This window comes from Zosterops lateralis (assembly GCF_965231275.1).
Source record: "Zosterops lateralis genome assembly, chromosome: 13".
Classification (NCBI taxonomy): Eukaryota; Metazoa; Chordata; class Aves; order Passeriformes; family Zosteropidae; genus Zosterops; species Zosterops lateralis.
In genome coordinates, this window is record NC_139773.1 from 18,908,289 (window position 1) to 18,978,325 (window position 70,037).

A 70,037-nucleotide genomic window follows, 5' to 3' on the forward strand; every position below is an offset into this window, starting at 1 on the left:
CCCAGAGCCAGCACGGACGTGGTGACGTGGTGGATAAATCACCACACGTCCCCTCAGAAGGTTCACAGGGATGAAAAGGCTCTGTGCAATTGTAGATTTTATTTTTTCCCCTCTAAGGCCAGCCTTTGGCTTGGGCTCCCCAAAGCAGTTAAGTTTATTAATAGTCTGTTTCTGGAGCCGAAGTGACTCCGTAGAGGGGAGTTATTCCATGCAAAACAAAACAGGAAAAGAAAACAATGTCCAACTCCTCGGTGCTGGAGGGGTGCTCAGAGTGCTGCATTGTTCCACCTTCTCACATGAAGCACAGGAGACCCAGGACAGAGCAGCCCTGGCAGGAGGAGGGTGGTGAGGTCAAGCCCTGGGACAGAGAGGGAGCACTTGGGGACGAAATGTGACTGACTGCTGAAAATGAGCCTGTTCCTGGCCAAGTCACTGCTTTGAGCATTCAGAGAGGATCCAAGGGGGAACTTCCCAGGCAGCAGCAGAGTCTGTTGTGGATGAGATCTGAGTGCTCATTCCCTGGGGGGGCAGCAGGATCCCTGAATTGCCATCAGCACTGGCCAGGTGTGTGCTGGGCACTGGGACCTGCCCCAGCTCCAGCACTGCAGGGGAACATTTCCCTGTCTCTTAAACAGGAGGTTTTGTGGGGCTCCTCATTTTGGACCCAGTGCACTCCTTTCCCACCTCTCTGCTGCTGGTTTGGTCAGCACTGCTGGTTCCTCACCTCACCCAGGGCTCAGGGGCTTCAGACTCAGGGAGAAGGTGGAGCAGGGGCACAGCAGGGACAGGAGATGCAGAGGAAAACAACACCCAGGAACAGGCAGGCAGGAACAGGCTCTTCTTCCAGGGACTGTGAAGATTAAAGGAGATCTCTCAGCTCAGGAGAGCCTGGGAGGATAAGATTGGAATCATAGAATAGTTTAGGTTGGAAAAGACCTTTATGACCACAGAATCCCAGGATGGTTTGGGTTGGAAGGGACCTTAAAGCTCATCCCATCCCACTCCTGCCCAGGGCAGGGACACCTCCCACTATCCAAGGTTGCTCCAACCTGGCCTTGGACACTTCCAGGGATCCAGGAGCAGCCACAGCTTCTCTGGGCACCCTTTGCCAGGGCCTCAGCACCCTCAGAGCCAGGAATTCCTTCCCAATATCCAATATAAAGTCCATCCATCAACATTAAGCCAGTCGTTTCATTTTGCAACTGCTGTTGTGGGTTTGTGCTTTCCAAGTCTTCTTCCCATCCTGGCAAATAAACCCACAGGGGCTGACAAGGACACAGAGAGGGGTAGGATTGCTCCAGCTCTGTATCATAGTGATACCAGCTCTGGCGGGAAAAACACAGGAGACAGTTGTTCCTCAGGAAAATAAAACATGGAACTTTTCCCATGGGCAGGGAGAAATGTTCTTCATCATGAAAAACCCAGCACCATCCAGCTCCTGCCTTCCCCCCTCCTCTGCCTAAATATAAAATATTCCTCCCATGCCTCATTCTGCAGGGATTCTGCAGTGCTTGGAGCATTGCTGCCTTTTTTCACTGCCCTATTTCAGACAGCAAAGTGCCTCCCATCAGGTTGGGATCATTTTCCTGCAAGAGGAGAATAAGCTGTAAACATCCCCTGCACGGGGTTGCTGAAGCCTGGGAGGAGTTCGGGGAATTCCACAAATGTTGGTGCCAGCACAAGGTATCCACTTAATGACATCTTCCACTTCCAGCAGCTCCAGAAAGTTTATTACATTAAATCCGGGATGAAAAATGGATCATTGGCAGTTGCAAATTTTCGTTCTAGTTCTGAAGAAACCAAATTATTTTCTGGGAAACGAGGACTCGAATAAAAATGTTGGTTGAATGCATGGATGGATTTGGTCTCCAAATTTAAAACTGGAATGAAATGTGGGTTAGAAACGGGGATGATTTCGACTCAGAGAATCAAAACGCTTCATTCTGAAATTCTTTGAATTTCTTCTCATTAAAATTTCACATCAATTTTGCAAGGAAGTGACCAACCTTGTGCTGGGGCACGTCTGAGACAGCTAAATTTGAATTTTTAGCTTCAAATCATTTATCTGGCTGGAGGAGCAGAGGGCCCACCAGCAGCCAGGTCTGAGGGAAGGTGAGTTGGGCACCAGGTGGGCTGGAGGCAAATTAATTCATTAGTCCACAGCCTCATCAACTCCTTCCCCTCCCTCTGAACACCACAGAACCCCTCCTGGTTAGTCACTATTCATACAGATTCTTTCTTAAGCATTCCCATATTTTTATGAAGTCAGAAAACACTTCTAAGATGCAAAAACCCCCGATGGTTTTAATGAGTTTAACAATAAACAGGCAGAGACTAAAGCACAGTGCACAGTGCTGAGGTCAAACCCACACTGAATTTCCACTGGCCTCAGCTCAGAGGAGCTTCAAGGCTGTGCTTTCACTTCCAAATCACGCTGGGATGGTGAAAACAGAGTTTTTACTCACACTTCACACATAAATGGGGAATTTTGGTGTGCTGGGGGTCACTCAGAGCTCATTGCTGGGTGCTGGGTGCTGCTTTTTGCAGAGGAACCCTTCAGTTTAGATTGCTGCTGACTCTGGCAGCAGAAAACCTTCTTCCCATGCCTTTACATTTAACTGAGGCAGCTTAATTGTCACTCAATGAAAGCCCAAATCTGCAGCAGAGTCATTGCTCCACACCAGGGAGAGGAGCTGGGATAAAAGAGCTGGCAGGGAGAGAGACAGACCCTTGTGCAAGGGAGATCATTCAGAAATAACCATAAAACACGAGACAAATCTTTAAATATTTATTAAAAAACAAAGTTTGACTGTTAATTCCCCCTCACACATGACCCGTGAAAGAGATTGTAGAGATGGGGAAATGAAACCACAAAGCCAGTGAGGGATTTGCCCGAGGCCTCAGCCATAAATCAGCCTCTCAACTGGAGAGCAGCTCTTCCTGCTCCCTCCTGGCTCCATCCCCTCTCCCCCAAAAAACACCAGGCTTTGGCCTTGGGAGTGATGCTCAGTGAGGTGTCAGAGCTCAGAGATGAACAGGGAGGACCAGGGAGAGCCTGGGATCTCCTTATTTCTCCCCAATCTTATCCTGCTCCCTGATGAAACAACTGGGAGTTGTTGTTGTTGTCTCCAGCTTGGCAGGGCTGTCCTGGCCTTATCAATGAAAACACTCCTGAATTTTATCCAGTGTTCTGTGTCATTGGTGGGGAACATGATTGGTGTTGGCAGCTTTTTGTTTAAATAGAGGATTTAAGTCTCTTTTTGGAGTCTTTTTGATTTTACCCAGCTGTTCTGTGACTTTGCATTTGGGTGGCTCAATCCCTACCTGTGTGACCATGAGGCCACCTGTGGATTCCTGGAGACAAATCCACCTCTCTCCATTCCCTTCTGCCAGTTGGTTGAGCCTTACCCCAGCACCCATGAGCAGCCTGGGCTACCCAAATCCCCCTGGGCTGCCCAAAATCTCCCTGGGCTGTCCAAATCCCCCCCTGGGCTCCCCAAACCCACCCTGAGCTCCCCAACCTCCCCCTGCACTCCCCAACCTCCCCCTGGGCTGCTTAAACCACCCCTGGGCTCCCCAAATCTCCCCTGGGCTGCCCAAATCCCTCCTGGGCTGCCCAAATCCCTCTGCACTCCCCAAACCCCCTTGTGCTGTCCAAACCTCTCTGAGCTGCCCAAATCCTCCCTGGGCTCCTCAAACCCTTCCTGGGCTCCCCAAATCTCCTCTGGGCTACCCAAACGCCCCCTGCACTCCCCAAATCCCCCCTGGGCTCCCCAAACCTCCCCTGGGCTGCCCAAATCTCCCCTGGGCTACCCAAACTCCCCCTACATTCCCCAAATCCATCCTGGGCTGTCCAAACTTCTCTGAGCTGCCCAAACCCATCCTGGACTGCCCAAAAATCCCCCCTGGGCTGCCCAAACCCTCCCTGGGCTGCCCAAACCCTCTGCACTCCCCAAACCCCCTTGGGCTGTCCAAACCTCTCTGAGCTGCCCAAACCCACCCTGGGCTGCCTAAAAATCCCCCCTGGGCTGCCCAAATCCTCCCTGGGCTGCCCAAACCCCCTGCACTCCCTAAACCCCCCCTGGGCTGTCCAAACCTCTCTAAGCTGCCCAAACCCACCCTGGGCTCCCCAGAAATCCCCCAGGGCTCCCCAAACCCCCGGGGCCGGGGCAGTGCCGTGTCCCCGCCGGTGCCGGTGCCGGTGCCGCACCGCCCAGATGCGGCTGCGGAGCCTCGTCCAGCGGCCGCTTCCTCCCGTGGGACTGTGCAGATAAGTCACTTGTGTATTAAAAGTTGTTTACCCCGCGCTCAGAGCAGGATGCTTCCCTTATCTGCCCATTCCCCCGTCACCGCCGGCTCCTGGCCCTGCGTTATCTCCGTCTGCAGCACAGGCAGACCCTGCCCCGAGCAGCCCCCAGGCTGGCTGTGCCCACTCCCAGCATCTTCAAAGGCTGCAGAAATTGCTCTGTGATTCGAATCTTTAACAAGACGTGGAGAAATCTCCCTGCCCTCTGTGTCGTGTCTCCTGAGTGGCTGAGGAATTGGGGTTTTCTCCTCTGTGTGTGTGTGAGGAATGTTTGTGTTCAACAAAATGCATTTTCTGCTTTCCCCCTAGGAAAACTACTACTGTGTGTCCCCTTTTCCTCACCTTTCCATCCCTGTCCCCTGCACTGAGGGCAGGGTTTAGCCTCCATCTCTCATTCCTCCTGGGCCATCACCATGGTCAAACCCCATCCCCATCTTCCTGAGATGCAGAAAATCAGGATAGGGGGGAAAAAAAACCTGGATGGAATGTATTTATCTGAAAACAACAGTGTGTCTGGATGGAAAAGGCAGCGTTTTACACACCAATCGTGTGGTTGTTGTTAATGTTTTCCAAAACACCCAGAGGTACTTTGTGTGTTAAGTATGGCCTATTCTGCTTAAAAAGCCAAAAGTGCATCTCTGCACCTCAAAGTGCTCTCGTGTCCCAGCCCTGCACTGAGGCCCAGCTGCTGCCAGAGGAATTTCCCCAAATCTGCAGTCAGGGCCTTTGAGCTCAGCCAAAGATGCTGCAGGAAATATTTCTGGTTGTGTTTCAGCTCCAGCCCCTTTCCCTGGAGCAGGAGAGTGTCCTGGAAGGTCGGGCTGGTCCTGGAAGGTTGAGCAGGTCCTGGAAGGCTGGGCTGGTCCTGGAAGGTTGAGCAGGTCCTGGAAGGCTGGGCTGGTCCTGGAAGGTTGGGCTGGTCCTGGAAGGTTGAGCAGGTCCTGGAAGGCTGGGCTGGTCCTGGAAGGTTGAGCAGGTCCTGGAAGGCTGGGCTGGTCCTGGAAGGTTGGGCTGGTCCTGGAAGGTTGAGCAGGTCCTGGAAGGCTGGGCTGGTCCTGTAAGGTTGGGCTGGTCCTGGAGGGTTGGGCTGGTCCTGGAAGGTTTGGCTGGTCCTGGAAGGCTGGGTTGGTCCTGGAAGGTTTGGCTGGTCCTGGAAGGTTGGGTTGGTTTTGGAAGGCTGGGTTGGTCCTGGAAGGTTTGGCTGGTCCTGGAAGGTTGGGCTGGTCCTGGAAGGTTGGGTTGGTCCTGGAAGGTTTGGCTGGTCCTGGAAGGCTGGGCTGGTCCTGGAAGGTTGGGCTGGTCCTGGAAGGTTGAGCAGGTCCTGGAAGGCTGGGCTGGTCCTGGAAGGTTGGGATGGTCCTGGAAGGTTTGGCTGGTCCTGGAAGGTTTGGCTGGTCCTGGAACGCTGGGCTGGTCCTGGAAGGTTTGGCTGGTCCTGGAAGGTTGGGCTGGTCCTGGAAGGTTTGGCTGGTCCTGGAAGGCTGGGCTGGTCCTGGAGGGCTGGGCTGGTTCTGGAAGGTTGAGCTGGTCCTGGAAGGCTGGGTTGGTCCTGGAGGGTTGGGCAGGTCCTGGAAGGTCCTGGCAGCCGTACCTGGCTCTGTGCTGCCACAAAGGCTTGGGATGCCATTCCAGTGCCCCAGCTCTGGATGCATTCCTGGCCCAGCTGCTCTGGGATGACTCTGCCTGAGCAGGGACATTGTCACCAGGTGTCCCCAGCGGTGATGGGGATGTCCCTTCCAGGCTGGCCCGTTCTGTGGCTCTGTGGGGACCCCACGGGGACAATGCTGATGGGCAATAGGGCAGCACCACAGCTCCATCCTTTCTCCAGGCACGGAGCTGCTGCAAGGAGGGATTGTTTGAAGCTGCTCCAGCGTTCATTTCCTCGGCTGAGGCAGCCCCAGAAACCCAAGATCCACTGATAGCCATTGAGCAAGGATTTCCATTTTTGGTGCGAGCTCAGACTTAAAATAGACAAGTCTTGAGCGAGGAAGAAACTCTGTTGACAGAACATAGGGAACATTCCTCCAGTGTACTTTTTGCAAAGGACTATCTCTGTCTTTAATCTCCACGGCGTTTCCTGCAGGTCTCCCGGGCCCAGCTTCCCTCTCATTGTTCCTGGCGCTTTTGGAAATGACCTCAGGCAGTTTGCAGTGACTGGCGACCCACGGTCAGAATGACTAACCCAGTCTGTCTCCATCCCTTGGACATGTCCCATTGACTAAATAAATGACAGGCGCTGACATGTGAATAGAAACAAAAACAGCCTGACAAGTGAAATCTTAACTCTTTGGAGCAAAGAGACGTCTGGACGCGGGGCTCATCCTGCTCAGGGAAAAAAAAAAAAAAAAAAAGTCCTGACAAGGGTGAAAACTCAGTGAGGCTGCTCAGGACACATGGAGATGGGGAGACAAACGCCTCTCGCATTAATTTTAATTGTCGAAAATTGGTTTGTGCAGTTTTTTTTTATCTCTGGAGCATCTTTAATTAAAAGCGCGGCTCGGTGTTTGTGCTGCACTTTGGGTGTCTGGGATAATTCCAGGGAGAGCTACAAGGGGCAGGGAGGACAGAGGCTGCCACAGCATCCCACAACAATCCCTGGACCCACAGCTCAGCACAGCCTGGAGATGCTTCCTGCCATTGCCCTTCCCTCCTGCTGCACAGAGCCAGCCTTTGGAGAGCTGATCCTGCCTTCATGGACCTGCCTGCACCTTTGTGAGGGAATAAATGGATTTATGCCCCTCCTAAAAGCCGCCAGTGCTGCTGCTGTCAAGTTTCAGGCACAGAATTCATCATTTTGCCCCATCCCACCCAAGTTTGGGAACGTGCCCCACCATCCCAGCATGAGCCATTTTTTAATCCTGCCTTTTTTTGGTGCTGTTTATGCACCAAACTTGCTGCCTTTGAAATCTAACAATAGTTTTTACCAATATTAGTGTTAATAAGCTACATTTGTGGATTTATTTTTTTTTTTTAGGCAAGTATTCTCTTCAATTTCATCAATTAAATGCTGTAATGACAATAATTAATAATGCTGGTCAGCAGTTATTAGCACTGGGTGCCTCGTTAGGATGTCTGTGTAGGCTCAGGTTTAATAATGAGCTCCATATAAATCCAAAAAAAGAAGAAAATAATGATACGGGGAGTGGTTGTAGCACTGTGGTCTGAGGGCTTCTTGCTTTAATGTAAGTAACAAATAATTCCCTCTGGCTCTCAGCATTTGTGGATAAGGCCATTAAAAAAAAAGAGAAAAAAAAAATAAAAAAAAGAAAAGAGGAAACCTCAGCTAATAAAAATGCCACCCTGGCTTTATGGCCACAGGAGGAGCGTTTGTTGTTGGGCTAATGATGATGGGAACAGCTCCTGTTGGGGTGGCTCATGTCCCTCTGTCCTCCTGAATGTGTCCCACCTGTTTGGAGAGCACAGGGACAGGCTGGTGGCACTGGGGACAGAGTCACTGTCACAAATTTTGTCCTAATCTGGCTTTGGGAATTTATTGTCTTTTTTTCCTTTGTCCTGAGCTGGTGCTGACCAGAGGAATTTTGCTGTCCCTACCATGGGGCTGGTGGAGCTCAGAGAGGGAAGATCCCATGAAAAGTAGGATAAGAATTGCTGGGATTTGGTTCCTGCAACCCCTCAGCTGAGCTCTCCACACTCCTCCTCTCTCATTGCTGTTTTGGTTTATCACATCTGGTCACTGTGCATCAATCATTTACCAGCTGAATAAAAAACGGGCTGGGAGCTAAACTCCACTAATTTGTATAAAATTGATATTTTGTTGAGTGCCTGCTCCAGTCAGTGCTCCATCCTCTCCTCCTCACCCCAGCGTGGCCTGGTGGGCTGTGGGAAGCTCAGTTTGGCATCCCTGAGCCAGGCTGGGTGCAGCACAGGCTGGATTTTGAGAAGGGTGGGAGGATTTTGGGAAGGGTGGGAGGATTTTGGGAAGGGTGAGAGCCCAGGCTGGGCAGTGAGGCGTTCCAGGCCCACCTCAGGAGATAAATAAAGGTCAAAATTCAGCTGAGACCTATCTGGGGAAGGTTACAGGTGCTACATCAGGGCTTTGCTCACCAAAACACCAGCACAAGGGTTTAGTGTCAGAAATGCACGTCCAGCTATGGAAAACCCCAGTGCTGGCTCTGAGAGGATGGAAAGGGCTCTGCAGAGGGTCCTGCACCCCAGAGCAGCCTGACTGTCCCCCAGGATCCCTGTGCAGCAGGGAGAGGAGCCTTGGGGAAGGAGCTGCAGCTCCTGATCCTCTCCCAGCAGCCTGGAATGTCAGAGCCAGCCTTTTCCTGGACACACACACAGGTTCTCAGCAGAGTCTGTGGAACAGAAGGGCCAGCCCTGGGGGTGCCAGCTCACAGAGGGCATTTCTCATTCCATGATGTGGCAATGGAATGGAGAAGATCCCCTGGAGGCCTGACTGGCTCCCAAGCAGCATCTGCCCTCTCAGCAAAGCCTGCTGCTGTGCTGGGTGTTTCAGTTGGTGTTTGCTGGACCAAACTCTGTCCTGGTGTCTGTTTAAGGCTGATTTTGCTCTCAGGAACACCCAGCAGTGCCAATGACTTCAGGGGCAGCTCCTTTCCTCCCTAATCCTGCAGCCAGCTGTCAGCAGGGACACTCAAATCACAGTTTTAACACAAAAAAGAGATGGAGCTTTACTTCATCAATAAGTGCCTCTTTGGTCTGGACTCAAAACAGGGAAGCCAATATTCTCTTTTTTCCCATCATGTTTTTCTTTTCCCCATTTAGAGGTTGGGAGAAATTTGGGGGAGCATGTTCAGATCCCACAGCCATGTCCCAGGACCAGCTTTAAAAGCCTTTTTCAATTTTCCCTTGCTGCCTCTCCAGCCAGTGACTCAGTCCCTATTTCTATTCTCTTCCCACTTCTGTTCCTGCTTCTCCAAACTTTTGGTCAGGGAGCAGCAGCTTTTGCTGATGTCTTGTGGCTGCTCCTCTCGGAGTTATTATTGGAGATGCCTACGAAATAACAGTGCTGCTCTGTGAGACTCTGCTGCACCACTGCAGAAAATATTTACCAAAGCTGTGGTAAGCAGCTCTTTACTGGAGTGACTGGCGTCTGCTCTGAAGCTGCCCAGACGCCACTCACTCCAGCAAAGAGCTGCTGCAACAGAACAAATTGCCCAGGGCAGCAGATCTTGGGCAGGGAGAAAAGCCAGCAGCCCAGTCTGTCTGTCTTTGTGTTTTCTAAGGGAGAAAAATTATCTTTTTACAAGCCTGCCCTAGTTGGCTCTGACCAGCTCTTCCCAGAAAAATACCATCATAAATAGGAGAGCAAAGGGCTGCAGAAATGGACAGGTTGCCATTTAGGGCTGACCTTTCTCAGATCTGCTTTGGTGTCTTCTTCAACCTTCCTTTTCTCCTCCAGCCCTTGCTGTGTGTTTTTAGCTCCTGCTTCTAGCAGAGCACCACTGGACAGAGCAAACCTCAATTAAAATCTGTTTTGGACATAAACATATACATTTATATATACTCCCTTTGCTTTCTGGGCCAGCTCCAAATAGAATAATCCTTTTTTTTTTTTTTTTTTTTTTTTTTTTTTTTTTTTTTTTTTAATCCTATCCCCCTGGGGAACTTCCAGTTTTGTGTTTGCAAATTGTATGGGTAAACATGGAGAGGGGTAGATTTATTTTTTTTAAGGACACTGGGCTTGGCATGCTGCACAGTTTGTTGCTGGATCAGCGTGGTGGCAGCACACAGAGCTGTTTTTTTCTTACTCAAATAGTCCCTTTTCCAGCTCAAAAATGACAATTTATCAAAGCCAAATAAAGGGCAGTTTCAGAACTGGGTGTTATCTGCCTGGAAGAGGCTCCACAAAGGCAAACTGTGTCCACAAGCTGCTGAATAAAAGGTGATAGAAGGACAAACCCCTGGTGATTTCTGGGTGAGTCCTCTGGTTGTAATTCCCTTCCCATCTGAGCAGAGCAGCTGGTCCATGGGACAGAACTGGGCTCCTGGAGCCAGAGCAGGACAGGAGGGGTTTAGGGGCTCCTGGTCCTTCCAGGCTGGGGAAGGAAGGATTGAGGCTGAGGAAATGGTCCAAATTCCCAAATTCCCAAATTCCCATGCAGGCAGAGGCTGGACTCAGCCTGTGCATCTCTCTCCTGCAGGACCCTCAGAGCCTGGAGTTTTTTGGAGTTGCTGAAGGTGACTTTTCCTCCCCTTCTCCTTCTTCATCCAACAGAATCCCAGAATGGTTTGTGTTGGATCTTAAATCTTATCTTGTCCCACTCCTGCCATGGGAAACCTCCCACTCTTCCAGGTTGCCCCAAGCCTTGTCCAACCTGGCTTTAGATATTCCAGAGATCCAGGGGCTTCTCTGGGCACCCTGTGCCAGGGCTCACCACCCTCACAGCAAAGAACTTCCTCCTAACATCCAACCAACACTATCTCCATCAGTTTTAATCAATTCCCCGTTGTCCTGTCACTCCAGGCTCTGGTTAAAAGTCCCTCTCCATCTTTCCTGGAGGCTCCCTTCAGGTGCTGGGGGGATCTTCTCCATCCCCTCCTCAGCTCATCAGTTCTAAAGGCCACAGAGGATCCCAGTCAGTGGCAGCAGGAGGGACACTGAGAGGTTTGATTGTAGTCCTGTGCTCACACATCACCCTTCCATGCCAAAGGGAAGCCTGGGCACACTTCATGTAGCCCTTCATCCTTTTTCTGCTTTGCTGAGCTGATTCTGCATTTTCTGAAGGTACCCAAGGCTGCTCAGAGAGGACTGGACTTCCCAGATGGGATTTTCAGCACCACTGGGAATGACAGGAGAAGATGCTTCTCCTGCTTTGTGTTTCACCCTGTGGTTGCCCAAGAGCCAAGGTGTGCCTCTGGCTTGTTCTGCCACGGGAAACATGGAAAATAATCTTTAATTCAGGAGAAAAGCCCCACTTTTCTCTCTGTGGAGGCTGGCACTGTGTTTGGATGGAGGCACTCTTCCTGTGCTACAAAAACTGGAGACACCAATGCTTTCCTTGGACTGCAGCAGGGCTTTTCTGGGATGGCTCGAGTTTGTTTTCCTAAAAATGAAAGCAGCAGCACAGGGGATAATCCTGTACTCGTGGCACTGGCCTGACTTGTGGTTCAATCCTTGTTTGTCCTGAGCCAAACCAGGGAACTGAACCCAACACTCCCTATCTCAGATCAAGGCTCTCATCTCCAGTGCAAAGTCAGACTCTTTCTCCCTCATTAACTGCTTAATTATTTTTTATAAATTAGCCCAGCTCCACCTAGAAGGGATTTGAAGAATCCATGTCCCTGCTCCTCACCTTTCCTGGGATGGAGACCACCATGGATGGATTCCATCACTCACCCCAAGGACCTTTGGGGAGATGATTTTACCTCTGTGGGTTTGACTAGAAATCCAGGCTTGTTCCAGCAAACTTTCCCAAGCAACATTTCGTGGAAACTGGTACTTTGCTACCAAAAAAGCAAAAAAAAAAAAAAAATTCTGGTTTTGCCGAAGTGATATTTTCTGACCCAAGAAAACATTTTGTCAAAAAGCTTCCCAACCACCACTCTGCTGGGAATGTGCTCTTTGCCATCAGTCCCCAAGGCTGGAGCGCCGGGGTGTTGAAATGTTACTACAGCCCTGGAAACTGTGAGTCAGCTTGTCCCCACCCACAGCAGATACTCGTGGGAAGGGCCTTGAAAAAGCCTGGAAACTCAGCAGCTCCTGCCTTGTGGAGTTTCCATTAACCCGTTCACATTAATTCCTGGTGAAAGGCAGAATTTGGCAAATTCTTGCTGGATTTTGCCTCTTTTTTTTTTTTTTTTTTTTTTTTCTCCTCCCTGATGGTGATGAATTTTGGAGGGGATTGAATTTCAAAGCAATTTGGCTGCTGTGGCCCCCCAGCCATGAGCCCCACAGGCTGCACCATGGATCCAGTGGGATTTGGGATTTGGGATGGATGGATGGATGGATGGATGGATGGATGGATGGATGGATGGATGGATGGGGAAACTCTGATCCCAGCTGGAGGAAAGGTGCCAGAGCAAAAGTGGCCACTGGGCTGGGATGGAAATGCACCACCCTGGGCATTCCCTGGCTTGGCACAGGCTCCTGCAGGGATGTCCCAGGTTCTCTGTGGGGTTTGGGCTGGGGGTGATGCTGCACCCCTGATCTGCAGCCAGCCTGGGAGAGCTGCTGGAGAAAGCTCCAGGGAAATCTTAGAGCCCTTTCCAGGGTCTGAAGAGGCTCCAGGAGAGCTGGAGAGGGATTGGGACAAGGGATGGAGGGACAGGACACAGGGAATGGCTTCCACTGCCAGAGGGCAGGGATGGATGGGAGATTGGGAAGGAATTGTTCCCTGGGAGGGTGGGGAGGGGCTGGCACAGAAAAGCTGTGGCTGCCTCTGGATCTCTGGAATGTCCAAGGCCAGGTTGGACATTGGGGCTTGGAGCAGCCTGGGACAGTGGGAGCTGTCCCTGCCCATGGCAGGGGTGACACTGGATGGGCTTTAATGTCCCAACCCAAACCATTGCATGATTTGATGCCCCAGGAAGAGTTGGCAAAGTTTGGTTCCATCCCATGGGAAGGGTTTTGCCAAGGCTGCAGCTCCTCCAGGATGGAGATGCTGAGGTGAGATCACATCTCTGCACAAAGGGTTTCAAGATGCCAAAGAGGTCTGGGGGTGTGGAGTCCAGCAGTTGGGAAATCTGGAGGAAAACTCTTCAAACATAATAATATTTTTCACTTTGGATTTATCAAAATGCCTCCTTCAGATTTTAGCTTTTTCCATTTTGAAGAGGGTCCAAGGTCCTATCACTGTGTGTTACCACACAGGGTATAACATTTACAAGAGTGAAATGAAAAGTCAGTTTGAACTGGAAAATCGTGGCAATGTCATGAAAACAAAGGAAACGGGACATTCTGATGTTGTCAAAACCTTTTTTTTTTTTTTTTTTTTTCCTCTGGTTCCTTTCAAAATCAGCTTCCAGCAAAACCAGCAGGATTTTATGAGGCATTTGAGTTTTTGGCAGAGCCCCTGGCTCTGGCACAGCAGGTTTGTGGTGGTTTCTCTGGTTGGGCTCAGACTCTCCAAGTCCCCATTCCTGGGGGGAAAAGGGGGTGCAATGAGTCCCCCCCACCCCTTGGGGATCCCCATCTGCTCCCCCTTTTCAAGGCATTAAAATAACCTACAACTCAACCTCTTACAATATTATTTAAATGTCAATTTTTCATTTTGTGTTTTAACCCCTGCATTCTTCTTTTTGACCAGGAATGTATCAAATACTAGAGATTAAAAAAAAAATAATAAAATAATAAAAAAAAAATAAAAAAAATAAAAAAAAGGGAGAAAATTATTATATTAATTTTCTTTACTGAACACCTAGAGTGCCACAATCAGGGTTTGGACTCTACTGATGCCTTTGAGGGCGCTGTGAATGGCAGGGCTGGTCCTTGTCCCCCTTTTTTTCCCCACCCCAGCTGCAATTTGGCTTTGGGAAGAGGTTGGTGCCCTCCTGGCCACCCACGGTCCTCTTGGACCCGGGAGGGTTTGGCTTTGTGTCCTACCTGGGAGATCCATGTCAGATAACACTGGCAGCCTTTCAAAAGCTTCTCTGCAGCTTCTCTGCCAAGACCTATAGGATGTGTTCCAGAGCATCTCCCAGGAATGTTTGTTATTATGACAGGCCAAAAAAAAAAAAAAAAAAAAAAAAAAATAGGGGGCTAAAAAAAAAGCAAATATTAAAACAAAGCAGTGAAAGAGCACATTACTGTTAATGACTAGAAATCCTTTAATAACCAACATTACTATAAATTATCTGTGCATTGTGACAGGCACAATCGAGGGCTCTGTTCCTCGCTGCCCACGTCGTCGGGGCAGGAACAATGTGCTGTTGTTGCAGGAGCAGGGATGGATGGCATTCCCCTGGAATTGGGGCTGCTCCTGCATACCTGTGCCCGTGGAGATGCTCGGGCTGCTCCAGATCCCATAAAAGCCCCATTGTTCTTCCTGCCATATTGCACACTCCGTGATTATAGAGCCTTGGATGAGCTCTGAGACGTTGGGAATAATGACCTATTCTTAGCTCTGGCAGAGCTATATTTAAGATTTATATGTATTTAAATGTTGGTAATTGCACATTCGGGACGGATTGTAATTTGGGTGACAGCTTTGGAAAAAAGATGGTGTTTGTTGGGAAGAAAAGCATGGGGTGAGTTTGGGGAGGGGAATCCTGGGGTCAGGCAGGGCAGGGTGAGATGTGTGGGTTGGAAACAAGGGTTGGAACATCTCAGGATGGGCAGGGATCCTGCCAGGGCTGGAAATCCATCCCTAGAAGTGTCCAAGGTGAGGCTGGAGCTGGTTTGGAGCAACCTGGGATAGTGGAAGGTGTCCCTGCCCTTGGTAAAATGGGCTTTAAGGTCCTTTCCAACCCAAACCATCCCACGATTCCATGAGATCCCAGTTTCAACTTCCACGTTCGAAGCTGAATTTATTTTTTGTAGCCCTTTTTGTGCCTTTTCACCGTGACAAAAAGGCATTTATTTCCCTCCCAGAGTGGGGTGTTGGGTGACTTCAGTCCAACCCCTGGTGCAGGTGTGAAATGTGGCTGCTCTGCAGGTGCCTCAGAGCTGGGCACTGTCAGAGGCAGCAAGGCCCTCACAAGTTTTATATAATTTTTATATATATATATTTTTACCAGGCAAGGTGCACATTTCCTAAACCCCACCCCAAAATTGCAGGGGAAAAAGAGCTTTCCCCCTGGTCCTACAGGCCAGAAGGGGCAGAACTGACTCCAAAATCAAAATATTTTTTTACATTCTGTGTTTATATCAGTGCAAATGTTGGTAGCACACACCTATGGATTTTAAATGATGATTTTAATTTGATGTTACACTGATTAAATTTGCTGGGGAAAAAAAAAACCTGTAATCTTCATCCAGTAGATTTAAATTATGTTCCTGAGTGGATCAGGGCAGGTTTGGGGAAATGTGGACAGAAATATGGACAGAAGCCTTGAGGTATGGAAAAAGCCACCCTAAAGACTCCAAGAGAAAAAACTACCAACATTCAGGTTTGCCCAGGATCTGTTGGTAGAAATAATAAGTCCCTGGTCTTACAGGTCAGAAATGACCCCAAAATCAAAATATCTATTTACATTCTGTGTTTATATCAGTGCCAATGTTGGTGGCACACACCTATGGATTTTAAATGATTATTTTAATTTGATGTTAGACTGATTGAGTTTGCTGGGGGAAGAAAAATGGTAGTCTTCATCCAGTAGATTTAAATTATGTTTTTGGGTGGATCAGGGCAGGTTTGGGAAATGTGGACAGAAATTTGGACAGAAGCCTTGAGGGATGGAAAAAGCCACCCTAAAGACTCCAAAAGAAAAAACTACCAACATTCAGGTTTGCCCAGGATCTGTTGGTAGAAAAAAAATCATTGATTTGATTTTGGGTGTTTTTCCTTTAACTGCTCATCTGCTGGGGGATTAATTGCCCAGATTAATTTTTGCTCATTAGTCTTCAGGCTGACCCCAAACTTTTCCTCCAGCAGGTTCCCATTGACCCATCCCGGGGCTGGGGAAACTTCCCCTGGGGATGGAGAGATGGGCAAAGCCGTCCCCGGATTCCCCTCCCTCTCCGGGAGATGGGAACATCTATTTTATAGGAATTTATTTTTATCCTTGTAAGGTTTAAATATATGCAAAAAAATATATGCATTTAGTGTTACTAAATGCCATCTCATATATTTTAAAATACTACTTAAAATATATTCTAATATACTATATATGCCGTTTACTTTACTATAAAGAATCAGTAAAATTTCTCAAACCTATGCCTGACATTTATTTATTTATTCCATATTCGGGTTATTTGGGATGGGTCCCATGCAGGGGCGCCGCTCTCTATGGGCACTGGGGCCGCGTGGGGCGGGACTCGAGGCTGCCGTTCCCCCATTGCCGGTGGCCTGGGCCTGTCTCCATCCCCCCATTTCCCCCATTCCCCCTGTTTCCCCATTCCCCCATTCCCCATTCCCCGTTCCCGCGGTCTTGGGCCGTTCATTCACGGCCACGCCGCGGTGGGAGCGGGGCGGAGCCCGCGCCGCGCTCCAGCCAATGGGAAGCGGCGTCTCCTCGCGTCACGCCTTCACCAACCAATGACAGCGCGCCGGGCCTGAACTTTTGCCACGGCGGACAAGTTGATACATCGCGGGGGCGTGTCCGGCGCGCGGCCCGCGGGGGGGGGGGGCGCGTTAACCCTTACGCTGCCATGACCTACTTTCACAGCGCCCCGTTCTCCCACCCACCCCTCTCCCCATATCCCGCCGCGCCGCTCCCCCCATGGGGGCGATCCCGCCATCCGGCAGCGCGGGGCAGCGCGGGGAGCCGTGCGGGGAGCCGAGCGGGCGGCGGCGGGGTCGTCTTTAAGCGGTCGGAAGAAACCCGAGCCGGTGTTTGCGCAAGGGCCGGTGCCGCGCGGAGCCGCCGGAGTGTCTAGACTGGCACATGATGGGGCGGCAGCCAATGGCGGCGCCGCTCGCGAGGGGCCCCCGCGCGCGCGCCCCGGCCACACAAAAGGCGGCGAGGGGCGGGCGGGCGCGAGCGGGCGGCGGCGGCGGCCCCGGGAGCCGCGCACGGACCCGCCGGGCCGGGGCCGCGCCCTGCCACTGCCACCGCCACCGGCACTGCCATGCGGGCTGCGCTGACAGCCGCGCTGCGCTACGGGCTCTGCTGCTGCTGATTCTCCTTCTTCTTCTTCGCCGCCTTGCTGGTTTAAATTTTTTTTTCCGATTTTTTTTTTCCCCTTTTTCTTAATTTTTTTTAATTTTTTTTTAAAAAAATTTCCTTTTTTTTTTCCCTTTTTTTCCCCAATTTTTTCCCAATTTTTTCCCAATTTTTTTTTAATTTTTTAAAATTTTTAATTTTTTTTTATATTTTTTTTAAATTATTATTTTTTTTTAAAATACTATTTTTGGCCGAAGGGATCCCGACCGCCTTCCCAGCGCCGGGCGGCGCTTTCCTCTCCGCACCTTGTCCGGCGGAGCAGCGGCGGGGCTCATCCCGGGGCTCCGCGCGGCCCTGCCCGCGTTGGCAGCCCATGTAGGAGGGCACGGCGCGGCCCCCGCCGTGTTCGCACGGCGCCGTCTATGCCCGCCCTCCGCGGCGCGGCCCCGCCGCGGGCCCTCCGCCATCCGCTGGGCAGGGGCTGCCGCGCCGGGGCTGCCATGAGATAGAAACAGCGGCGGAGCGAGGAGAGAGAGCCCCGCGGAGGAGGAGGAGGGCGGGGGGCAGGGGGGGAGCGGCCGAGAGCGACGCGACCCCCCCCCCCGGCCGCCCTCGGGTCGTATGTTCAGGTCCAAACGCTCAGGGCTGGTGCGGCGACTTTGGAGGAGCCGCGTCATTCCGGACAGGGACGGCGGAGGAGGAGATGGGAGCGCCAGGAGCGGCGGCCACGACTCGGGAGCCTCGGGCGGCGGCAGGATCGCGGAGAAAAGCCCCTCGCTGGAGCTGCGGGCGGTAGCGCGGGGCCTGCGGCTGCGGGAGGCGGCGGGCGGGGACCCCGCGGCGATGGAGGAGCAGCGACAGCAGCAACAACAACAACAACAACAACAACAACAGCAGCAACAGCAGCGCGGGGCCCGGCTCCGAACCCCCCGAACCGCCGAGAGCGACGGGCGGACCGTGACCTGCTGCCTGTTCTCGGAGCGGGAGCCGGGCTGTCCCCAGCCTTCCCCGCATCCTCCTCCATCATCCCCCGCCGCCCCCGACGGTTCCCCCGACGGCGGCTCCCCGGAGCGGCGGGGCCGGGAGGCTCGGGCGCGGCTGCTGCTGCTGGAGCAGGAGCTCAAAGCCGTCACTTACTCGCTGCTGAAGCGGCTGAAGGAGCGCTCTCTGGACAGCCTGCTGGAGGCGGTGGAGTCCCGCGGGGGGATGCCCGGGGGCTGTGTGCTGGTGGCCCGCACCGAGCTGCGCCTGGGGGGGCTGGCGGCGCCCCCGCACCTCCTCCTGGGCAAACTGTTCCGCTGGCCCGACCTGCAGCATCCCGCCGAGCTGAAACCCCTGTGCCAGTGCCAGAGTTTCGGCGTGGCCGATGGACCCACGGTGTGCTGCAATCCCTACCACTTCAGCCGCCTCTGTGGGCCAGGTGAGAGCAGCGCCGAGTTTGTTCCCCCTCCCCACCCATCCATTTGGGGCTTTGGTGTTTCTCTGAGCTTCTTTTCTTGTGTTTATCCCACCCTGTGATGTTCCTGGTCCGGGCATCCCCCCCCCTCTGTTACAACCAGCGCTTCCAGTTGTGCGTAAAAAACACATTTTCTCTTTATTGTTAAGGTTTTGTTGATTTTTTTTTTTCCTCCCTTTCCCGCGGAGTTTCCGCGCTCCCCGGCAGGCGGAGGGGCGATAATCGGCGGCTCCATCCCCTGGCGCCAGCCTGGCTCGCTGCTATCGGGGCCGGGCCGCCTTAAAGCCACAGGCGCTCCCAGGGGGGGATGTCCCTGCCAGGGGATCCCCAGCCCTGCTCCTGCTTTTCTCACCTTTTCTCATTTTTTTTTACCCTATACATAGTCGTGTTTCCCATGCAGTTTTCAAGCCGTGGGTTTGGTCTTTTTTTTTAAAGTTTTTTTATTTTTTTTTTTTCAGCAATGGTCCATGTCAGTAGGGAGTAGTTAGATGTTGTTGGGGTCTGAGGTGCAGAAATCGAAATGATATTTATTGAATTGGTTGTAGAAAAGCTGTAATGGAACTGGACAGCTGGATTGCCACTGCCAGAAGGCAGGGATAAATGGGATTTTGGGCAGGAATTGTTCCCTGTGAGGGTGGGGAGGGCCTGGCACAGGGTGCCCAGAGAAGCTATGGCTGCTCCTGGATCACTGGAAGTGTCCAAGGCCAGGCTGGATGGGGCTTGGAGCAGCCTGGGATAGTGGAAGTTGTCCCTGCCCAAACAAGATGATTTTTAAGGTCCCTTCCAACCCAAACCATCCTATGATTCTATGCTGCCTGTCCCTTTTTTTTTTTTTTTTTTTTTTTTTTTTTTTTTTTTTTTGCAAGAACTTTGATTTTATTATTTCTTTTGCAATCTAGTCTCCTCCTGCCTCCCTTTGCATCACTTCTTTCAAAGAAACTTCTCTCCTGGGCGTGCTTCTCCTGAAGGTCGCTAGAGGCTGGAGGCAGCTTTTTTTTTTATTATTTATTCCAGTTGGAGCTGGGCTGAGCTTTCAGGAACAGGACATTTATTTTAGAAACAGGAGAAGTTTCTCAGTGTCTTTCCTGGTGCTTTTTCCCAGCGGTGAGAGGCTGCCAGCCCTGTCTGTGCTGGGAGTAGTAGAAAGCAGAGCTGTTATCAAGTGGCTCCTTATCACTTTGATAATGGGTGACTGTGGCAGGACCCCACCCGCGCCGGCTGGGCGCTGGGGACAGGAGCCAAGGGAAGGAAGGCCTTGATGCCCTTTTTTTTTTTGCACAAGTGGCTCCCTGCAGGGATCATCATCCTGTCTGTGTTTCCCACCCAGTTTGTTCTGGGGTGCTTTGAGCAAGTTCTGGTCTGGGATGGGACCAGCACAGCCAGGTCTGGCTGGTACATCCACATGGGGACATCACCACCTTTATTTATTATTATTATTATTATTATTATTATTATTATTATTGGATTTATAAGCAGCCTGTGAGAAGAGCACCCCTCTCCATTATAGGGGAAATAGAGAAGCTTTTCTAAGAAGCAATAGATGGCCCCAGAGCCATCACATGGAGGATGCTGATGTTCTTTTAATGATGAATTCAGCCAAGCTGAGCTGTAATTGCTGGCACAGAGGGTGTTTTCAGGTCCAGGGGGAAGTTGAGGAACACTCCCAGTGTTTTCCTACTCTGGGGTCAGTGTGGTGCCACTGTACAATTTCTCACTGAACTTGGTGCCTGCTCAGTGCTGATGTCTTGACACAGCCCACTGAAATTACAATTCAAGAAACATCCCTGTCATGTTATGGAAGGGAAAATAAACCCCTCTGATCAGGGCTGGAGTTGATAAAAGACCTTCTTTGCCCTTCCCCGTGGTCTTGACCCTTCCAAGGACAGCCAGAGCTGGTTCAATGACCTGATTCAGCAAAGCATCTCTGAGGACCACAGAGTGCTCAGTCCTGCTGCTCAGAGCTCAGGAGCTTTGTGGGGTGGATTCAGGCTGAGAGGGATCACAGTGGTCTCTGCTCCTGAGCTGCTGCTGTGCCCAGGCCTTTTGGGATTGGGATGGACCAGAGTCATTTGGATGTTTGGTGGCTGAGGCCAGCCTGGCTCCTGTGCCAGCCCTGTGTGCAAGAGGAGTCTTTCCATCACCCAATCCCTCTTTTCAGTACTTGTGTGTTGGAAGGTTGTCTCCCAACACAAATGATGGAAATGTGGCTCTTGGGGAGCAATTTGGTGTTTTGTGGCTGTCCAGGCACAGATATGGGGCTGCACAGAGGGGTGCAGCATTTTCAGTAGCAAAGCTCCCTTTGAAACTTCAAGGTGGAACTCCCATTCTTCAAAAATCAGGAAAAACCTTGGTCTCCACTTGCTTCCAAGTGTTTTGTTTCCCACTGGGTGTTTCTAACCCTGGAAGGGTTCCTACCCCAAAAGAGAAAGCAAGAGGGTTTTTTGCTAATCCCAACACAGCTCTAACCTGAAGTTTTGTTTTTTCCAGAATCTCCACCACCTCCCTACTCTCGGCTGTCTCCTAATGATGAGCAAAAGCCACTGGGTACGTGTTTTTTTGTCTCTTTTGATCTCTGGGGGAACTCTTTCATGGTGCAGCCCTGGTGCTGCTTGTGAGACAGCCCTGCCTGGCACAGTCAGGCAAAAACCAACAAGTCGGGGTTTTATGGCTGCTCATTATTTCTGAGCAAGCATCAGCTGATGGGGTTTTAAAGAAGTTAAATGGATGCCAGTTTATCCTACCAAATTACCGTGTAGACACATGCATATTTTCCAAAATAATATGAAGCTCTATTTTTAATGAAGGCGTAATGAAAGGTTTACCAGACGTCATGTTTTGTCTGTGTGTGTGTGTGTGTAATCTGAGGGAGTGGGAGCTCCTGGCTGTGCTGCTCCATGGAGGAACCAGCTATTTAACCTTCCTCTGCTCCTCACAAAGAGATGGAAAGCCTTTGACTGGGGTGTCGCTTTTTTTTTTTTTTTTTTTTTTTTTTTTTCCTGGGGAATTCTAAAAAAAAGGTTTTTCCAAATAAAGTTGGTGGAAGCAGCTTTTTGGGGGTGTGGAGTGCAGGGTGCAGGACTTGGATCCTGCTGCAGGTTGGCCTGGAGATGTTCTGAGCTGGCTTTGCTGCATCCTCACCCTCCTTTCTCAGCTTCTTGCTCAGTTAAATGAGAAGCAAAGACATGGGAGGGAAGGGAAGAATCCCACATCCCTCTTGGATTTCTTGCTGGGGTCAGTGAGTGCAGTTGGGAGATTTTTGCCTTTATCCCATGGTCAGTGATTTACTGGGGTTAATGACCATGGGGGGTAGGAGGGGACAGCAGTGCCTGTCCCTGCTCAGCCACAGGGCTGTGACCAGAGTGGCCTTCAAGGCCAAGTTGCCTGGTGGTGGCTCTTTTTTCTTTTTTGTATTTGCTAGGTGTGGAGGCAAAAAAAAAAAAAAAAAAAAAAAAAAAAAAAAAAAAAAAAAAAAAAAAAAAAAAAAAATTAGTTGTCCCTCCCTGTGTTCCCCCTTTCCGAGTTAATTCCCTTTAGAATCTGCTTGTGCTGCAGGGAGAGAGAGAGATGATAGTGACTTTATTAAAACAACAGCCAGGGGTTGAAATTTTGCTTCACTGGCTTGTTTGATTGGAAAAATAATGGTTAATCTGTGAGCAAACAGTTGAGCACTTAATTAGAGGGGTGTAAGCAAGGGAGAATAACAAAGACTCTTAACTTGTTAAAACAAAGTTTCCTTCGCTTCAGCAAAGAGGAAGGAAGGAAGCAAGAATAAACAGCTTCAAGAATTTTAATGGTGATAATTAAGTATAGTAACTCTGACTTGTTTAGAGGCTTAATGTAACTTTATCCAGTAAGCACCAAGTTCCTACTTGTTTGATCAACTTAACCGGAGTTATTTTTGTGGTCGAGGCAATTCAAACTTTGCATTTGCGTGGTGCAGCTACAAAGTTTAATCGCTGCTTTTCTGGCTCTGTGGTGGAGAGTTTTTCTCTTGGGGGGAGGTGCTGGGAAGCTGAACAGCCAGGAGTGCTCACATAGGAAAAGTGCTTTTATTTTTTCCTTTTTGTAAATTTTTTTGTATTTTTTTTAATTTTTTAAAAAATTTTTTTAAATTTTTTTTAATTTTTTTTAATTTTTTTAAATTTTTTTTAATTTTTTTAAAATTTTTTTAAATTTTTTTAAATTTTTTTAAATTTTTTTAAATTTTTTTTTTTTATTTTTTAAATTTTTTTTTTAATTTTTAAATTTTTTTTTATTTTTTTTCCCCTACAGATCTATCAGATTCCACGTTGTCTTACACTGAAACAGAGGCTACAAACTCTCCCAACGTGACGCCCGGAGATTTCTCAGGTTGGCAGCTCTTGGTGCCTTCCCACCCTTGGGGTCTGCATGGGGGTCTGGTGATGTGTGGGGTGGGATGGGATGGGATGGAGGGTCCTGGTGCTGCTCTTGGGTTTGTGTTCTGGCTGTGAAAAGAAAAACAATAAGAGCAGTTTTTTGAGATGGTTTTTCAGTGTTGTGACGAGATGCTGTTTGTGGGGTGAGCAGGGAGGTGACAACAGGACCACGTGTAAAGGGAAAGGGGATTTGGACCCATCCCAGGCTGTGGATCTCCCCATTTCCATGGCAGGGGCACTGAGGCTGTTCCTGTGCTGCTGCTGCTGCTGCTTTGTGCTGGTTCCTGCCGGGTCCGTCAGGCTGGTGTTACCTGCTGGGCCCCGGCCCCAGGGCTGCAATCGCTGCTTTCATGAGCCATTGAAGATCTCCGAACAAAGCTCGGCTTTAATTAGGTCCTGGTTTGTGCTCTACCCCACCCTGCAACCTTTCATTCACTTAATGGGGCTCTGCAAGGCCCTGGGGTGGTTTTTACCTGGCTGCAGGTAGGGTTGGGGCTTTCCCTGGCTGGGATGTGATCATTGCACATCTTTCTCCTTGCTGTCTCACCTTGGGCTTTTAGGGGCTGGTTGTGTGTGGGACAGGAGGGGTCTGGCTGTAGGACCAGGTTTCATTTCTTTGCCTGGTTCATGGTGTGAGAAATGGGATAAAGGCAGATAAAAGTGGATTTTGGTACCTCCTGCAGCAGCTGAGGTGGGGCTTGGACACCTCTGGGTTGCTGAGGACAGGGATGGGATCTGCTGCTCACTTGGGGGATGCTGTGAGTCAAGGGAGGTGGTGAAAGGGGACTTTGGGGGTACTGATCCCTTGGTTGTGGTGTTTCTCTTCGTTTTCTTTCCTTGCAAGAGTTCATGGTCAGTTTGGTGAGACTTGGGCATTCCTTGGGATGTTTGGGCTGATCCCAACCCCAAAGGGTGTTCAAACAGCACAGGGTTTGCATCATGGCACTGTGGCACATTTCCCTTTGGGGATTTTCCTTTCTCTTTGTGCTTTCAGGTGTCCCTGTGGTGGCCAGTGCCAGCCCAGGGGTTTTTGTTGTGTTGTTGTGCTCCAAATGTCCAGAGCAAGGGAAAAAATTGATAGCAGGACTGGGATCATTCAGCCTTGTGCTCTAATAAATATGTGTTTGCAATTCCTAACAAAAATTCCTAGGGCTGGATGCACATCCCCAAAGCTCCCCGTCCCCGTGGCTTTTGTTGTAACTTGATAATTGGCATTAATTACAGCAGAAAAAGTGGGGTTCCTGTGGATGTGATGATGGTTTAGCCTCTCTCATAGCTCAGTCTTTATGGGACATCTGGTGGGTTTGCTGGAAGAGAAGAGAGATTTTAACTTTTTCCTTGTACAATACCATGATAACATGCGAGTGAGATTGTGCTGAAACCGGATCCCTCCTCTCCCCACTCTGTGCTGTTTCCAATGGTGTAACTTTTAATAAGAGTCTGGGGCTGGGTGATTTATTTTTCCCCAGTGCTCAGGATTGCTGAAAGAGGATAAGAGCCCTGCTGAAGTTAACCCATACATGTCATCACAGGGGAAGTACAAGGGAAAAACCCACTTAGGCTCCAGCCTACCTGCCACATTTTCAGTTTGTTTATTCTCCATTTCAACTCATTTAATAGCTCTGCTGGAAAGTGTAGGACTGTGGGAGTGTTACACAAAGCACAGGGTCCTCACCAAGGGAGCTCAGTGTGCATTTAACTCATCTTCCAAAAATAAGTACATTTTGGGTCTAGCACCAAGCCACTGCTATTTATTGGTCCAGCTTTGATCATCAAAAAAAAAAGCTTTTCCTACTAAAACCACAAAATTCAATTTTTGTGTAACAAAGAGAACCATTCTTCTCCTGTTGCTCCTTTGCTTGATGAGCTTCTAAACAGGAGGTTTTAGCATGAAGGCAAAAGATGATCTCTGTCATATGTGTAAATTTAAAAAACAAAAACAAAAACTCTCTTTTTGAAGTAGAACCTTTCATGGCTATAATATTACCCTTAAAAAGAGAGAAAGTTTTCAGTGAAGTAGCAAGAGGAGCAGTCAGTGCTAACTGGAAGCACAAGTTGTGGGTGGTTGGGTGGACATGACCTGCATCCATGGATGACACCCCAGAGCCCTTTTCATTTTGCGCTCAGAGCATTTGTGTCTTGGAACAAAGCTGTTTATCTAAGGATCAGTGTCCAGCCACAGCTTTTCCCTTGGAATGGGGATGCTCCTGTTTTCCCAGCGAGGTGCAATGGCCTGGCAGGATCTGTGTTGGTGGGAGATGTCTGACCCCAAAATTTCCTCCTCCTGAGCTCAACCTGCGCCACATTCCGCCTTGTGAGAGCACCAAGAGCAGCTCCATCTTCTCCTCCTTAGATTCATTCCTGCCTGGGGAGCAGAGCTGAACAAAACCTTGAGGAGTTTTATTTTAAACCCAGGTGGTTCCCTGGCCTGGGCTGAGGCTGCTGTGTCCCCAGGGAGCCCAGCAGAGCCTTGGCCAGTCCCGGCGTCACCGCGGCTCCCGCCGGAGCCGGGGAAATACCAGGGAAAGGGCAAAATCCAGCAAGGCAGGAACAAAAGCTCAGCCTCGTGACTCATAATTGGTGGAACATTTGTAGTAATTTTTTTTTTTTTTTTCCCTTCCCCTCAGACTTGGCTGCTGCAGCACATGCCAAGAAGCTGCTGTACCCGTTAGACTTGCCAGGCGTGTGGAGGGCTGGAGCAGGAGCTGGGCTGGGCTGGGGTGCTGGGGACGTGCTGGAGCAGCTGCCGTGGGCTTTGGGATTGTCTCTGAACTCCACAGAGCTCTCCTCATCAGCCTTTTTCTTAAAACAGCCCCATTCTTGCTGAAAAAGTCCCACAATGAGTGCTGAGCAAAGTTCTTGTTAGTGGTGGTTTCAAATTCTGGAGGTGGGGACAGGTAGGAGAACAAAAGGTGGCTTTGCACCTGTAGGTCTCTGTGCTGACCTCACCATCCCCAGGGAAGATGCTGGTTTGTTTTTTCCCAAAAACAGATTCTTTTAAACTTTGAAATCACTTTCCCATGTGTTAAAACTCACCAAGAGTTTCGGCTCTGGTGAACTCTTGTGTGGCTGAAAATGTGCATCCTGAAGGAGAAATGTTGAATTGGTGGTTTGTTGGAGGAGGGATGGATTCCTGTCTGTGCTCCAAAGCAGCAGGAAGGTGTTGAAGGTGTTTTCCACCTGGAAGTGGGAGCACAGGGATGAATTTATTCCCTCCATGTGCAGAAAGTGTTGGGCTCCGTGTGGAGATGAGCTCTGATGATGGTGGAGGAAAGCTGGGAATTAACAGAGAAAAGAGACAAAAACTGAATGAGCTGGAGGTTATATGAATTATTTATGATTTTTTTTAATTTTTTTTTATTTTTAGTCTGAGAAGATGGGGAAATTTTTACAGGGCAGTGCTGGGGGCATCAGATTTGGGGAGCAGAGTCCCTGTGCCACCAAAGGAAGGAAAAAGAAGGCAGGAACATCCATGACTCAGCCCTGCTGAGGCAATGCCACAGCTCCAGGCGAGAGCCAGAGGGTTTTTTTTCTCCTTCCAGCAATATTTAGGATGAACTTAAGGAAGCAAAACCCACTGAATGGAGAAAGTGAACGTCTCCCTTCCTTTCTTCCCCCCCCAGAAATAACAGGCTGCAGGATTTATGCTAACAAGGAAATTTATGAAGATCCTGTGTGTGTGTTAGGAGTAGGAAAATTTAAAAAAAAAAAAAAAAAAAAGCCCATTAAATCTGTCAGGCGGATGTGTGTGGCAACTGGGCAAACATTGCCCTTTCCGGGCTGGGGGAGAGATTCTGGAATTACCTGTTCATAGAAAAAAAAAAAAAAAAAAAGGTATTTTTCTCATTAATAGGGCAGCAGTTTCTTCTGGGGGGAATTTTGGGTTTTGAGGATAAACTCTGGTTTTGCTGTGTGTCAGTGCCAGGGTCTGAGCCAGCACCATCTTTTCATCCCTTCTTCCCCTTCTCCTTTAAACAAATCCTTAAAAAAAAAAAAAAAGACACAACATATCTGTGCATCCAGTTTAATCACAGACAGATGTTTGTTTGGGCCAGTAATGGTTTTGGTTTTGGTTTTTTTTTTCATATTTAACTGTAGATTTACTGGCTTGTCTTCCTTCCCCCTGTGCAGTCTAGAACAATCAGGGTTTGGCTAAAACCTCTCTCCTGGTCTGAGGAACGAGCCCCATTGCCAAGAGCTACTTCTTTGATGCAAAAAAATACATCCTGGAGGTGCTTTGTCAGATGTTTTTATATTAAACAGTTTTCCTCCATAGTTTCAGTTTGCCAACGGGAAATAAAGTGCATCTATTTTCCAGTGTGCTGCAGAGAGGAATTCTGTGCTGGCTTTTCCCACATGGCTCTGGATGGCCATGGGTGTTGGAATCCTCATGGGAGAGTTTGAGAGCAACAGTCTCCCCTCCCTGGGGGTTTTGCAGCTCCTGGCCCTGCCTGGGGCTGACATCAAAGGCAGCTCCTCCATCTGCAGGGTGAATGAATCATGGATTAATCCCTGAAAGGGAAGGTGGGGAAGCTCTGGGAGCCCATCCCTGGGTTTTCAGTGCTGTCCCTTTCCCAGAGGTGCAGGTGTTCTCTTTTATTTTATATAAAAATGTCTGTCTGGAGTGGGGATAAACCCACTGGAGCCAGTGGATTTATGGAGGGCAGTGGGGTTTTTTTCCACATCCCATTTGTGCTTACACAAATTGATTCCTCATTGTGTCCAAACCCTGTTGATAGCAGTGCTTCATCCACGAGCACAGTGACCCAACAGAGAGTGTTTCCACCTGGGAAAATCATGGGCAGATGAAGAAGTTGTTCACAGCATTGAGCAAACAGCAATGTAAGAGAAAAAAAAATTAAAGTTTGACTTGCCAAAGGAAGAGAAGCACCTTAGATCAAGGCTGGAGGAAGATATTTCCTCCTCATGTTTTTGGTTTTTTTTGGTGGTTTTTTTTTCTTTTTTTTTTTTTTTTTTTTTTTTCCATTAAAACCCTGTGGGATAACTCCTATTGGGCCACCAAACCAAGAGCTGGACCTGAGCAGGCAGGAGCCCTGTCCAGTGTCTGTGGCTCCATCCCTGCAGGGCAGGGGGCTCTGGGAGGAGGATTCAGCTCTGCCAGGGGCTGTAGAGATGTTTCTAAAGCCAGAAACAGCTGTTGGTATAAAACACCCTTTATTTTAGGGGGTTATGGGCTGGTAGTGCAGGGCTTTTAGTGTTGGGATTAATGCAGAGCTCAGCCAGGACAGTGATGTGGAATTTAATTATGAATTAATTTAATGGAGGCTGAGGGACCACAGAGGAATGTGCTGAAGGTCTCCTGGGGAGGGACATGAAGGTTTTACATCCTGTGCAGGAAGGAGCAGCAACTCCAAAAAGAGTCTGACAGGAGGGCAGGTGTCTCCTGGACTGGGCAGTGGGGAATGTCCTTTTTCTGTTATAACCATCCAAGCCACACTTGAAAAATGAGGACAATCAGAGCTGTCCCTAAAAAAAAATCTGGGCAGTTGGAGTTGGCCTTTGTCCAGAAAAAATAAGGAAAAAATCCAAACTGGCTGCCAGAGCCTCAGGATCATCTCCCTGGGGTGGCACAGGCTGCACCAGGGCTGGGACAAGGTTGGTCTGACCAATATTGGGGTCTGTTCTTGATGTAGAGATTAAAAGTGCTTTGAGATGATGTCTCTGTATTTGTACAGCTCCCGAACTCCAAAGGGGAATTTTCCATGAGGGAGCCAGGCAGGATGATGCCCTGAAGTGAAAGTTCCACGAGCAGTATTTATATTATATATATATATATATAATATCCCCAGAACCTGGGGAGCAGGGTTCCCTTGGAGCCAGGACACTGAAGTTCTCAGTATATCCCAGCAGAAAAGAAGAAAATTGCTTTTTTTCCTCCCTCTGTTACCTGGAGCTGAGATGGATTTTCACAGCTAGCCTGGATGTTTTCAACCTAGAAGTTCTTGGAGAAAGTACAACACCCAGATAAAATATGTTTTTGTCTGTGGTTCATTGAGCAGTTATGATGTTTGGCCTTGAATCACAGAAGAATCACATCCCTCACTTCTCCAAGCACCTAGGCATCACTCTTAAAAAAAAAAAAAAGAAATATCAGGAACTAAGCAAGTTTAATTTACTTTTAATTTACTTAAAAGTAAATTAGCCTAATCTTTGTAGCCTAAACGTTACATTCTTACACCCCATTAGGGGTTGGACACAACTTTCTAGGTAATAAAAGTTCCTTTGATGTAGCTCTGGTTGTGTCTTTTAAGCAGCATGGATCCAATGGATCCAGCTTTGTTTGAACTTTTCTTTTTTTTTTTTTTTTTTTTCCCCTGTGCCTGTGTTTTGCTTTTTAAAGGGATTTGCTGAATACTGGACACAGTGTATTTATGACCTTTGAAAACGGTGAATGTTTTGAAGGAGGAATTTTGGCTTCTTATAGGGGAGACCTGTAGAGAGAGGCTTGTGTTCACAGTCCCAGTAATAGATTTTTTTTTCTTTTTTTATTTTTTTTTTCTTTTTTTTTTTTTTTTTTTTTTTGGTGGCACTTTGATGAGTGAGAGGTGTTTATAGGCTTGATTCATAACCGAGTTACCAAGGTTTTCCACGGAAATAACTTATTAAATGTGTGGCGCTCACCGGAGCGATTGAAGTCTGGAGATTTTGCTCTTCATCAAAGGCACCTCCAAGACCTAACTCAGCATTTTACCTCTGGAGGATGCTCAGACCCAAAAAGGGCTGTGGGGAGCTCGAGATGGCTTTTAGTAAAAAATTAAAAAAAAAAAAAAAAAATAAAAAAAGCAAACTGGAAGGAGAAAAAAAAAAAAACTCAGGAAAAACATCCTCCCCGTCACTGGGAGCTGCTGATGGTTAAACCTGGTTTTCTGGAACACTGCTTGTTTGTGTGGATTTTTGCTTCTCTGCTCCACAGCTGAAAAGTCCATCCCTTCAGTGCTGCTGAGGGCTTTGAAGTGTCCCCAGCCCCTGGAACCACAGGGTCAGTTTACTGGCAAAGGAGACTCAGCTCTTTGTGCTTCCCCAGAGCCTGGAGTGGGGCTGTGATCCCAATCCCAGCTCTGCACGGGGATCCAGGGGATGGAGGAGAAGGTCCCACTTTTTCCTGAGGGTTTGGGTTTGGGTGCTGCCTGTCCCAGCTCTGCTTTGTGCCTTTCACTTGGTTGATTCATCAAATCCTGGTTTGGGTTAGAAGGAAACTTTAAAATCATCATTGCTATGGGCAGGGACACCTCCCACCATCCCAGGGGATGGTCCAGCCTGGCCTGGGACACTCCCAGGGGCAGCCACAGCTTCTCTGGGAAACCTGTGCCCACCTTATCAAAAATCCTTCTTATAGCCCCAAAAAATGAGTGTTTAGCTGGAAAAAAAAAAAAAAAAAAAAAAAAAAAAAAGGCATCATCCCAGGGACAGAGTGCTGGGAGAACAGAGATTGAGGGGAAGACATCTCCAGCACTGGGGTCTGGGCTTGGCATGCTGAGGACTGTTGGATTCCTCTTTGGCTGTGTTTTTTTTTTTTTTATTGTAAGAACAAAAACATTTCATGTGGAAGTGCCTGTCTTGGCTGACCTCTTGCAGGAGTGCTGGTGCTGACTGGTAATGGCCTTTGCAGCTCCTGGGGCTGGAGCAGGGATCAAACAGCTCTGGCATTGAAATGCTGGACTCTGCTGCTGTCCCACCAGTGAGAAGCTGGTTCCTCATCCCAGGCTTTGGATATGGGAAAATAGGTGGGGAAAAACCCCACCAGCATCAGAAGATATAAACAAAATTAACCCCAAAGCTCTTCTCCTGCCTCAGCATCTCCTCAATCAGCCCTGCACTCCTGCTTTCCTCTTCTTTTTTTTATTCTCATATTTTCCTGGTTTTATTTTTTAAAGGGATAAGAGTTGCCTCTGATGCCCAGACCTGAAAACCCTGACAAAATCCAAGCTGTCCCTGCCTCTCCACAGGGATTTATCTCTGGCAGGGATCAGGCACAGGCTGGGATTCTGCTCCCTGCCCTCGGCATTTTGCCTTCCAGCCTATAAAAGCCCCATGTATGAGACCTGCCAAAAAGTCAAATTCCCAACAGTGCAGGAGAGAGAGGGGATGTGTAGAGAGTTTGTTTTTTGCCCTTCACAGCAGTTCTGTGTTCCTGGGGGGGGGATGCAGGAGGTCTTTGCTGAGGGTTCAGGGAGAGCCCAGGATTCCTGTCCTGCAGCATCCCCCACTCACTCCAAGTGCATTTCCCAGAGCCAAAGCTGGACCAAAGCCATCTCTCCCTTCCCACTGGCAGTTCATGGAAGTGCCCTGGTGTCACATTTGCTGTCCCAGCTGGACACTGATGCTCAGCTGGACCTTCTGCAGCTTGGCCACCTCCCTGCCTGGGCTTGTGCCGCCCTCCCCTTCCTGTGTTTGCTTTATGGCTTTGGAGATGTTCCTCCTCCTGAGTGCTCACAGCAGCTGAGAGGGATCAGGAGGAGTTGGAGTCTTCAAACTGCTGCTGCAGGGGCATCTTTTGGTGCCAGGGATAGCATCTCTTGGTGCCAGGGATACTCACAGGGCAGGATTTCTCCCAGTGGCTCCACGGAAGGGCGGGAGACACAACCCTGTTGGTTTTATCTGTGTATTCCATGAGCAGGAGCAGAGCCCGCCAGCAGAAAGGCTATTTTTCAGCTCTTTCCATTTATTAAGGTCTCATTTGCTAAGATTTTTTTTTTTTCCATGAGAGAAGCCAAAGAATGTTAAAGACTCTGTTAAAAAAAAAAAAAAAAAAAAAAAAAGTGCCAGCTGCTTTGTGCTTTCACACACAGTGATGCAAAGTCCTGTTTTCTGTTTGAGCAGGGAATGAAGGTACCTGCAGCTCTGGGTGGTGGGTAAGGCTCTGGCACAGGCTGCCCCAAGGAAATTGTGGCTGCCCCATCCCTGGAAGTGTTGGATTGGAGCAGCCTGGTCTCATGGAAGGAGGGATGGGATGAGCTTTCAGCCCTTCCAGCCCATTCTGTTCCTCTGATAAGGCTGAGCTGTCTTTAGATTTATCCCACCTGCCTCCTGCAGGGATGGACGTGCTGTGCAGAGCACATCCCTTCTTCTCTTCCCTTCCCTCCCTTTCTTTCCCCTCCTGGCTGCTCCAAAGCCTGGCCTGTTGCTGTTGCTGAGCCTGGTGCTCACACAAGGCTCCGTTTGTGCGATCCCGGCCGGGAAAAGCCAAGTTTGTCCACGGGGGAAGAATGAGGCACTTGATTCATCCCCCCCTGCGTGAGGCTGTGGGGTCTGGGAGCATCCCTGTCCTGCACAGGGAAGGCAAACACAGGCTCTGGTGCCTGGGAACTCCCAGGATTCTGCTTTCCCTTATTCCTGGATAAATGTTGGAAGTGCTGCTGCGTCTGTGGCAAACACAGTCATTTGTGCCCTGTTTTTTCCCCCTGTTTCTTTTTTTATTTGTTTTTCTTTGAGTCTTACAGTGAGCTGTAGGTAAAAATGAATTATAGGTAATTTTTTTCCAGCATTTTTCTTAAAATCCAGAAAAATCATGACATAACCCAACAGGAGTTCTCACCCTGGAAGTGTCCAAGGCCAGGTTGGATGGAGCTCTGAGCAACCTGGTCTGGTGGGAGGTGTCCCTGCACATGGACAGGGGATGGAACAGGATGATTTTAAAGATCTCTTCCAACCCAAACCATTCCATGATTCTGTGCTCCATCCCCTCGTCACCAGCAAAGCTTTGCCAAGTCTCACAGCAAACAATCCCTGGTGCTTGTAAAAAGCTCAGGCTCCAAGATTAGATCTGGTTGGGTTTGTCTGGTGCAGCAGCTCGGGGTGTCCAGCTGTGGAGAGAAGGAGCAGATGTGAAAATGGGCAGTTTAATGCCTCAGCCCCCAATCCCTCCCCATAAATTGTGTGTCTGCAGCTGCCACTGGGGGCTCGAGCTGTTCTGCCACAGGTCTGATCACAGTAAAAGTGAATCCAGCAGGTTTTGATTTTGTCCTGCTCTGGAGAACTCTTTCTGCTGAGGTTTTATGAAGCCTTGAAAACACAACACAGTTTCCAGAGAGGTTTGGGTGCAGAAGCAGCCCTTGGTGGCAAAGCCAGGGCTCAGCTTTCCTCAAATATCACAGAGTTGCTTTCTGAGATCTGCAAAACAAAAAAAAAAAAAAAGAACAAAACTTTATGAATCGACCAGGAAGCCAGTAAAAATTAGTAGTAACAAGCTCATTTCAATAGAAATGGGTTTGCTGCTCTGCTGGCTGCCAACCATTTATGAGACTGGCCGGGTGCCGGGTCCAGCGCCGCATCCCTCACCCTCCTGCTGCTGGAAATCATTTGTGACTCCAAAAAAACAAATAACACTATTGTGGAGCTGGTTTTTATGGCTGGGGCCTGAACTGGGTGGCAGCTCTGGAGTTTGCAAACCCTTGGCTGGGGGTTCTCTGCTCCATCTCAGGTGGGCTCCTGTGGATTTTGCAGGGTGCAGGTGAGGACACAGGATGGGGAGTTGCATCTGTGGCACGTTGGATTTGTTCCTGGATCTGATGTCAGGGGGAAGAGCTGGGTCACTGTGGCTGTGCCAGCTCAGGGATGTTGCAAGGCAGCGTTGGATGCTGTTTGGTGTTGTGCCAGCAGAGGTTTAGGATGGATATTTGGGAGAATTTCTTTCTCAGAAGGGCTGTCCAGCCCAAGGGCAGTTGTGGAGTCACCATTCCTGGAGGGATTTAAATGCCATGTGGATGTGGCACTTGGGGATGAGTGGAATGGTTGGAGCTGCTGATCTTAGAGGGCTTTTCCAACCTTAACCTGGGGTTGCTCCTGTCTCTGGTGGGGACATCCCAGGGTGGTGAACCAGGTACTGGATTGTGTGCAGGACAGACCCCACAATGGGCTCATTTCTGCTTTGGCTCATCTTTAATATTTATTTAAATAAGATGTTTGCAGTATGAGAATTCATCTGCCTCTTCCATTCACACTGGGGCTGTTGCAGTGCCTGCACAAAGGGATGTGTGTGCCTGAGGAGGCTTCCACCCTCAGCACAACAAGAGAATTCCTGGGAGAGTACAAAGCAAGGTAAAGATCCTGTGAGTACAGGGAGCTGCTCTTCCCCCATTGCTGAGTTATTTCAATGGAAGGGAAATGTCAGCAGAATTGCATTTATTTTTTTTTAAGTCACTCACATTTCACAGGTTACAGACTAGAAGCACACTGGGCAGCTTCTTCATCACTGGAACAAGAAAATTGGAGTCATTCTTTATTCCCCCACTAATTACAGCCACATATTTTGAAATATCCATGTCTTTTCCATGTTGAATCACCAGTGGAGAGACCTTCAGAGCCGGATTGAATTCAGCTGTGCTTGAAAGGGTCGGTCATTTGAGACTCCCAACATTAAAAGATCTTTGCAAATTAGTTTTGCTCTTTGCCATGCTGAATTTGTTTGTGTAGAAAACCTCAGTAGATTTGGTATGTGCCTGTCTTTGAAGGGGCTCTGCTTCAAAGGCTGCAGCTCTGGGTGTTTTATGTGCTGAGCTCTGCAGTCCCCCGAGCTCTGCTGCCTCGCTGGGAAGTGTCAGCTCATGTTAAACCTGCAGGAAGGAAAAGCTGAGAGTGGCTTTTCAAAGCTTTCAAGGAAACTGGATGCCCAGGGCTGGTTCCTGTAGGAAAAACAAGTGCTGGAGCTCCACGTGTGTCACTGGTACAGCCCCAGGAATGGTTCTCTCCCTTCCCCTGTGAGTGAGAGGAGAATCCTCTGTCTGTGTGTTTTGGAAAATAAGAAAATTTTCTCCCAGAAAATTCATCTGAGATCTTGACAGTGAGAAACTGAACACAAGAGATTTGAGTTGGAGCACAGCTCTTTTCAAAGCCTTCAAGAGCACTGGATGCCCAGGGCTTGTTCCTGTAGGAAAAAGGTGCTGGAGCTCCACGTGTGTCACTGGTACAGCCCCAGGAATGGTTCTCTCCCTTTCCCTGAGGGTGAGAGGGAACCTTGTGTGTGTGTTTTGGAGAATTAGAAAATTTTCTCCCGGAAAATTCAGCTAAAATCTTGACAATGAGAAACTGAACACAAGAGATTTGAGTTGTAGCATAGCTAGTATTAAAAAAAAAGGTAAACAGTAAAAATAATACTGTGAAGTTTCCTGGTTCTTGGCTTGAAATCTATTTTATTTTTTTTTTCCCAAAGAAATTGGATCTCAGAAGGGAAAAGGGGAGAACCTGTCTCACATCCTGGATTTTTGCACGTTTAGATCAGCTCTGTCACCAAACAGGTTTTGTTTGGAGTGGGGCTGGAGCCCTTTCCCCTCCAGCCTGATGCATCCAGGGCTGCACTTTGGAACTGATCGCTTTGAAACACAAAAATGGAGGGGAAAAAAACATAAAATAAAAGGTGCTAATGGAAGGGCTGAAGGGCTGCCCCAGAGAGGGGCTCTCAGTGCCCAGACAAAGCTGGGGAAGGTTTTTGTGAGCAGCCAGAGCATCGTCCACGTTTCCCTTCCCAGTGTGGGAGTGTTGGGCTCCCTGATGTGCCCGAGGGAAGGAGCTGCCCTGGCTGGGTGTGTGCAACAGGATCAATCCAGGTTTAAATGAGGACAAACCAACCAGCACTGGAGCATTGCTGAGAGCCTGCTGCAGATAATCCCAGCTCAGCCTGGGGCTGGGTCTGCGGCGCTGCCTTGCAGAAAGAGCTCCTTTCTCTCCTCTTCCCCCTTTTCTCCCTCTCATTGAGATTTCGACACAATATTATTTTAATCCAGCTCCTCTGGCCCCTCCTCCTCCTCCCTGTGCCCTTCCCTGCAGGCTCTCTCCCCCCATGGAGGCTGCAGAGGCTCAATGAGAACCAGCTGCCTCCCAAAGCCGTTTCCCCTCGGAGCGGGGCCGGGCTGGGGTGAAGTTGGCACAGTGCAGGTTGTGGCTGCCTGGCTGCTCTTCCCCAACCTCCAGAAGGCTTTTCCTCCTGGTTTTGTCCTCTCTGAATGCTGTTGGTACTCCTGGGATCCCACTTTGGAGCCATCCCACCTTGGTGTGCCCATGGGGTGGGGCACAGGGAGCTCCTGGATTTGGGATGTGCCACTTTCCCACCTCCTGCCAGCACAGCACAGCTTTGCTTGGATCAGAATTTGTTCAAAATTGGCTTTATTTGTGTCTGGAGCTCGTCTGTGGGTCAGGCTGCCTCAGTGCAGCTCCCTGGGGCTCAGTTTTTGGTGTGTGTTGAGCATCCACTGGGATTTGGAGTCGTGTTCCACCCTCTTTAAACACCCAGGAAGGTTTTTAGGGATTCAGGGGATGCTTCCAAGTGGTTCAGGCATTAACAGCTCACCTGTGCCAGCTGCAGTAAGTACCAAACTCCTCAGAGCCAGCCTTCAGTGCCCCAGGAGAGCAGTGAGGATGAGCACAGGTTGGTTTGACAGAGAAAAAGAGCATTTCTGCAGCCACCTGGGGAAAACACCTTGGAACTTTCATTCCTTATTTCTCCTTTAAAGTTGTGCTTAATGCTTGTGCCACATGAATCAACTGAATTATATTGTGTAGGGTGTATGAAGAGCAGGCAGCAGAAATGTTTTTCCCAAGTGCTGTGTGTGTTTTTATCCTGGTCTGAGTGGGGCACAGGGCTGAGATTGTGTTTATCCTGCTGGGAGTGGTGCAGTTGTGCACACTGGAGGTTTGGTGGTCTCCATACTGCAAAGCCAACAGTGAGTGCTGAATGCAGATCCACTCCCAAACTGGAGTGGATACCTTGGATTCATTCCCTGATGCAGAAAGAAATTCTCACCAATTCAGCATTTCAGAGCTTCCGAAATGTTTTTTTTTTTCTGACTTCACTCAACTCAGCAGGTCTGTGAGAAAAGTGGGGGATGAGAAAACACTTCCCCTACACTTGCTGGAATTCCAGCATGGCCAGGGCTGCCTTCCCCAGGTGCCACCAACCTGGGGGGGGGAAATCAGGGCTGGCTCTTTGGAAATGCAGAGACTCCCAGAGCGGAGCCTCTCTCTCTCTGAGTGAGGTCGTGGGTGTTTATTTGAGGGAAGAGCAGCTCAGCCAAACATCCTGCTTTTAAACTCAGCCCTCGGAAAGATGCCTGCAGCTATATTTGTGTGCAAGCCTCCAAGAGCTGGGCTCTGGGCATGGCTGGGATTTGCAGGGAGGGATTTAGTCTGTGTTTTTGGGGTTTTTGCTGCACTGAAAGCTGGGATTTCCTCATCATTGCACTGGAAATCTGCAGCATATTTCTATCAAGATATCCAGTGTCCAGGCAGGGAGCTGGGTGTCCTGCAAGGCTCTGAAAATCCCATTTCCCCGAGCAGGGTGTTGGAGCCCTGAGTTTTGAGTCAAAATAAAAATCACTGGGAATTGCCAAGTTTGGTGGGGGGAGTCTTGGTTTGGGGTCAAAACCACTGTGGGTTTTTTCCCCCCTTGTTTCAATCCCAAGCACAGCCCTGCCAGAAACTTGGCTCAGCTTTTCCAGCAGAATTAGGGAGGTATTTACCTTTGGGGGTTTGTCAGGAAACCTGAAACAAGGTGAGTTTGGCCAGGACAGGGATGTGCCTAAGGGAGGGCACAAGCAGGACTTATTTTTGTAGATATTTCATAGCAACGGGGCTAAAATAGAGTTGTTGCTGTGCCTTCTCCATTGCATTGAAAGGAGACCCTTTTTTTCTGCTCTGGTGGCTGGGATGGGGCTCTGGCTGGGCCAGGACAGGATCCTTCAAGCTGCAGGAGAAGTTTGTAGCAGCTCTTGGTTTTTACCTTTGATTCTGAAAAATGGGCTCATAAATAAGAGTTTTATCTTCGCCCTGCACACACACCACAGCATTGTGCTTTTCCACCCCCTGACATCCTTCAGTTATGCAGGTGTAGCTTAATACCACCACTTGTACATCAATTCTGTGTCTGCAGGTAAAACACAGCAATGTATTTATTCTCACAATCCATTTCCAGCTCCATTTCCCATCCAGAGTCATCCACACAATGACACATTTACCCTTCAGATTTGAATTTCCTTAGTGAGATGTTGCTTTTGCATGAGATTAAAGACCTAATAATGTTTTGATGGTGTTTGAGTAGCAATTCTTGCACTTAATCTCAGATTAATACAGATGTCCATGTCTGAGATGGGTTTTATAGATACTTAACTGCAGCCAGCAGGGAGAAAAAGCCACTTGAAGGGCACAATTCATTTTTTTCTCTACAGAACAGGGATAAAACAAGGTGGATAAGTTGTTCCTTCCATCATTCCCTACTGGGGTAGTGCAGGTTGGAGGGTCTGGACTTTTTCACATGGATTTGGGATGCTGTGATTGATCCTTGGATCAGCTGAGTCAGCAGAGAGGATTTGGCTGGTTGTGAGACACTTGAAAAGAAAAAAAAAAAAAAATAAAAAAAAGGTTATTTTTAAAAGAGGGAGCTGTAGGATGTTGGCCACTGGCACAACCAGCAAAGTCCTTGATTTCCACCAGCACCATCTCCATGGCCGTGATGTCATGGGCAGAAAATAACCCCTGTTGTTAGCAGAGTAAAAACTGAATTTTTTTATAATCTTGGCCTGTGCTGCTGCCCCTTCCAGCCCTCCCTCCCTGCAGGAACCTGTGAGCACACCCCCAGCCCCTTCCTGATTGTTTTTCCAGCCCCAATTACGCAACCTTGGATTTGTTTGGATTTGCAAATTGGTCCAGAGCAGTGTCAATAGCTGGAGATACACACAGAGGGGAACGGACTTTATTTGGGTTTTAGGGCCTTCGAGGTGAACGCTGCCAAAATAAATAGGGAGTTTTATCCTGGGCCGTGTTAAGCAAACAGCCCTGGGAGCTCCTGGGGAGAGGTTCAGTGGAGAGCAGCAGGGATGGAACCATCAGGGATCCCAGGCAGGACTCGGGGCTCATCAACGTCCCCTCGAGCCTGGCCTGTTGTTTTTTATTCCTTAATGATGGATTTACAAGGAAATAAAGGACATCAGGGTCGGCAACAGCTGGCTGGGTGACTGAACCCAGTTACCTCCTGGCTTTGGAAAGGAACCACGTTTTGTTTATGGAGCTCTGTCTTGGGAGAAATTCACATTTTCGTTCCTCTGCTACTGCTGCGTGTCCTGCAGTAAAAACCTCACCAGCTCTTAATTGACTCGTGGCAGGTTTATCCCCATTTATCCTGGATCTCTCTGCAGGTCCTCAAAGCTCTGTGGCAGAGCAGGGAGAGGCCAGGTCAGAGTTTCATTGCTGGGCTTGGTGGTTGCATGAGCTGTACCTTCTCAAAAAGCTCAAAGACTTCAGGTTTTCCTCTTTTTGGGGTTGTTGGCAGAGCCATTCTCCATATCCCCATGAGCAATTCTGAGTTCATCACTGACAGCCCCCTGGAACAGCCCAAAAACTGCTAAAAAAGACAATTTGAACCCTCCCCAGGCCAATTTCTGTTGATTTTCAGCTGTCTGAATGCAATCACAGTGAAGTCAGTGGAGTTACTTTGAATTTCTGGTCAATATTTGGAGCAGAACTTGGCTGTGCCCGTGTTGCAGCATGAGAGGATTTATTTGTAGAAAATAAAGAGGAAAATATGATGGGGGTTGGAGAAAAAATGGGGGATGGAGAGTAAGACTCAGGCTCCCCTTGATCTTCCTGATTTTTTACCATCAAAAAGAATTTTCCCTTTGGAAAACAGGTTGCCTCAAATGGCCCTGGTGGCTTGCTGAGGGCAGTGGGTTATGACAATAAATAAAAAGCCAAAAGCACTTCTAGAAATGTAAGGAATGTGAAAATGTTTAAATGATTTAGTACCAGAAAACTTTATTTAAACATTTAATCGAAGAACACTCTTTCATCTTTAAAACATCAGCGTTTGAACTCCCATCCAAGTTTTTTTTCCAGATTTTCCATGTACTTCATCATATACAACAGCAAGTTGTGTTTTGCAAAGGGAATAAACTTCCATTTCCCTGATTCAGTTTGTTGTTGTTGCCCCAAACACACCTAAATTGCTGTAGAGAGGCTGTTTTGGGGAAAAAAAAAAAAAAAAAAAAAAAAAAACACCAAAACTAAAAATGTTATTTCCTATTTCCAATAAGGTCTCATTTATTTGAAGGATGGGAGGTGGTGAGTGCTGTGTCCAAGGAAATCCCATAAATCTGCATTATTTCCCTATGGAAACCAGCCTGGATACAGATGTGTCAGTCAGCACAGGGGGGTTTAGGGGAATATTCACCTCTGGGAAGTTCATCTCCCAAAAAAAAATGTTCATCTCCCCAAAAAGCACCACGAGAGAGGCTGGGATAGGTGGGTGAGGGATACAGGAGTGGGCTCTGATGAGCTGAGCTTGATTTCAAACCTTCCACAAGCATTAAAAAAAAAAAAAAAAAAAAAAAAAAAAAAAAAAAAAAACACCACCACCATTTCATTCTTAAAACGGATGAGCATTAGTAGATTGTTTTGGAATTACATAATTTTTTTTGAACGTAAGAGCCTCTCTTTGAAGAGGAAAAAAAAAAAAAAACCTCAGGGCCCCATACACACCCACCAACCATCAATAGCTGATTGTTCACCCCGTGGAAATGACTCAGAGCTCCCTTTTTTTTTTTTGGGGTGAGCCCACGGGGATCAGCTTAGCAATGATTTTGCTGAGATTGTGACCTCAGGGCCCCTTGGGTGCAGCATTAGCATTGGAAATGTCCCTGTTTGTGTTCTCCGAGCAGGGCCCTGCCGTGCTGTGCTTGGGGGAGATTTATGCTTCCTAAGTACATTGTAAAAGTTTTATAAAGTAGCTTAAATATTTACACAATAAGCATTTAAGGAAACAGTTATGCCTCTAAAGGAGCTGCTGATCCTTTGGGTCCATCAGACCATGGACATGAGGGTTTTTTAACTGTCTGACCTCCAGGAATTGCTTTTTTTTTTTTTTTTCCTTTTTTTTTTTTTTTTTCCACCTAACTGGTTTTTTAAGCAGGCAAACAAATGGAAACTCATACACAGGAACTTATAAATAATGTTAATGACCTGGCTTGTATCCTCAAAAGCCAGGAAATTTAGGAACACGCTGGTGAGCTGGCCCTTTGCTCAGTGAAGGGTGGAAAGCAGAGCTGGGAGGATTCCTCCTCAAGATCCCATCTGGAAATGGGAAGCCATTCCCTGTGTCCTGTCCCTCTTGTCCCCAGTCCCTCTGCAGCTCTCCTGGAGCTCCTTTAGGCCCTGGAAGGTGCTCTGGGGATTCTCTGGATCCTGTGAACATTCCCAGCTCTCCCAGCCTGGCTCCAGAGCAGAGGGAACTCACGGGAAATGAGCTCCATCCCCACTGTAAGAGTGGAATCCTATCTGGATTCTTCCCCAAAATCCCATCTGGCAATGGGAAGCCATTCCTTGTGTCCTGTCCCTCTTGTCCCTTGTCCCCAGTCCCTCTGCAGCTCTCCTGGAGCTCCTTTGGCTCTCCCTGGATCCTTCCCTTCTCCAGGGGAACATTCCCAGCTCTCCCAGCCTGGCTCCAGAGGGGCTCCCTTGGATCATCTCCGTGGTCTCCTCTGGAATTTTTCCAGCAGCTCCACGTCCTCCTTTGCCTTGCTCTTCCCCCAGCCACAACCACCTTTCCTCTGCTCCCAAATTTCCTTTCACCAGGCTCCAGCCACGCTGCACCTCCAGGGAGCTGCAAGAGGCCCCGTGCAGCTTTTATTTCTTGCTTCATCCAGCACCAGGCTGTGAAATTTGCCTGGAATTGCCCCCTCATGGGAAATGAGCTCCATCCCCACTGTAAGAGCGGAATCCTATCTGGATTCCTCCCCAAGATCCCATCTGGCAATGGGAATCCATTCCTTGTGTCCTGTCCCTCTTGTCCCTTGTCCCCAGTCCCTCTGCAGCTCTCCTGGAGCTCCTTTGGCTCTCCCTGGATCCTTCCCCAGGGAACATTCCCAGCTCTCCTGGAGGGGCTCCCTTGGATCATCTCTGTGGTCTCCTCTGGAATTGCTCCAGCAGCTCCTTTGCCTTGCTCTTTCCCCAGCCACAACCACCTTTCCTCTGCTCCCAAATTTCCTTTCACCAGGCTCCAGCCACGCTGAACCTCCAGGGAGCTGCAGGAGGCCTCTATTTCTTGCTTTATCCAGCACCAGGCTGTGAAATTTGCCTGGAATTCAATCTTCATAGGGAAAATGAGCTCCATCCCCCCTGTAAAAATGGAATCCTGGACTAATTTGGATGAGAAGAGACCCATGAATATCATCAAGTCCAACCCCATGAGTGTGTTGAGGAAGGTGGGAGGCTCCAGCTTCAAGGAGAGCATCCCAAACCCCTTGGATGACCATTCCCCTCTCATTTCAGGCCAGCAGGGAATGGGGGACACCCTTGGGTGGTCAGGGTGGGTGCTGTGCTCCCCTCCTCAGTATCACCCACCTCCCTTTTCCTTGTGCTTCCTGAGCCACTCGGGGTTGGGTGTTTTTTTTTTTTTTCCTCCCGCTCGCACGGCAAACGGATGTTTAGATCCGAAAGGAAATGGGATTTGCTGTTTGCTCGGCTCCTCCTGAAGCAAACAGGCCCTTCAAAATAACTCCTGTGGCGTAAGTGCCAGGAAAAACAGCCGAGCCAAAACCTTGTAAGCAAATAATTGGCCTTTTTTGTGAGAGGGCTCCTCTTCAGCTCCCAAGTTTTGCAGATCTCGGAGCTGCTCTTTTCACGTTTTGTTTGGAGGTTTTGCAATTCTTCTCAAAGCAAACAGAATCCAGTATTGTGCCAGATTGGGATGGGGGGGGTTTACTGATCCCTCAGTGCTGCTTCCAGGTGATTCCTCTGGGACAAAGCAGAGCTTTTGGGTGGGAAATTGGAGTTAGTGGAGTTTTGGAGCTCAGATTGAGTGTTTGCAGGGTGTTGCCCTGGAGGAGGTGGCCCCAAATGTGCCCTCAGGGTGTCCTGTCCCTGTCCCTGTCCCTGCTCCTGCAGGGATGGCTCCTGCAGGGCCCTTGGCTGGGGCTGTGGGAAGAGCTCAGCTTCCCCACACAGCCCAGCCCAGCCTGCCTGAGTCACCCCGGGCAGGGAGAGCTCTCAGCAGATTGGGAAAAGCAGCTGGAAACTCCCTGAGCTTTGCCCCAAAGCTGCACCCTCCGAAAACAGGGTTAGACCACCCTAAAACACCCTAAAACAGAGGAGAGGCCAGAGGAGCTGCCCAGGGTGAGCTCTGCACATCCTGTGCCTCCAGGGGTTCCTTTGGGATACAGGAGCCCAATTCCTGCCCAATTCCCTAAAACAGAGCAGAGCCAGAGGAGCTGCCCAGGGTGAGCTCTGCACATCTTGTGCATCCAGGGATTTTTTTGGGATACAGGAGTCCAATTCCTGCCCAATTCCCTAAAAGAGGAGAGCCCAGAGGGTGAGCTCTGCACGTCCTGTGCCTCCAGGGGTTTCTTTGGGATACAGGAGCCCAATTCCCTAAAACAGAGGAGAGGCCAGAGGAACTGCCCAGGGTGAGCTCTGCACATCCTGTGCCTCCAGGGGTTCCTTTGGGATACAGGAACCCAATTCCTGCCCAATTCCCTAAAACAGAGGAGCAGAGGAGCTGCCCAGGGTGAGCACTGCACATCCTGTGCCTCCAGGGGTTTCTTTGGGATACAGGAACCCAATTCCTGCCACTCCTATGGCACCCCCAGAGGGGATGGGTTGGGTGCAGGGGAGCAGGATGTGTTTAAAACACACCAAGAGATGAAGTGTCACCCAGACTGAGCTGGTCCTCAGCTCCACAGCCACCTCATCCTGGATTTCAGCTGCTCAACTTCCAGGGAAAAGGGGCAGAACAAGGGCTGCAGCCTCACTGGGATGTCCCAGAGGATTTATGGAGACCCTCACCCATCACCCTGCAGCATCCAGGTGCTGCTGTGCTGGAGAATCCTCAATTTTGGATCTGTCCTGCTCCCTCTTCACCTCCCTGTGGAAAAAACTCATTTAAGTAACGACTGCAGACACTGAGGTGAGGTACAGGGGGAACAGGTACTTTTTTTAACCTTTATTTTATTTTTTTTCCTTTGGAAATGCAGCCTCTCACAGCCATGCTGTCACAGTTAAAATAAGGTTTAAATTACAGGGCTGGCTGTGGCTTTTTCCCTTTCTTTCAGAATTTTTGCCAACTTGCAATTTACTTAATGAAATCCTGCTATTTCGTTTAAGGGGGATATTTTTTGCAGATGTTGATTTAACCCAGCTTTATAAAATATGTGAACTGTGCAGTTTCTTTCCTATTTTTAACAATTTAAAGATTCTAGTGCAGAACTTGAGGGAGTTTGTAACACCAATATTTATATCACCAATATCTGTTTGTACCATGTAGGAGTTGGGGTTGGACAATGAGGTTTCCACATCATCATCCACAGCCCCATCAGAAACAGTTTGAAATGCTGCAATAATGGGCAAAAAATTACCCCAAAATGAGAATTTGTGTTGCTCATCTGAGCTTTGTGAATGTATTTCTGGAAAAAGGGGGTTTACAACCAGTTATTCTGCAGGGGGATTCTCTGCATCCATGTGGATTCTTTATATGTGTGATATATATGAAATGAGGAAAAAAAAAAACAAAAATGGGTCTGGTTTAGGCTGGTGACAAGCTGCCTTTTTAATGTGTAATGCCTGGTGTTTCCCCCAGTATTCCTTACTTTTATTTTTTCAGAAGGGATTTCCCTGGAGGGAGGGGAGGGATGTGATTTTTCTCCTCCAGTGCTGAGTGGAGGGAATGCAGTGTTGAACTCTTTATCCCTGAGGATTCCTTCAGGTGCTCCCTTATTAATCTCCCTGGTCTTGATGTACAAAGAGCTCAACCTGCTCCTTTTCCTCTCCATGGGAAGGGCAATTTTTTTTTTTTTTTTAGTGCTTCTTTTGCAGTTCCTGAGTTCAGCCTTTGCTTTCGGTCCATGGAGGAGTTGCAGCCACAAACTCTGCATAGACCAGTCCTGAAAAGGTGATTTTTTTTAGCTCCCAAGAAAGATAAGAGCTTGTCCTAGAAAGGTGGGAGAGTTTTTAATCCAAAATTTCACATGCTATAACTCACAGCATGGAGGTGCAGGACACAGGGAATGGTTTCCCACTGCCAGAGGGCAGGGCTGGATGGGATATTGGGGAGAAATTCTTCCCTGTGAGGGTGGGGAGGCCCTGGCACAGATTTCCCAGAAAAGCTGTGGCTGTTCCATCCCTGGAAGTGTCCAAGGTCAGGCTGGACAGGGCTTGGAGCACCCTGGGATAGTGGAAGGTGTCCCTGCTCGTGGCAGGGGTTGGAATGGGATGAGCTTAAAGGTCCCTTCCAACCCAAATCATTCTGTGATAACTCATGAATCCTTTTCTCCTGGAATATCCCAAAGTTGTCTGGGATTCGTATTAGTGCAGCAGGACAGGATGTATTCCATGGAGTTCTCTGTGTATTTTGGCATTTTCCTATTTTCCTTCCCCTACCCCCCCCGCTTTTTTTTTTTTTTTTTTTTTTTAAGAAACTGTGGTTTGTAGAAATGAAAACAAGTCTTTCTTGGCCAGGGAGGGTAATTGGTGTGAGTCACCTCCAGCCTCCCTGGGCAAGCACAACGTGAGGAATTTGGGAGAGGACACTGAAAGATGGGGACTTGCAGAGTTGCTGCTTCTCTGGGCTGCAGTGGTGCTTCTTCAGTGTGGTGGTTTTCATGCAAATACATTGATTTTTTCACCCCCCACTTCAATTCACACCAATTTTTTTTTGCTGTTTATCTGCACTTTAATAAGTTTTACAGCAGCATTTCAGAGAGGATAAAAACGTGACAGTTTGGGCTCGATGGTTTTAGAGTTAAAGCTGTAATAATTCTACAATTATAAGGAAAGATGTGTTTGATCTTGTCCCGGGTTAGCAGAAATGGGTGCTCTGTGCTTCCACATCTCTGAGCTGCTGATTTGTGGATTTTACAGAAGAAAGGCCCCTTTCCATGGCACACAAATGGCACAAGGGCTGTTCTCCTGCAGCTTTGCAGGAGATGCCAGCATTTCACGCTCTCCCTAAAATCTGTGTTCAACCCAAAGATGGTGCTGAGCCCAAAACGAATTTCATGCTCTTCCTAAAATCCATATTCAGCTCAAAATTTGTGTTTTGGATTGGCATCCTCACTGCTTCTGCTGTGGATGTGAAGGACCAGCCTTGGGGCTTAAATCCCGAGTTGCTGAAGTCATTGTTTAGTCTTTGCTTGAAGTGGGAGTGAGAGCCCAGGGGATTCTGGCCACGAGCAGTTGGGAGCTGGGGCAGCCCCAGCAGATGTTTACACACCAATACATGGAGCAGCTATCGGAAAATCTGGCGTGTGTGGGTGCCCACGCTGGAGCCATCCCTGTGCTCCTTTCCACCTCTCCTTGGTGAAATTCCTGCACCAAACCCTTCCCAGGGCTGCTCACCCCAATCCCATCCCAGCTCTTCCAATCCTTCTCTCACTCCTGGTACAGGTTGAGCCTTTCAGCATGACCAGATTGGCAGCACACAGGAGAGGGGATTTATTTCCTTGCAAAGGCCAGGCTGGCACCCCCAAATCCTTTTTAATTCCCTGTAAAACTCCTGCAAATCCGCCACGAGCGAGGACTTGCAGGAGCCGTGGGCGTCGTGACACAGGCGGGGGCAGCCCCTGCAGCCCTGGCTCCCGTCTCGAGGTGCCTGAGCAGACACAGAGGCTCTGGAGAGCTTTATCAGGAGCAGGATCTTGGGTTCTGGCCAGGCAGAACAAAGCCTGAATTCCCATTCCACTCTCAGTCTGCTTCCCATATATGAGAGGGCAGTGATGCCGTGCTGGAAAAAAAACAACTTTTTTTTGGGATTATTGGGGAGGAATTATCAGATGAGGGGGAGATTTCAGCTGGAGCCCTTTTTAGGGTTGGGTTGGAACAGAGGATCCACAGCCAGTTTGGGGTCTGGGATGAACCCTCTGGCACAGGGTTGGGTTGAAAGGCAGAATTCCCAATCTGGTGTCTGCCCAGCACTGGACTCCACACCCAAGGAGGAGCAAAGCAGCTCATTCCCAGATTTTATGGAGAAAAATATTTATTGGGCTGCTTCTCATGGCCCCCTCAGGGAGCCTCCTCAGTCACAGGTTGTTTTCTAGGTCAGGGATGGTTTCCTGGAGCTTTCTCAGTCCTTGATGCTCACAGTGGTGTTGGCATGGAGCTCACAGAGCTCTGCCCTTGAAGGTGAGAAATCAGGGTGGCCTTGGGGTTTTTCAGCCTATTTGCTGCTCCTCAAGTCACCTCTGGAAGCCATCAGCTCCTTCCCAGGAGTAAATCCCATCAAGGTGTGAGAGCAGGGAGAGGCTCTTGCTCCAGAGGGAATGGCTGGGGCTGGAGCATGGTGCAGGCTCTCAAAATACTCTCAAAAATCCATCTGATGGTGGTGTTTTGTTTGGTGTTACTTTGGGTTTCCTCCACTCATTTCTGGTCAGGAAACTAAAAAAGCTGCTGCAGCCACAGCCTGCTCAGGGTCCTGTGTCCTGTCTGAGCTCCCAAGCCCAAAATTCCCATTTTCCTGGTGTTTTGGCAAGTGGATTTTCTATGATCAGCTGGGACATCTGAAGGAGGCCTCATAAAGGGGAAGCTGAGCGTTCCCCTCTGGAAATGGCAAATTTGGGCTGTTCCAGGGGGGAACTGAGCTGTAATTTGGGGTTGGGCTGTGCAGGGAGGTGATGAGGGGCTGCCTGACCTTTGCAGGGCAGGAGGAGCTCAGTGCCCACAGATTATCCAGCAACTGGATATAAAAAGCAGGCAGTGCTGGGTCAGTGGTCCTGCAAGAAGTGTGGAAAACAAGGATTCTCAAGCAGCATCTCCATTTTCCATCCTCACCAAACTCACCCTTTGGCTTCCAAAACAGCTCCATCCCCTCAGTGCCGCCTCCACCCTGGGAGAAACCCCCTTCCTTGGGGGGTCTTTTCCAACATTAATGATTCAAGATTAGTGGTAGTGTGAAGCAGCAGGGCTTGGTTTGGTGCAGCCAAAGCCTCTGGCTCATCCCCCTGCACTGAGGAGATTCCCAGGCTCAGCTCCAGCACCCAACGTGCTCTTCCCGAGCGCCACGATGGAGGCGGGAAGGGAAAGGGGTGTTATTCCTGTTTCTCTTCTGAGGGACCTACTAATTAGTTTCTGCCTTTTAAAAGCCTTTGAAGCTCTCAGCCGAAACTTCTCTGGGAGCGAAAACTATGATTATTTATATTTATCCCATTTCCCAGAGCCTCAGAGCCTGCTGTGGGATGCTCCAGCTCCGGCCGCCGGGGCGGATTGTCCCGCTCCCCCCCAGGGGAATCTGACAGCACCTAGAGCTGCTCTGCCAAGCCAGAAAGGCTTCCAAAGGTGGATGAGAGCCCAGGAGATCCCATTTGGCCATCCCAATCCATGCCCATCCCACTGGGATGTGGTTGGTGTGGCTGGGATTGCAGCCCCCGGATTGATGAGGAGCCTTGGACAGCCCAGCAGTGGCTGGAAGGGAATTCTGCCATCCTGTGATGGATGGGGTGATTTCTCCCAGATTTCTCAGTGTTTTTTCAGGCTCTGGAGGAAGAAAAAAAAGGGATTGCACATGTGGTTGGGTGGAGAACCTGAAAATGTGCGAGTTCTCAGTGTAAAAGTGTGAAAAAAGAGGTTTTTCTCCCCCATTTTTGTCCCAGTTTCCCTCACCCTGCTGCAGAGGGCACTTGGGAATGAGCTTTTTTTCCCCAGTGAAGGGGGACCCTTCTCCCTGGATGCTCTGGAGCTGGTGCCTTGCCAGGAGCAGGCAGAAGAAAAAAACCAACCTAAAGATTTCCATCAAACCTCCAGATTTTAGAGAAAATCAAACAGTGGCGACCTTCCCTTGCCCAACCTTTCCTCTGTGATTTTTTCACCATCTCATTTTCCTCCCCATTTTCCATCTGTTTTTGGGGCATGGAGATGCTCACAGAGATGCCAAGCACGACCCCAGGATTATTTTTTTTTGCTGGGTTTGGGTTTATCCAGGGCTGTTTTCCAAGAGGGAAGGAGTCCCAGGCAGGCTGTGGTTGATGACAGGTCTGATGCTCTCAGAAGTGGCAGCCAAGGTGGGCGGTGATGTTTGGGGCTCCTTTTGAAGCTCTGTTTATATCCTTGTGTTCCCTCAGACACTGTGCCAGGTGTAACACAGGTACCTGCAAAAGCCACCAAAGCTCTGAGCAAGACGAGATGAGCTCAATGAAGACTCAAAAAAAAAAAAAAAAATTTGAAAACGTCACCTAAATTCTGAAAACTTTGGCGTTTAGAAGGAACACATAAAAATGTCAGTGAAAAATAGCCCGAGTTGGGTTTTTTTCCACTTTTCACCCTTGGTTGAAAAGTCCTTTCTAAAACAGAGGAGCTGGGGGGGAAAAAAATCCTGCTAAAATACCTTAAACTCATGTTCTGGATTGTGGATTTAATAGCCAGGGAAGGTCCATTAGAAGCAAACTCCTTGAGTTTAGCTCAAAAATAAGCTAACTGATGATGACTTCCAAATTTCCGGGCAGAACTAGACATGGCATGTGTTTTGCTTTGAAGGATATAAAAAAAAAAAAAAAAATTAGCATGAGCTGATGATTTTGCAGAGTGGTTTCTTTTATGCAGAGAAAATTGTTTTCATCCTCATTCTTGGCATTGGCTCCTTGTCCTGTGTTGCTTTTGTTTCTTGGGCTGCCATGGAAATGTCCCCCTTTCCCCCCAGGCCTCTCCACACACCTCTTGTACCAGCTCTGGTGCTCGTCAGACCCTTTTTTTTTGAACTAATTTAATTAATTAACCCAGCGCAAGTGTTCCTCGGAGTTAATCATCTCCTGGGTTAACAAATTAAATCTGCTGGCAGAGGAGGCTGGGGAGCAGCAGAGCTCTGCTCCAAGGGAAAGGCTGGAAGAGGAGGAGGAGGATGTGGATGGCGTGGTAGGGAGGGCTTTTTCTCAGCTGTTTTTCCATGGTTTTTATGGGATAAATATAATATGGGATGAATATTTTATGGGATAAGTGGTGTCCGTGGTTGCCCAGCAGCTACATCCAACACGAGGAATATGCCTAGTGAGGGTATGGAGGAGTTGGGACCCCACAGTGACACCAAATTAATGACAACATAAAATAAAATCACATTCTTGCTTTATAGTAGAGACAGGAGCTGGGCTGAATCCTTACATTCAGTGGAGTCAACCAGAAATCTGGGGGAGAATTGGATGATGTGCAGCATGGCTGACCTTGGCCATCAGCTGGGCACTGGTGACCACTTTGAGGGGCCTCTGTGAACCAGGGAGAAGCTTTTCTTGGTGCAAGCTGGGACATTAAAGGATGCTATGCTGATGCTGGGCTTTAAAGAGAATATCCTTGAGGAAAACCAGGACATTTGCACCCACCTGCCTTCTCCCCTCAGGAGCCCATTGTCCTGCCCCAACAGCAGCTTCCTGCTCCCCTGGAGACCTCAAGGAGGAGTTGGGGAAGGGGACTGAACTGTCCAGTCCTCAGCAGGATTTTTCACATGGAGAGAAGCTCCTGCCCAGCCTCCTGTGCCTGTTCCCTGCTGGGATTGGGATGTTGCTCTAAATACACCCAGCACTGGGACACTCCCCTGGTGGGACCCAGACAAGGGTCACCAACCCCTCCAAGGTGCCCTGAGAGCCCCAGGCAGCTCCCAGTGAGGATGGGCAGGCAGAAGGTGCCTGGTTTGTGTCCCCAGAGGGGCCCCCCGTGCTGGGGACAGCTCTGAGCCCCTCCCCAGCCCAAGGGGCCGTGCTGGGGTTGGTGCTGCTGCCAGGGGGGCTCTGGGGGGCACAGTGATGCATTCCAGCTGAAACTTGTAAGGCCAGAGGTATTTTAAGTATATTGGCTTAAAGAAAATGGTTGTGAGCTTTGCTGGGGCAGATTGACAATTAATTTTTTCTCTTTTTTTTTTTTTTTTTTTTTTTTTTTTTTTTTTTTTTTTTTTGCGGGGCCATAAAAATTCCATTTCTGCTGTGGAAAGTTTTAACCCTTTCCTTTACCCTGGCGCTTGTTTCCAAGGGTATTAATGGGGGATTATTTTAACTGATGGCTCCCCAGTGAACTGTTAATAGATTTTGGGGGAAATGTGTGTGTTCTTTGTGCTGGGCTTTTTTATCAGGACCTTGTTCACAGTGACCTGTGTAGGGCTGTAACCTTTCAGCCTCCCTGCTCCTGTGTGTTGGGCAGTGTAAATGTAAATACAGCTCTGTGCTGTGGCACAGGAGAGGAAAATGACCGAGTGTGGGTCTAATAGGTCAAAAGTGGAATAAAACTGAATGGAAAGATATTGAGGGAGGATGTAACTGAGTGGCCAGTGGAGTGTGAGGCTGCCCTGGACACAGGAGGAGAGGAGGGAAGGATGGAAATGGGGAGTGGGCTCTGTGGTGGGGGAAATTTTGAATATCCTGCTTCATTTCCAGGTTGCTCAGACATGCATTCAAGTCCCCATCACATCTGGAGCGTGCAGTGATTTATTTTTCATGTGCATGGTCTTCCCCATGGGCACCTCTTAGACGTGTTTTGAGAAGCTCTTCCTTGCAGCCATGTATTGAAGGGGCCATTTGACCTGCTGAGAGGAGCTTTGGTGGCTTTGGAGAAGCCAAGGAGTGAATCAGAGCCATTTTATTTCATGTGTTTCGTGATCTGCCCATGTTTTCCATCCCGCTTTTAAGTGCAACATCAAGCAGTGGGGACTGTGCAGCGTTTTGTTTTGGAAAAAAGCATCTCTCTTTTCTCTTTTAAAGAACTCCTTTGAACTTCACTGGCATAAAAACGCTGTCAAATCACAAATAGTCTCAAACCTCAAGTTATTTTCTTTACCTCCACACTCTGCAGGGAGCGACAGCGGCAGCACTGCTTAACCCGGGGAGGATTTACAGTGTTTGCTCTCTGCATTTATTCCCAGTCCCAGATTCCTTCTGCCTGAGCCACTCCAGGAGCCTTTTTCCCTTTAAATTCTGAGCTTCGATTCTCCTATCTCATTCCTTTATCTCTTAATAGCGATTCTGTGAATTGTTCAGATTCACTCTGGGATGTGCTTGGAGGCATCAGCAGCAGTGCAGAGGAAGGAGTAAACACCAGGCAGAGTTTCAGCCCCTCCATCTGATGGATGAAGGTGGCTTTGATGGAGGAGATAGCCCTGACGCCAGCCCCTCTGGAGCTGCTACAAGTTGTAGCTGCCTTACAATGATAGTTGTTAAAAAACCCCGTCCTGTACCACTGCGGGACTCAAATATTTTCCTTTCTTCAAAAAGAACGTTAACAAGGCCCGCCTCTGTTCCAGCAGAAGTGGGAAAGGCGGGGGGAGGAAAAAAAAAAAAAAAAAACAACAGAACAAAAAGTGGATTTTCTTGTCTGTGCATAAAGGGCAGCGTGGAAAAAAAAAATAAAAAAGTGGAATATTTATTTAAAAGGCAGAGGAGGAGGTGGTGGTGTGCCGGCCGCCCCTGCTCTCTGCAGAGTGGTAGTGGCTAATAGCTGGAGGCGAAACTAATACTTGGCAGGGGATGAGACACAGCACAGGCCCCCCTGATTTGGGGGCTTGCTGAAGTGCTTGTTTTATGTCAGGGCTGCGGGATGAGTTCATCTTTGCAGGAATTGGTTGAGTGCACTGGGAGATGAAAGGAGGGAGAGGAACCCACCGTGGCACGGGGAGCGCTGGGAGAGGGACCCTGGGACAGTTTCCTGCAGGCAGGGGCTGCTCAGATGGGCCTTGAACTGTCTCCTCCCAGGGGTTTGTTTCCCTGTGGGTTGCTTTCTTTTGGATTTTAAAGACTTTCCTTTCCCCTGGCCAGAAAAAGTGGGTTGAAAGGAAACTTCTCACTTCTTGAGGTGCAGGACATCTCCAGGAGTGCTGTGAGCTGGCACTGCCAGGCAGGAGCTGTGGGATGACAGAGATGAGGAGCACCTTAGCAGGGGGATGCATTCATGGATAGATGGATGAAGTGAAGTTCCTGCCATAAATTACACGGAAGTGCTTTTAATAAAGCTATTTCAGACGCATGTGAAAAGCCCTTCTCCTGTTTTCATGGATGATTTTGCTTTGATATTTCCCAGTTCCTGGAAAGCAGAGATGGCACCACCAGGGCTGTTGGCACCTCCAGCAAAATATTTTTGTAGGAAAGGCACTGCTTTCCTCTGGCTTTACTTGCCCCCCCCTTGTATATTAATTTGCAATAAACCATGAGAAACTCCTATTTAAATGTTTATTGCTGACTGTTCCCCTGATTAATGGAGCTGCTGGGGACACACTGGAGGTTTGAAGTCGTCCCATCCTTAATCTGGAAGGGAAATGCAGGGGCTGAGCAGTAGTTTCTCAAAAATGTAATAACAAAACCAACACAGCTAATGGGCATGGAGGGCTTTGAGGAGGTTGGGAGGTTAAACAGATGCAGAGCTCAGTAATTGCTACCAGCCTCCAGCCCCGGCACATGAAAGGCCCTGAGCTGGGCTGTAGCCCCCCAGATCACTTGAGTGGGACAACAGCAAAGCTCAGTCTTTGGAGGAGAGACCTTTGGAAAGGCATCGGGAGCATCTGTAGGATGTCCCAGGGGAAAAATGACTGTGAAAACTGGATGTTGTGGAAGATGGATGGGTCTCTGAGCACCCTGGTTTAGTGGAATTTGTGCCCTTTTATGGCAGGGGGATGGACTGAGATGGTGTCCCCAAAAATGTGACCTGTGGTGGGTGAAGAGACTGATATGGTCCCCCCAAAAATATGATTTGTGGTGGGTAAAGGGGAAGAGACTGACTAATATCATCCCCCCAAAAATGTGACTTGTGGTGGGTGAAAGGGAAGAGACTGATGTGGTCTCTCCAAAAACGTGGCCTGGGGTGGGAGAAGGGGAAGAGACTGATGTGGTCTCCCCAAAAATGTGACTTGTGGTGGGTGAAGGGGAAGAGACTGATGTGGTCCCCCCAAAAATGTGGCCTGTGGTGAGAGAAGGGGAAGACATTAACGTGATCTCCCCCCAAAAATGTGGCCTGTGGTGGGTGAAGGGGCTGCTTCAGGCTGATGAGCATTGCCCACAGCAAAGAGCATCCTGCTCCCTCCCCTCCTGCCCCATCACCCCCTCCCCCATGGCCCTCCCCTTAAATTTGTATAGTTACAACTCCAGTTAAACTCCAACAAAGCCGCTTAATTCAAAGCTGGTTAATGGGGAGGGGAGCCGGGTCCCCTCCGGGGTAATCTGAGCCTGAAAAGAAGCGGGGGCTGGAAGGGCTGTGCCTGAAATCCCCTGTGTCAATGGGGGCTCTGGAGCAAAATAATGGCATCACCCCGTGGGCGAGTTAATGGGACATGATGGCACAGAGGCACCGGGGTCAGCAGGCCACGGGCACGTGAGGGATTGTCAGGGAGCTTAATGCTGGTCACAGAGCACAGCTCCTGCTGGAAACTCCTTCTGGTGTGGCAGGAGCAGGAATGATGTTCAGCAAGTGGTTAATTCTCGCCCTCTTCGGGGCTCCTTCTTTTTTCCTGCCTTCCTTCTGGAGACATCATAAATTCTGGAGGCATCATAGATTAAACAGATTTCTGGCAGCCCGCGTCCCTCCCGTCTTCCCTGGATGTAATTCCTAGAAAGAAGAGACGTTCCTCATTGTCTGGAGAGAGCTGCAGTGGGTTTTTAGAAGGACATGTATAGTTCATAGCAGCTACTCCCCCTTGGCATGAAACACTTGCTCAGATTTCATGTTCCCCGTGGGAACATCGGCGTCGCTGTCGGAGAACGTTACACCCGGCAGGTCACTCATCCAGGCACGTCCTGGACATCGCCCGGGGTCAGACTGGGCTTGGAAAGAGGGGCTGCAGAGCACAGTGGGGCTGGGGAGCCACCAGAGACTGGGCACAGTACTCAGGATACTGGGACAATATCCATACTGGCTCTGGTGGGAGGAATGCAAATACCCTGAGGACATGCAGACCCATCTACTGGGTGCAGGGTTGGACATTAAACTGGAGAGAGAGAGATGAGCTGAGCTCATGGGAGATGCTGGGCATCCTGTGGGGTCTTCAACCTAGGCTTGAGCCACTAGTCTTGGTGACATTTGACATAACTGAAGACAGGATTTGGGTTGAGCAAAAGCTTTGGGTTGAAGATGGACTTCGGGTTGGGCACACGTTTTGGGTTGAGCAAAAATTTTGGGTTAAACAGAACTTTCGAGGTGAACACAAACTTTGGGTTAAATACAAGTTGGTTGAACACAAATACAGGACTGAACACGAAGTTTGTGTTGAACACAAGTTATGGGTTGAGCAGAGGTTTTGGGTTGAGCACGAACTTTGGGTTAAATAAAAGTGTGGGTTGAACGTGGAGTTTGTGTTGAACACAAGTTTTAGGTTGAGCATGAACTTTGGGTTAAATTCCAGTTTTGGCTTAAACACAAATTTTGGATTGAGCGTGAAATTTGTGTTGAACACAAGTTTTGGGTTGAATACAGATTTTAGGAAGAGCATGACATTTGTTTCGAACACAAGTTTTGGGCGGACCACCATCTTTGAGTCGAACACAGATCTGAGGAGGAACATGACACTTGTTTCAAACACAAGTTTTGTGTTGAGCACCATCTTTGGGTTGAACACCTTCTTTGGGTTGGATACTAATTTTGGGAAGAGCGTGACATTTGTGTTGAACACAAGTTTTGGGTTGAACATCATCTTTGGATTGCATGTGAAGTTTGTGTTGAACATAAGAGTTGAGTTGAGGACTGTCTTTGAGTTGAACATGAAGGTTGTGTTGAACGTGAAGTTTGTGTTGAACACAAGGGTTGGGTTGAACATAAGAGTTGGGTTGAGCACCCTCTTTGGGTTGAACATGAAGGTTGTGTTGAACGTGAAGTTTGTGTTGAACACAAGGGTTGGGTTGAGCACAAGTCCAAGCTCTGACTGACCAAAGCTGACGGGTGGGAGGAGCTGTTTCCCAGCCTCCATCCCCGTGGTTTCCCCGGTGTTCCCAGCTCTCCTGACCCCCTCTCTGTCCCCACAGACGCCAGCACGTCGCCCGACGCCGTGAAGAGGAGCCATTGGTGCAACGTGGCCTACTGGGAGCACCGGACGCGCGTGGGCCGCCTCTACACAGTGTACGAACAGTCTGTCAGTATCTTCTACGACCTACCTCAAGGAAACGGCTTCTGCCTCGGACAGCTCAACCTGGACAACAGGAGCGAGACTGTGAGAAGGACTCGAAGTAAAATCGGCTACGGGATTTTACTGAGCAAGGAACCGGACGGGGTGTGGGCCTACAACCGCAGCGAGCATCCCATCTTCGTCAACTCCCCGACACTGGACATCCCCAACTGCAGGACGCTGATTGTGCGCAAGGTGATGCCGGGCTACTCCATCAAGGTGTTTGATTATGAGAAGTCCTGCCTGCTGCAGCACACGGCTGAGCTGGATTATGCAGACGGGCCCTACGACCCCAACAGCGTCCGCATCAGCTTCGCCAAGGGCTGGGGGCCCTGTTATTCCAGACAGTTCATCACCTCGTGTCCTTGTTGGCTGGAGATTTTACTCAGCAACAACCGATGACAGTCAGCCTTCTGACAAAACAGCAGCAGCATCAAACACACACACACACACACACACGCAAAAGGTTAAAATAAATAAAATAAAAAAAAGAAGAAAAAAATTACAAAAAAAAAAAAAAAGACACAGACTATCCCAAATATCATCTACCTAGATTTAATATAAAGTTTTATATATTATATGAAAATATATATTATACTTGTAATTATGGAGTCATTTTTACAATGTAATTATTTATGTATGGTGCAATGTGTATATGGACAAAAAACAGAAAATGCACTTTGGCTTATATAATTCTTTCAATACAGATTTTTAAAAAAAAAAACCAAACAAAACAAAAAAAAAAATACCCCAAAAATTATACAGCAAAAATAGGAGAAAGCCCTAATTTTGATGTATGGTTTTTTGAACTATTATTAATACCCAGACAAAAAGCTAATACCAGTCACTCATTGATAATAAAGTATTCGCATTATGGGGGGGGATTTGTCTTTTTTCTCCCCCCCTCCAGCTGAAGCTGGCAGCAATCAGGAGGGTTCCAGGGGGCAGCTGCTGTCTCCCATCTCAGCCAGGATCCTGGAAAAAACAATAAATGAGTTGGAAGGCTGCAGCTGGCTCCAAGGGGAGGGTGAGAGAGGCCTTTTGGAGAGCCAGGGAGCACTGGGAGGAGATGAGAGGAAGATCTGTAGCTCTTCTCACTCAGAGCTGTCTGACCTCTCTGATGACACAGAGCGTGGTGAGGATGAGGTTTGCACATCCGTGTTTGTGCAGATTAATCTTCATCACTGCTGGGGGAAAAACAGAATATTCCATGGCCACAAAGCTGCCCAGCAGGACCAGTTTGGATTTTCAGCTTTACCCAGGGGCTGTCTGTGAGTCCTGCACGTCCCAGACATGTTTGATGGTTAAGAAACAAACGGAGGTTTTGGACAACTCATGGTTGGGTGGATCCTCCTTTGGAGCATGGCCTGGATTTCAGGAAAGTCTGCAGTGCCTCAGAGGAGTCGTGAGCAGCTTTGTCCTGTAGATCTCCCAGTCTGTCATCCAGGAGTGTTTGGGAAGAATATATTTACTCTGAGGAGCAGCTGCAGCCAAAAAAAATGTCCTGGTCAGATGTGCCTGTCTCGGCTGATTTACTCTCCCTGGAAATCCTGGATAAAATCAGCCCCTTTGCTCTGACTTGTGCTGGGCCTGGCAGGGGCAGGTTGGACACAGGCTTTGCTTGGTCAGGGAAGTTATTTATTGCCAGGGTGTAGCTCTGCCAAGCCCTAGAGTTCTGCCACAAATCCCTGTGCCTTTGATTTCCATAAAATCCCAGTGACTGGGAACCTTCCAAGGTTGCAGAGGATGTTTTTGTCACCTTCGTATTTGCAGAGCAAAAGATTCAATGAGACATCAAAGAGTTAAATAGGGCCTAAATTTACTACTCTAAACCCCTCCTGGTGCACATCAGGGTCCTGAATTTTGGCACCTGGACCTTGATGTTCCTGCCACAGCCATGAGTGAGGATGGGGAGTCAAAGAATTGTGGAATTCTGGAATGGTTTGGGTTGGAGGAGACCTGAAATCCCATCTCTTTGCACACCTTCCACTGTCCCAGGGTGCTCCAAGCCCCAAACAACCTGGCCTTGGACACTTTGAGGGAGGGATGAAAGGTGGGGGGGGGCTGCATCCCACAGGGAAACACAAACCTGGGTGAGTTGTGGGGAAGATCCAAGCAGAGAATGTCACAATAACATTCCTGCAGTCATTTTTTTTTTCAAATTATAACCATATTTGATGTTTAATTGAGACCACGTTGGTTGAATTCCTGCAGCATCAGTATTAATACTTGACATCATTAATTTGTGTTTGTGTCACAGCCATTCTTAGGGAACGGTGTCAAAACATGTCACTCTCATTTAAAGCAGCTTTCAGGGGCTTTGCAGGTTTGTTTTTTTTTTTTTATCCCTTTGGTTTAGGTTTGGTGGGTCCTGCCAAACCACCCACCTCCCTTGCTCTGGATCCCTTTCACACAGTCCATCAAGAGGCCATTTTTATGTTTTGGGGGCTTTTCTCAGAGATTTTTCTTTAAAAAATCCTCATTTTATCTGGGAAGCACCAGCAAAAGCTGCTTTCCTTGGGGTTTTTTTTGGTTTTTTTTCCCAGCATTTCCCACCACCACATTCACACCTTTGCTCTTCCTCCTCATGCAGCAGTGCCACCATTTTCCACTTTCTACCCACTTCATCCATATTTTGGACAAAAAAAGCACCAAGGATGGATTTGAGGGTTAACTCTGGGCTTTCCCTTGTGCAATCCACTGATGGTGCTGAATTCTCTTTTCTTCATTACTCATGAGCTTCCCCAGGAATAAATCTGGAGTTTTTATTTCAGTTGACAGCGGGGCTTTAAAGGGAATAAAAAAGGATTTTATGGTGAGGCAATGAAATAAGACATCAAGTATCCCTTTCTGTCTCATTTTGCCCCTTTAATACCTTATAATCATTGAAACTTAGAACTCTTTTAAAAGGAGCTTTAGGACTTCAAAGCTGTTGAGCTCCACCCTGGACCCTCTCAGAGCTCAGCTGGAGCTTTCCCTGTGCATCCCCTGCCCTGGGGTGGGACTTGGGGGCTGGAAATTGGCACCTGGAGCAGCCCTTGGGGGGACTGTGGGTGGAGGGCACTTCCATGGGGAAAAGAAGAATTAATTCCCTGCCAGATTTGCAGGAGGAGCTGGGCAAGGTTGGATTTGGGATTCTGTGCTGCTGCTGTTTGCCCCAGCCCTATAAAAGCAGGATGGCCACAGCTTTATTCATTTTTGAGCAGCCTCTGGAGTGGGATTTTTCCTCCTTCCTGCAGGAATTGTGGTCTCCAGCACTCCAGGTAAGTGGCACGTTCCCTGTTGTTCCTTCAGGGTCTGTGTGGTGTTACAGCATGTTAAGAAATCAAAGAACCCCCTCAGCAGGAGGGTCTTGGGAAGTCCTGAATTAGTAATTCTGGTATTGGTACCTGAGTCCTTGCAGGCTTTGGTGTGTGGAGTGAGTTTATTTGGCAAGATCCTCTTAATTTAGCAAAAATGGGGTTTAAAATTGTGCACTGGGCTGAGGAGGAGCAGCCAGTGGGTGCTGGTGGGTCCCAGAGGCTGCTGTTCCTCCTGTGAGCAGAAATTCATCATCCCAGCCCTTGACTTCCATTGCTGCTATGACAGAAATGCTTTTTACCAGCCAGAATGGAAAGGAAATTATTGCTGAGTTCATCCCCTCTCAGCTCTTCTGAGAAAGAGATGCTGAGAGCCCTGACCTGGCACAGGTTTGGCCACAGTTTCAATCCTTCTCAGGGCTTTATGTCCACAGCTGAAGTGGAGGGGTTTGTTCAGTGCATAATTCAGAGCTGGAATTCAAATCCAGGGCTCTCTGTGGGCTACCAAGGGAAAAGACAAAAATCCCTGTTGGTGCAGAGGAAGGAGCTGGAAGTGATGCTGCTTGGCTTTGGGGCTGTGTGTGTGAGTGGTGGAAGGTCTCCAGCTCTCTGGGCTGGGGGTTAATGCTTTTAACAGAGCAGCAGAGCTGCTCACACACCAACCTGTGCTTCCCAAACCTCTGGGTGCTCTGGGATGGAATTGGAGGGGAGGAAGAGCTTTACCAGCTGCTGGGGGAGTTGTGAGGTTTTCCCTGCCAAACACCAGGACAGAAAAATCAAATCTCTCTCTCATGCAGGTGAATGCCCTGTGGAGGGTCAGGGCTGTGGGGATTTGCTGCTGGTGCAGGGCATGGCCTGGGGGCTTTGGGCAGAGAGGCTGCTGGTGAATCTGCTGCTCCCTGGCTGGTTTCAGCTCAGCTTTCTGAGGAAATAGGAGTTGGGGGCTGCAGGGCTGTGCTGGAGCCCTCAGTGTGTCCCTGCTGGGAGAACAGGGCTCTGGTCTCACAAATGACCAGAAAACAAAAATAAGGATTTATCTCCATCTCCCCTCACTTGAGGAGGGCTGGGGGCACTGCAGTGGGGTCCATGGCATCACTGGGGCTGGTCCAGCACCCCAAAACTGCCTCCAGGAGCCTGGCTGAGTGCAGAGCACCCCGAGTTATTTCCTGTGAATAACTCCTTCAGCTTCCCTCAAAGGTCTGATTTTCTGTCTGGAGCGTGATGAGGCATCACTTGCTGCTTTGTGGGTAATCCTTCCTATATTCCTGATTTATGGATGTGCTGGTGAGATGCACAAAGTGGCATCTGTGCTCTGCACACTGTGGGAACAACCCAAAATTGCTCTGAAACTCGACTGGCTTACAATTATATTGGATTCTATTAAATTAAAACACATAGCACATATATTACACAATAAACCACAGCTATTTCATGGATCAAATTAAGTTTTATTTGGGCAAATTACAACCTTTCTTACAGTTGGGCCTTTGTGAAACCATTCCTTTTTAATAAAAACAGGCATTTTTTGGCAAATGCTCTTAAAGTGTGCATTCCCAATAATTGCATATACTGTTGCTATTCTTTCTGGGATATATATGTGGCTAATTATCTTCTGTTTAGGATAGGTTTAAATGAGTGGGATCTTCCCTTTGCTCCTCCCCCACACCTCCCATCTGCTGGAATTTCTTATTGCTTTCCATTTTTATTAGCTTGGCTATGGAAGAGAGCAGAGGGAGGGAAAAAAAAAAAAAAAAAAAAAAAAAAAAAAAAAAAAAAGCTTTTCTCATTAAAAGCAGGAGTGCTTTTCCCGGAATTTCTTGGGGAAATGTGACTCTCACAGGCTCCCTCCAGCCCCAAAGCTGAAAATGGACCTTGGAGGAGTTGGGATGGAGCTCTGGGAGGGTGGTGGGAAGTGCACCCCACTCGTGGAGAGGCAAAAATGGGAGAAAATCGAGGTGTGTGTGTTGAGGAGGGGCTTTGGGGGCTCCAACTGCTGTGGAATTGCATCTGGGGGTTGGATTTTCCTGCTTGCCTGAGAAGGATGCAGGCTCTGGTTATGGGGCTTTGAGGCTGGGACAGTCTCTTGTGGTTCCTTATTAAAGCAGGATTTTGGTGCTGCTGCCTCAGGGGCAGGAGGGGGATGTGGGGAGACACATCAGACCCCAAGGAATGTCTTTGGCAGCTCCTCATCCTCACACAGTTCTGGTTAAAAACAAACCAGGGGCTCAGGAATTGTGTGGATGGACAGGCAGAGTGGCTCATTCCCATTTTCCTGAGGAAACTGGGATGGAAAATGAACCCCCTCAGCTCCTCTCTGGATTTGGGAAGTTCTGCTTTGCTGCTTTTCCTGCCTCTCACTTTCTGCTCACTGCCAGGTTTGGAGATACCAAATTTTTTCTTGGGAATAATTTTTCCCAGAGTATTTTCAGCCTGGACAGGGAAGCAGAGGAGATTTCCAGGGTGATTTCATCAGCCTCCAAGCTCCCAAATTCCTGAATCCAGCAGGTGTCAGGCTGGTGTTTCCTGCCCCAGCAGCACCTTGGGATATGGGAAGGATGCTCAGCTGGGATGGGAGACCATGGAGCTGCTTTGGATATCCAAAGCAACATCACATAAAACTTCAAAGCTTCCTATCAGCTTTCCAAATCCTCCTGGGCACCGTTCTCAGGGGATGGAGGAGTTTTTTTTGTGGAGCCTCCCAAATCACATCTCTGGATGCTGTTTATGGGGTTGTGTTTGGGGTGGTCACGTCTGTGGGAGGGGTTGGCACTGGCAGTGGGATCTCCATGGGCTGGTGGCATCTCCCTGTGCTGTGCTCACAGAGAGGAGCCCCAGAGCTCAGGGTTGCTCTAAAACTGCTGACAGGAGTTTCTTCAGAGGTTGGTGCTTCCCTCCACAGCCCTGGCAGTGCTGGGAGCCTCAGCAGCCTCCAGCTGCCCCTTTGGGTTGGGTGAGGAGCTGGTGGCCTTGTCCCAGGGGTGGTGGCACTGTCTGGGTGCTGGCAGAGGGTGGGCACCCACCTGGGCCACAGGGAAGAGGAAAGGAGATTGTTCTCTCCTATGAAACATTCACAGAAACTTCTTTATTAAGTGACTTTTTTATTATTTAATTTTTATTTTTTTTTAATAATAAACTGTCTTTGACCTCTTGCCTCTTCCCAGAACATCCATGATGGGTTTTTCCATAGAATGTGTGAGAGTGGGGCAGGAGACAGTGGCACTTCCTTGGTTCCCCCAGTGTCTCTGCATCCCATGGTGGGGCAGGAACCAAATGAAATGGCCCCAAAACCTTTTTTATTCAGTCCCAGTGGCAGCAGGTCACAGCCTGGCTGTGTCCCCAGGGTGTGTCCCCAGCCTGGCATCCCGGGGATGAGCAGATGCAGGGGGAGAGAACAGGGATGGGAGCAGAGGGAAGAGTCCCCAGAGCTTCCCTTGCAGGTTTTGGAGGGAGAAGATTCTGCTCCTTGTCCCTGCTGGTCTCTTCCATCCAACATCCTCTGTCCTGCCCATCCCTGGGTGAGTCAGGCCCTGGGTGGCATTTGGGACACAAACCCCTCTGAGAGGGGCACTGAGCCCCCACCACCCCCCAGGGCTGTGTGAGGAGCAGGGCTGGGCCCTCTCCCCTGTTCCCTCTGGGGACACAGAATTGAAACCACAACCCATTTCTGGGGGAGCTCCATGGTGGGTGTGAAGCTCCTTCTCCCGAGGGATGCTGAGGGGGAAGGGTGAGAAGAAAACCCCCACAACGTCCCTGGAAATTGCTTTCCTTCCTCTCCTCCTTCCAAAATAGCATAATTAACAGAAATCAACTCCTCGGTGCTGTTAATTCTGAAGGCTCTGTGTGCCAAGCTGGAGCAGGCAGGGCTGTGCTGGGAACAGTTAATTATTACCCAAACGGGGTCTGAGAGCATTGGAGAATTATGAAACTGTAACGAGGGAGGCCCATTCTTGGCAAACACTCCCGTGATTCAAATGCTGGGGAATTCAGCATGTTTTTCTCCTCCTTCTGAAGACTCTGTGATCCAGCCCATGGTGCAGCTCTCATGGTGGGGATGGAGGTGGGACCATCAACCCAGGGAAACTGGTGCTGGAACAGCTTCTGCAGCTCTCCTGTCACAGCAGCAGCTTAAAAATAGCTTTGGCAAGTCCATAATTAACCCATTATTGCTTCTTGGAAGTGCCAAAGGTGTGGATCTCTGGGTGTGAGGTTTGGTGCTGAAAGTGCAGCTCTGCTTGCAGGAGCAGGTGGATGAGGATGGTCACAAAGGCTGTTCTGCTTTTCTCTGAGTCTCCCACCAGGGAAGTCCCTGCTGAGTTGTGTTTCTGCTGCGTGAGATCCCCTCTGCTCGTGGCTTTTGCTGTTTCATGAGGGCAAATCCTCCCCTCCTCCAGCTGGTTGTGGTGGCAGAAAAATCCGTGATGGGACCCAAGCTCTGCTCTCCACAAAGTGGCTGGAGGGAACATCTGACATCTCCCTCCATCTGTGGGAACGCGATGGGAGAACTTTCTTCCTCTCTGCTTCCCAGTTTTATCAATCCCTGGAATTGGAGATGTCACCCAGCGGGGTCAGAGGTGTCCCCTGTACTGGGATTAAATGATTTTTAAAGGATTTTTGCTGCTGTTGGGACCTGTGGAACTGCAGTGCAGGTGGAGAAACTCAGGCAGGAACCTCCCAGCACCTGAGGTGGCTTTTCAGCCCTGATGGGAACAGAGCTCAGCATTGCTTTTCCCTTCAGAAAAAACCAAACCTTGATAGCCTTGAATTCCTGCCTAAGAAACTTCTCACAAAAATGTGCACCTCAGCTGGGATCAAGAAAGGTGAAAAGGGTTCTGTGGTCATTTTTGGAGTTAACCAACGTGGTCGGAGCTTTTTAGCCTGAAATTAGACAAGCTGAGATGAGACTTCCAGAAGGCTTTTTGATAGCAGCTTAATGGTCATCAACTTTGGGTTATTAAATGTAAAAGAATTTGTTTTAATGTGATGTTGTGAAATGTTTCCTCCAAGATAAGTCAGTGGGGTGTGTGGGGGGAGGGTGGGAGGTCAGAGCTGCCTCCTTGAGTAAGACTTGGGCAATCCTTCCTCTCTCACCAACCCACAGTTCCCCCCAGGGACTCCTCCTGTGGCTTTGAGCTGAATCTGGTGCCACACACCTGGGAAAGGGACACCAAAGACCCCCTGGGCATCAGCAGCCCCTGAGTTGATGGAAAACCAGCAAAACAACCCTGAATCCTCCATGTGGGCAGGAAAATGCAGCAGATGGGCTTGGAAAGCTCAGCCCACTTATGTGGTCATGAATGAGCTTCAGCAGCAACACTGGGCATGTTCTTTATTTATTTTAGAAGCACCTCTGGGGCCATTGTTTTGGGAAGGGCTGGGAAATGCTGTTCCCCCACTGGATGGGCTGGCTTGGGAAGGGATCTTGGAAATGCTGTAGTTTCCATCCCTCCTTTAGACCTGCTTTTGTTATCACACCCCTCAGGTGGATCAGGAGAGGGAAGGATTTGGGGACTGGGCTTTATCTAAGGCTCTGAGGCTTTGTGTGTTCAGGAGTTCAGTACAACACCAGCCCCGTGGTGGGCTGTGGGTTTGGGCTGAGCTTTGGGGTGCTACTGACCCTTTCCACTTCACTGTGCAGCCTCACCTTGCTCCATCCTGCCCAGGCACGGTTTGGGGTGACACCACCAAACTGGGAAGCCCCTGGAGAGCCCTGAGCTGGCCATGGAGCTGCACCAGTGAGGAGGTGAATCCAAGGGCTGTGATCCCACTGTTCCCTTTGTGGCCCCACAGGGGATGTCTCTGAGCACTGCTGGGGCTGAGCCCCCTCCCTGCCTGGCCCCAACATCCACCCTGCTTGAGCAAGGCAGGTCCAAGGTCAGCATTCCCCTCCAGGGCTCTCCCACTCCTCAGAGGTCACTCCTGCTGAAGCAGAAAAAACAGTGCAGCAAAGCAGAATTGCTGCTTGAGTTGCTTTTTTTTTTTTTTTTTTTCATTAAAAAAAGGAGGCAGGGAGAAACATCAAAATCAACCCCCTGCCCCCACAAATCCTTCCCTTGTCTCGGAGTATTAAAAACATCCTGGAGCTGGGGCCATGCCTGTGTTCCTCAGCGCTGGAGGAGGATTTCTGCCAAGACACTGACCCCTTGTGGATTTTGCAAATGTCTTTGAATCTCTTTTTCCTCTTCGAAAGACAAGGAGAGAGAGACAAAAAAAAAAAAAAAAACAAAAAAAACAAAAAAAAAAAAAAACCAAAACAAAACCCAAACCATTTCAAACCTTCGCTTGTTCCTTAGCGAGGCAGAGCCATCAGAAGATTTATTATTAAACGGAGGCTGCGGGGTGATTTATGGAATTACAGCTGAGCCGCGTTGTGCGCCGGTTACAAATTGCACAGATATTCCATGGGACGTGAGCTCCAACAAGCACGGGATATATTACACTGCAGGGAAAAGGGGAGCTTAAAACCAGCTGGCCGACTGTAACAACTACAGCCACTTCTCTTTGAAGAGGAGATGATCTCCATCTGGGTTTAATACAAACCATGATGGACTGACACCGGCTCTCGGAATATCTTATACAAACGGGATCGTTTCTGCTCTGTTTTTTTCCAGAGCTGTCGCACTGCTTTATTCAGTGTTTTATTTTTTTATATTTTTTCCCCACCCTTCCTCTGTTGTTTCTTCATGTTGGCCACTCCTTGTCGAGCTTTAGGAGCTGCTGGGGGTTGTTTCAGGGTTTTCTCTGAGTGGGGAAGGCGATGCTGCGGTGCCATGTGTGGAAACACGGAGCTGAATTGGCTACCTAGAAACACAGCCCAGATGTGAACAGGGAAAAGGAAGCTGGAACACATTATCAGGAAGGATGTGTCTCCTTTGGAGTAAATCCCTCCCATGGAGCCCCCTCCTCTGGCTGCTGTGGAGCCAGCTGTGAGCCCTGGGGGGGTGATGTGGGTTGAGGACACCCCTGGAACCTTCCAGGCAGCACCAAGTCCTGATCAACCAGGCTCTGATCTGCTCTGAAGATCAATCTCCCAACATCTGGTGTGTGAAAGCTTCATCCCTCCACAAAGGAATATCCTGGCCAGGTTTTGGTAGCCCGTGAGTGGGAGGAATTGGTGAATGGATTGAGATTCCTTTTAAGCACTTGTTGTCCTCGAGGATCAAAGGTTTCTACATGAGCAGTCTCATATTTTGGCTTGTCAGGAAGTCACGGTGGTTTTATTTCAATCCCTTGGCTGGATAATGGATCATTTAGCTGGTTTTGTTCTCTGGCCTGGTCCAGCTCTTAGACCTGACTTCTGTTGTGGATCTCTAATGGCAAGTCTGGGATTTTTGGTGTGAATTGGTTGTAATGAATGAATATTCCTGGCACACCCATTGCTCTAAAAATCCAACTGCAGCTCAGAGCCCTTCAGCCTTCCCTGAGCTTTCCAGGCAGTGTCCATGGTTCCCTGGGAATAAATACCCACTGGGATGAGAAATCCTGATTTTAGTGGTTGATAGTAGAAGTATTTGCATCCCCTGAGACAGCTGCTGGCCCTGGGGTTGGATGGAGAGTGGTTTGCATCCTTCCCACTCCATCTCAGTCTCCTGCACCTCAAGGAGCTGTGCCTGGGGTGGGTGCAGCTTCCAAAGCTGAGCTCCTCACCTTTGGGATTACATGGGACAGAATTGGGGGGAATTGTCCCCACTGGGAGCTGCAGGCCACAGTTGTATCTTTTATGGGCCAATCTTTGGATGGTGAAGTCCTTATCCCTCCACACCTGGTGCAATCCTGCATGTTCCCAGTGCTGGCTTCAGGCCAGGGAGCTCCAGCTCCCAGATGATCCAATTTTGTCTCTTTTTGAGGCCTTTTTGGGCCAAAGAGTGCTGTGATGTCTGGCAGTTTGGTCCCTGGCACACCCTGTGGCCTGGCCTGGGAGAAGTTCTGGGAGGACAGAGCAAAAAACTCTGAATTTCTGCAACCCCAGGCAGTGCTGGCTGAGCTGGTGGGGTTACGAAACTCCGACATGGCTTTCCCTGAGATACTAATTAGGGATGGACAAACCAGAGGGAGGAAAATAAGAAATCCCTTTGCACTCGTTGTGGGGTTAAACAAAGTTCAGCTGACTTTCTTCCTCTCCCCCCCATGTTATTTTTCCCCTTCAGTGCAGGCTTTGCTCATCCAGGTTCCAGCAGGATGGGGATGCAGAGCTGCTGGAGGGTTGTAGCTGCAGGATTTCCAGACAAGCCTAACCTAAACCTGGGAGTCTGTGGGATCTGGAGCAATCCTGATGTGCTCCTGGCTCTCCAAACAGGATGAATTTTTGTGCTGTGCATCCTGCAAGGGTCTGGATGTTGCTCAGGGTAGCAGATCTTTATCCCTCCTTTTTCAAGTGGGGATGAGCTTGGTGTGAAGGATTGCTGGAGGCAGCAGCACTTGGGACACCCATCCCAGCTATTATGGGTTCAAACAGTATCGCCCTGCTAGGACTTCAGAATTCTTTGGAAAGGACAGGGGGACAGATTTTGGATTGACATCCAGTTTTTGGCTGCTCAGAAAACAGAAGGCGACTTTTGGTAATACTTAAATAAAAGTAATGTAAATGTAAAACCACCACACGAATGGTGCCGTGACTCAGATAAGCAAACCTAAACCACAACACCGGCTTTGCTGACTCCCCCTGCAGCCAGGCTGCTTTGGGGGGTGTTTGGTAATGGTTGGACTTGACCTTTGGGGTCTTTTCCAGCCTAAAGGATTCCATAAATCCTTCCCTTAGAAATCCTCTCCGTACTGCCACTGGCCCCTCTCTGGATTCAGCTTGGATGAATACAAAAAAAAACCCTAAACAAACCAGGAGGAGCAGGGAATGAATTAACACAGCCCTGGCTGGGCTCTGCTCCTCTCCTTCCCCTTCCCTCAGCCCTCCCTGCCACGATGGAAACCACCACAATGGGCCTGTCTCTGGCTAATGAAGCTCTGCAGCCCACTGCAGCATTCCTCTGATGCATTAGGAAATAGTTATCATTTTTCTCTGGCACCGGGTTTGATAAGCAATTGCCTTTGGCCAAGAGCTGTGCCAAGAGCTCACTGCTTGTTACTGAGCTAAAGATGTGACACTGCAGCTCTTGTAATTGGGATAATTTAACACCCCGTTAGCAGGGAGCAGGAATGGTCCTGTCTCCTACCCGTGTTTGGGGCAGATTTTTGTAAATCCAGCAGATTTTTGGGAGAATAAGGGGTTTTTTTATGGAAATGTGGGCATGTTCTTCATTACATTAATTCATTTTCAAGCTTGGAGGAGAAACTTTTTGGCAGCACAGAAAAGAGGGAGCTGCTGTGATAGGAAATTAGAGTGATCCATGCCCTAGTTTGGTAAACTGGGGAATAATGGACTATAATCCAAATCCTGAGTCTGCTTTCAGGCAAGTCTCTTCTTTTTAAAGATTTGTAAAATGAAGATGATATTTAGAGTTTCAGGATCCTTGTAGGGTTGGTGCCATTAGTGATTAATCATCACTCTTTGGGGTTGGTGGGCAAGGAAAAAGTTGGGAGTTTAGTTTTGCAGGACCTCCTGCACTGCCTTTTCACAGAACTCAAAGAATTTGGAAGAGACTTTCAAGATCATGGAGTCCAACTCAGTCCCAACACCTCAACTAAACCACAGTGCCACATCCAGTCTGTCCTTAAATACATCCAGGGATGGTGACTCCACCACCTCCCTGAGCAGACCATTCCAGTACTTTATCACCTAAAAAACTTTTCCCTGATACCAACTTGTACCTCCCTTGGTGCAGCCCAAGGCTGTGTCTGTGCCTTGCCCCAGTGTGGTGGATCCCAGGATGTGGGTGCTGCTGCCCTTGGCTCCCTGAACATCCCACCCTTGGGAGGATCCTGGGTTTTCCTCCACTGGGTTTTGTCACAGGCTGGAGTTTGTCAGACTGTCCCCTGTCCCCTGGGGAGGCAGTGCCAGCTGTGTCCCTGCCATGGGCAGGTTTGGAAGGAGCTGAGCTCATCCTGTGTGAGGAATCCTGAGCAGCACCAGCTCCTCCCATCCTCCTCAGGACCACCCCACCACGACCTGGATCCAGCCCTCTGGATCCCTTTGAACTTCAGGGCTGCTCTGCCCCCTCAGCTCCTCCCTGCTCTCAGGGCTTCGCTGCTCTGTGTCAGGACCTTGGGCTCTCCTGATCCGCAATCCAACCAAGGTTTCCTCTCCCTGCTGTGAAAAACCTTTCCAGCAGCTCCCGAGGTCTCCAAGGGCTTCTCCTCTCCTCCAGGCTGGATTGCCTGTTGGTTTTGGAGGCCTGTGTTCCCCTGGCAGCCTTCCAGGTGTATATTTAGAAAAGGAGATCATACCTTCCATCTCAGAAATAACCGATGATGACTTAATTTAGAGCATGAAAATTAAAAACTCCCTCTCTGAGTGCGGAGCATTCAGCATTCCCTGCAGCCTCTTGCTTGGCAGCTGTGCTTTCCCCACTTGGCTGTGGGTTCCTCTGGCTCAGCTCTGGGCATCCTGTGGGTTATCTGGGAACAGGGATGTGTGGAAGGAGCCATGGGGACCAGAGTCTCCTCTGCTGGTGTCCAGCTGTGTAACTGGGCATCAGTGCTGGAGTTGAATTCCATGGGAGACTCTTGGCCATTTTTAGCAGGCAGATGGGTCTTAAAAAAAAAAAAAAAAAAAAAAAAAAAAAAAAGAGTTTTTAAATCTCTTTGGATCATTAATACAACTTTATGCTTCCTGGAGGCTTTTCTGGGCGCCCTCAGAGAGCTGTGTTGGTGCATTGCTAACAAATGGGCTGGAAATCTGGGTGTGACCTCCATCCTGGCAGGGAAATCCCATTCCTGGTGTCCTTTATATGGGCTGGGCTTTGGT

At 49.0% G+C, this 70,037-nt stretch overlaps 1 protein-coding gene across 1 annotated transcript; it reads left to right on the forward strand.

Annotated features, from left to right (window-relative positions):
• Positions 1-16,622: 16,622 nt before the first annotated feature.
• SMAD6 (SMAD family member 6) lies at positions 16,623-56,757 on the forward strand. The gene is made up of 4 exons (XM_083871059.1): positions 16,623-18,416; positions 20,940-20,996; positions 22,725-22,802; positions 55,744-56,757. Exons 1-4 carry the CDS (start codon positions 17,618-17,620, stop codon positions 56,283-56,285), a joined length of 1,476 nt encoding a protein of 491 aa, XP_083727185.1. The 5' UTR covers positions 16,623-17,617; the 3' UTR covers positions 56,286-56,757.
• Positions 56,758-70,037: the final 13,280 nt, after the last annotated feature.

What these genes read in the sequence shown, in the direction of transcription:
- SMAD6 (XM_083871059.1), top strand. Translation starts at nt 17,618, where the DNA reads ATGTTCAGGTCCAAACGCTCAGGGCTGGTGCGGCGACTTTGGAGGAGC. An exon ending in CAGCCGCCTCTGTGGGCCAG is followed by an intron (nt 18,417 to 20,939) that starts GTGAGAGCAGCG and finishes TGTTTTTTCCAG; the next exon opens with AATCTCCACCACCTCCCTAC. An exon ending in TGATGAGCAAAAGCCACTGG is followed by an intron (nt 20,997 to 22,724) that starts GTACGTGTTTTT and finishes TTTCCCCTACAG; the next exon opens with ATCTATCAGATTCCACGTTG.